The sequence below is a fragment of the Schistocerca gregaria genome, chromosome 5, assembly GCF_023897955.1.
Source record: "Schistocerca gregaria isolate iqSchGreg1 chromosome 5, iqSchGreg1.2, whole genome shotgun sequence".
Classification (NCBI taxonomy): domain Eukaryota; kingdom Metazoa; phylum Arthropoda; class Insecta; order Orthoptera; family Acrididae; genus Schistocerca; species Schistocerca gregaria.
The window spans coordinates 318726201-318795159 of record NC_064924.1 but is presented as its reverse complement, the minus strand read 5'-3'; the positions used below and the strand labels follow the sequence as shown (position 1 = coordinate 318795159).

Sequence of the window (68959 nt, the reverse complement as noted above, 5' to 3'; positions counted from 1 at the left end):
AGGAAAGCACTGATCAAGAGCTCGTAAACCACTCAGGGAGTCACTACAGATGACAAAGGACTCACCTGAGCGGGAGTGGATATACTCTAGGGCGCGATAGATGGCAACCAAATCGGCAGTGTATACACTGTTCCCGGGTGCCTGCTCACAATGATCCTCTAGAGTAAGAGCGTAACCAGTGCGACCAGAGACCATCGAACCGTCGGTATAGGTCACAGCAGATCCGGGAAACTCGGCAAGGAGAGCAACAAAGCGGCGGCGGAGGGCCGGAGGAGGGACCGAGTCTTTCGGACCCTGTGCCAAATCCAGCCGAATGCATGGTCGGCGCACACACCAAGGGGGCAGACGGAGATTGGCCCGGAAAACAGGCGGGAGAGGAAAAAACTCAATCCCACACAGTAGAGCCCGGATGCGAACCGCGATCGTACACCCTGACCGGGGCCGCCTGTCTGGAAGATGGACGATCGAGTGCGGGAACAGGAGACGGTAGTTGGGATGCCCTGGCAAGCTACAAACGTGGGCAGCATAAGCGGCCAGAAGTCTGTCGCGCCGGATCCGCAATGGAGGAACACCAGCCTCCACAAGTAAGCTGTCAACAGGGCTTGTCCGAAATGCTCCTGTGGCGAGTCGGATCCCGCAGTGATGGATGGGATCCAGCAATTGCAACGCTGATGGCGACGCCGAACCATAAGCCACACACCCATAATCAAGGCGGGACTGGATCAGCGCTTGATACAGCCGGAGAAGGGTGGACCGATCGGCACCCCATCCGGTGTGGCTAAGGCAACGGAGAGCGTTTAAATGCCGCCAGCATGTTTGTTTAAGCTGCCTAATATGAGGCAGCCAAGTCAACCGGGCATCAAATACCAGTCCCAAGAACCGATGCGTCTCTACCACAGCAAGAGGTTCACCGTCAAGGTAAAGGCGTGGCTCAGGGTGAACCGTGCGACGCCGGCAGAAATGCACAACGCAGGTCTTAGCGGCCGAAAACTGGAAGCCGTGCGCTACAGCCCACGACTGCGCCTTGCGGATAGCGCCCTGCAGCTGGCGCTCAGCAACTGCAATGCCAGCGGAGCTGTAGTAGAGGCAGAAATCGTCTGCATACAACGAAGCTGCGACCGCCTCAGCGAGCCCATTGATCGCAATTAAAAACAGGGAGACACTGAGGACAGACCCCTGTGGGACCCCGTTCTCCTGGACCCGGGAGGAACTATGGGACGCAGCAACTTGCACGCGGAAGGAACGAGACGACAGAAAATTCTGAATAAAAATCGGGAGCGGGCCCCTAAGACCCCACCCATGAAGTGTGGCCAGGATGTGATATCGCCAAGTCGTATCGTACGCCTTCCGCATGTCGAAGAAGACGGCAACCAGATGTTGGCGGCGTGCAAAGGCTGTACGGACGGCAGACTCTAGGGAGACCAGATTATCGACGGCAGAGCGGCCTTTGCGGAACCCACCCTGAGACGGAGCCAGAAGGCCTCGAGACTCGAGGAGCCAACTCAACCTCCGGCTCACTATACGTTCTAGCAACTTGCAAAGAACGTTGGTGAGGCTTATGGGGCGGTAGCTGTCCACCTCCAGCGGGTTCTTGCCAGGTTTCGACACGGGGAGGACGATGCTTTCTCGCCATTGAGACGGGAACACACCCTCAACCCAGATGCGGTTGAAAACATCTAGGAGGCGTCGCTGGCAATTCACAGAGAGGTGTTTCAGCATCTGGCTGTGGATGCGGTCTGGCCCAGGAGCCGTATCAGGGCAGGCAGATAGGGCACTCTGGAATTCCCAGTCGCTGAAAGGAGCATTGTACGACTCCGCGTGGCGCGTGTGAAAGGAAAGCCTCCAACTTTCCAACCGCTCTTTCCGGGAGCGGAAGGCCAGTGGGTAATTCGTAGATGCGGAACACTGAGCAAAATGCGCTGCTAACCGGTCCGCAATCGTGTCGGAGTCAGTACACACCACTCCATTCAGCGAAAGCCCAGGGACAGAGACAGGCGGCCGATAGCCATGGAGTCGCCTAATCTTAGCCCAAACCTGCGATGCAGAGGTACGGACGCCAATGGTGGAAACATACCGTTCCCAGCACTCCTGCTTCCGTTGGCGAATAAGGCGTCGGGCACGGGCACAGAGCTGTTTAAAAACGATGAGGTTCTCCAAGGACGGGTGCCGCTTATGGCGTTGAAGAGCCCGCCGGCGATCTCTAATCGCCTCTGCGATCTCGGGCGCCCACCAAGGCACAGTCCTCCTCCGAGGGGACCCGGATGAACAGGGAATCGCAGATGCCACCGCAGAAACGATGCCGGTGGTGACCGACTGAACCACCGCATCAATGGTGTCAGGGGAAGGAGGTGCGATAGTGGCGAGAGAGGAGAACAAGCCCCAATCAGCCTTATTCAGAGCCCATCTGGAGGGGCGTTCAGAAGAGTGACGCTGTGGTAGTGACAGAAAGATGGGGAAATGGTCACTACCACATAAGTCGTCATGGACACTCCAGTGGATGGATGGTGAAAGTCCGGGGCTGCAGATAGAAAGGTCGATGGCCGAAAATGTGCCATGGACGACGCTGAAATGTGTCGGCTCTCCCGTGTTTAAGAGGCAGAGGTCAAGCTGCGAGAGAAGAGTCTCGACATCTCTACCCCGGCCAGTAATTGCGGCGCTACCCCACAGGGGGTTATGGGCGTTAAAGTCGCCCAGTAACACAAAAGGAGGAGGCAGTTGTGCTATCAATGCAGCCAACACATGACGCGAGACATCACCATCTGGCGGAAGATACAAACTGCAGACAGTAATAGGCTGAGGCGACCACATCCTTGCAGCGACAGCCTCTAAAGGCGTGTGAAGAGGTATACATTCGCTGTAGACAGAGTTAAGGATGAAGACGCAGACTCCACCAGATACCCTATCATAAGCTGCCCGGTTCTTGTAATACCCCGATACCCACGTAGGGCAGGGGTCCGCATTGCCGGAAACCAAGTTTCCTGTAGGGCAATGCAGAGGAAAGGGTGACTGCGGATGAGTTGGCGAAGCTCAGCAAGGTGGTGGAAAAAAGCGCTGCAGTTCCACTGGAGTATTGCTTTGTCCATGTCCGAAAAAGGCGTGAAGGGGCCGAGGAGGCAGATCACGCCACTGGGTCACCTGCTGCCACCGATGGAGGACCAGCACAATCTGCTTCCATGGCGTCTGAGGGTCCGGCGAGATCCAGGTCCTCAGCGGACGCCCGGATCTCCACCTTATCCCCGGACGCAGAGCCTGTAGGGAGCAGTGGGGTGGATGCCACCGCGTGGTCCTTGGCCTTAGAGGTCTTCTTCTTCGTCTTGTCTCTCTGGTCCTTGGGTTTCATTGGCTGGGAGGGCTCCAGCGAGTCAGTCTCCGGGACGGAGGAGGAGCGGGAAGCCCTGCGATCAGCCGCTGGTCTGCTTTTCTTCCATTGGCTGACGTCACCCTTCCCAGAGGCGGAAACCTGGGAAGGAAGGGACCCAAGGGACCCTTTCCGTGCTATTCGAGCTGGGGAAGTTTGAGGCTTCCCCAGCTTAGAAGTGGGGACTGATGTCCCCGATGGTTGGGGGGTTGCTGCTCCCGAGGCAGGTAGTGCAGGAGCAGCAGGGAGTGAAGATCCCCCCACCATCAAGGGGGCAGGTGTAGCATTCTGGCTCTGAGAGGTGGCAGTCTGAGGGAGAGCTAATGGGGCCATAACAGTAGTAGCCGCGGCGTAAGAGGCAGTCATTCGAACAGGATGGAGGCGTTCGAACTTCTGCCTGGCCTCAGTGTATGTCAGGCGGTCCAGGGTCTTATACTCCATGATTTTGCGCTCTTTTTGGAACATCCTGCAGTCCGGCGAGCAAGGCGAGTGGTGCTCTCCGCAGTTTACACAGATGGGAGGCAGAGCACATGGAGTATTGGGATGTGATGGGCGTCCACAATCTCGACATGTGAGGCTGGAAGTACAGCGGGAAGACATATGCCCGAACTTCCAGCACTTAAAGCACCGCATCGGGGGAGGGATATAGGGCTTGATGTCACAACGATAGACCATCACCTTGACCTTCTCAGGTAAAGTATCACCCTCGAAGGCCAAGATGAAGGCACCGGTGGCAACCTGCTTATCCCTTGGACCACGATGTACGCGCCGGATGAAGTGAACACCTCGCCGCTCTAAATTGGCGCGAAGCTCGTCATCGGACTGCAATAGAAGGTCCCGATGGAATATGATGCCCTGGACCATATTAAGACTCTTATGGGGCGTGATTGTAACCGGAACATCCCCCAGCTTGTTACAATCGAGTAACCGGCGGGACTGGGCGGAGGACGCCGATTTGATCAAAACCGAGCCCGAGCGCATTTTGGACAAGCCCTCCACCTCCCCGAACTTGTCCTCTAAGTGCTCGACGAAGAACTGAGGCTTCATGGATGTAAAGGATTCACCATCAGCTCTCGTACACACCAGGTAGCGGGGCGAGTATGGTTCGCTGGCATCCTTAGTCTTTCGTTCCTCCCATGGTGTAGCCAGGGAGGGGAACGATTTGGGGTCATATGTAGTTGCGTTGTATTGAGCCCTGGAACGCTTAGAGACTGCTGGCGGCTGGCCACCAGCAAGAGATGATGTACCACGCTTCATTGCGGGTCATCCGCCCTGATGCCACCTACTCCGACCAAGGGCCCTCCCCACGGGCGCCACCCAGCCTCAGCAACGACCACCTGGCAGGATGGCCATTGCCGGGAGTCCCAATGCCCCAAGGAGATAGGCATCTACTCCTTGGCATACATGGGGAGTTAACGGCGCTGGCATCAGCAGAGCGATCCCTGTGTAGTCAGGGGGCTACAACCAACAGGGTACATGGCGGCCCCACCACAACGGACTGGCTACCGTGCTGGATTTTAGGTGATGTAGTCCAATATCGTCATTGGCGCATAAAGCGACACAGCATAGCAGACTGCAAGAAACCGCACCCAAGAACAAATCCACGCCCAAGAGATGGTAGGTGAGCGGGACTGCTAAGCGATGACGACAAACCTGGCTAGAGATGGTAATGCTTGATGGACACACCGCTCCTTGTAAGGCGCCCTTCCCCAATCGGCTCGCTCTTCGGAAAATTTAGAAGGATGGAGGTCAAACCCGTTAGGGGACCATCTCACAAGGCCAAAACGTTTGAGACTCCTTTTAGTCGCCTCTTACGACAGGCACTAATACCGTGGGCCTATTCTTACCCCCGAACCCACAGGGGGGGAGCTGAAAGATAGGAAACGTGGGAGGACCAGCACAGTTATGTCAAACATAAGACCCAAGAAATTAGTGATGTCTGCAAACGGGTTGACAGGGCCTAGATGTAGGGAAGGCGGAAGAAACTCCATACGACGCCAAAAATTGACACAAACAGTCTTACTAGGAGAAAAGCGAAAGCCAGTTTCGATGGAGGCAATCAAGACATCCTTGAAGACATTCAAAAAGGCTGGTCCGTTGAGAAGATCACAAGATCGCCCAAAAAGAGGGAGCCCAAGACAGTGGCAAGGAGACAATCCAGACTTGGATTTATGGTGATGGCAAAAAGTACAACACTTAGCACGGAGCCCAGGGGTACACCGTTTTCTTGGGAGAAAGTACAGGAGGGAGTACTGTTCACCCGCCGCACTTTAAATGTGCGCTCCGCCATAAATTCACAAATAAAAAGGAGGCAGCCAACCTCGAAAGTCCCAAGAGAACAGTGTGCGGAGGACACCTTTCCTCCAACAGGTATCGTATGCTCTCTCCAGATCAAAAAATATTGCTACCATTTGGCGTTTCCTGATAAAATTGTTCATGATATAAGTGGAAAGAGCAATAAGATGGTCAAATGCAGAATGATGCTTTCGGAAACTGCATTGGGCAGGTGTTGAAAGGCTTCGGGACTCCAGCCATCAAGCTAAACAGCAATTCACCATACGCTCCAATGCCTTACATACACTACTCGTGAGAGAAATGGTGCGACAGCTAGAGGGGAGATGTTTGTCCTTTCCAGGTTTCGGAACAGGAACAACGATAGCTGCCTGCCATCTTCTGGGAAAAGTACCGTCAGTGCAAATTTGATTATAAAGGCGAAGGAGGTAAGCAGACTATGGTCTGATAATTGCAGCAACATTTGGGTGTGGATACCATCCAGTCCTGGGGCAGAAGAGCGAGAAGATGAGAGTGCGTGTTGGAGTTCCCACGTGGAGAAAACAGTATTATAGCTTTCGCTATTTTGAGAGGAGAAAGCAAGAGGTCACACTTCCGCTGTATGTTTCTTTGGGAGAAAGGCTGGCGGGTAGTTTGAAGAGCTCAAAATCTCAGCAAAATGTTGACCCAATGAGTTAGAAATTGTGACGGGGTCCAGTAATGTATCATGTGCGAAATGAGCCCAGAGATCAGGGAGAAACCAGGCATGCCAGATAAATTCGACGCCATACTACTGAGGAGGAAGGTGTTAAAAGAGCTAGTGAAGAAGTCCCAGCTTGCCTTCTTGCTATCGTGGATGACGCGACGGCATTGTGCATGTAACTGCTTATAGCAGATACAGTTGGCCAAAGAAGGATGGTGGCAGAAAACGCGAAGAGCACGTCGCCGCTCACATACTGTGTAATGACACGCCTCATTCCACCAAGGAACTGAGATGCGAGGTATTGAACATTTCGCAACTGTAAGAAAAACTTCTGTGACATGAGTGACCTGATCATCGACACTAGGAAAGTGACAGTCATCGAATGTCGCTAGAGACAAAAAAAAGTGTCCAGTCGGCTTGGGCAAACTTCCAGCATCTTGGGCCCATAGATGGCAGTTGTGGCTGCAGTTGAAGGACACATGGAAAATGGTCACTCGAGTGTGTATCAGCAAGAGCTCCAAGCTAGCTGAACAGTACCGACCAAAAGGTCCAAATGAGGGAAATTCGTTGTGGAGACAGAAAAAAATGTAGGTTCCCCAGTGTTCAGGCAAGCAAAATCCACTTGGTGGAAGATGTCAATCAATAGGGAGCCTCGCGGACAAGGACGCAGAGATCCCCAAAGGGGGTGGTGGGTATCGAAGTCCCCAACCAGGAAATAGGGAGGCGGGAGCTGACCAAGGAGATGAAGGAGATCAGCTCTTGCCATCGGTGTGGACGATGGCATGTATACAGTACAAAGAGAGGAGGTGTATTCAGAAAGGGAAAGACAGACAGCAACAGCTTGGTAGGACCTCTTTGAGGGCACTCCTGCCTTAGGTGATTGTTCACACTTCCTGAGAAACAGACGGAGGGACCAACCGGCATGTTCGGAAGGTACCAGCTTGGGTAATCACCCCTGGGCCTGGCCGTTACCAGGGGGTACGTACGTGTCATACCTGTCTACACGGGGCAGGGAATTACGTGTTACCCAGTCACAGGCTACGCGTGGGACCACGTGGGTCGGCCTTCAACATGCACAGGGAGGAACAAAGAAAAGGAAACAAGAGAGTTCTCAAATGCCGCAGCAGAGAAGAGGGCAAAGAGAAGAGGCAAGGAAAAGAGAAGGACAAAGGGAGGACAGAGACTTTCCAGCACAGAAAGCAAAGAAGAGAGACTGTCTTAGGCCATGTCCTACGTAAGCGACAGAAGCGAGTGACTTCTGGATACGCGACAGTCCAGCGACAAGCAGCAACATCGGGCGACAACCTTGGGTGTCCTGCGTGCGAGCGACCATGTCGCGCTAAAAGATGACTGCTTAGTGTCAACCAGCTGTTTCTATGAAACGGCGTCCTTAACCTGTAGAATACTGTAGCTGGAGAGTAAGGCTACGGAATTAGGTTTACTTAAGAAAACAAAGCAAAAAGGAATTCTGTGTATGAAATTTACAAATGGGGGAACCTCCATGGAGAATTTCATGAGTATCACCAACTAAGAAGATCACCAGACAACTTCTTCGAATACACGTGAATGAGCAGAGGAGCATTCGACTATCTCATCAATAAATTAAATATGGATGTTTTTTTTTACATGATCAAGCACTTTTAATAGCCAATAAATGAGGAATAATTATTACATGACTCACTACGCTAAATACAAACAAAGGACAATGAATGAGATGCATGGATAATAGGTAGCTGTGCTGTAGGGGTAGCATATACAGTTCATAATTACGGGCGAGGATAAGGTACTGGGTTCGATACTTGGCAATTGCTATATTTTTACTCACTCAATTACGATTCTGTATATTAAATTTTATGTACAGGGTGATCCATTGAGAGTGACCGGGCCAAATCTCACGAAATAAGCATCAAACAAAAAAACTACAAAGAACAAAACTCATCTAGCTTGAAGGGGGAAACCAGATGGCACTATGGTTGGCCCACTAGATGGCACTGCCATAGGTCAAACTGCATCAATTGCGTTTTTTTTTTTTAAAATAGGAACCCGATTTTTACTACATATTAATGTAGTATGTAAAGAAATAGGAATGTTTTAGTTGGACCACTTTTTTCGCTTTGTGAAAGATGGTGCTGTAATAGTCACAAATGTATAAGTACGTGGTATCACGTAACATTCCGCCAGTGCGAGCGGTATTTGCTTCGTGATACATTACCCGTTTTAAAATGGACCGTTTGCCAATTGCAGAAAAGGTCAATATCGTGTTGATGTATGGCTATTGTGATCAAAATACCCAACGGGCGTGTGCTATGCATGCTGCTCGGTATCCTGGACGACGACATCCAAGTGTCTGGACTGTTCGCCGGATAGATACATTATTTAAGGAAACAGGAAGTGTTTAGCCACATGTGAAACATCAACCAAAACCTGCAACAAATGATGATGCCCAAGTAGGTGTTTTATCTGCCCCCTGGACATCAAAATTAGAGAGCAAGCTGCGTGGTTCTGGTGTAATAAAGGGAACATCACGAAGACAGAAGAGATATTAGGCACTGGGGCTAGAGATAAGGGTGAGATTCGGCAAAGGGGCGAACAACTGTGCCAAGAACTATGGGAGGGGGATGAAACAGGGTGTAGAACGTTTGAACTTCTTCTAAACATTAGGGAACGATTGAAAATGACATACTTTGAACCCACTACAGGACTAATCCATTTTCTCACTGGACATGGGCCATACCCGACATACTTATGTCAGTTCAGGAAAAGGGCCACCCCTGTGGTGAAATGGAGGGTACCTCCGATCATGTGATCTACGAGTGCCCCCTTTCAAATGATGTTGGTTCCACATTACGTGACCAATTGCCTGACTGTGACACATACCAACTAATAAGACAACAAGACACTTTTCAAACTATCAATAAACTAGCAGATGAGGTATCACAAAAAGTGCTACAGGAATACCCGAGGGACATAAATTAACATAAATTAATGTAAAAAATTAAGACATACTAAATACCGAATACGTGCCCTACTCCTATACCGCCTGTGCGTGGATAGGCCGACTTTCTCGTAGTCTGGAATCCGCCACGTACAAGACTAGGGGGAGTGGGGAACATCATCACCAACTAGACAAAGCACTGGTTTTGACTTGGGTTAGAACTAGTTAGTAGGACTTAGATTAGGAACCTGCAGTGAATACCATCTTGGCCTGCCCAGTGTCAGGGGCATGCCCATTGGGATTTGCTCGATGGGCAAGGCAATAAAGTAGGTTTATATATATCTCTGACACAACTGTGACGCTGCAGGCAGTAGAGTTTAGTCAAGATATTATACACTAAATACTAATACTTGTAGGAATTTAGCTGTCCATTGTAATTAGCTATATCTCACAATTAATTAAATCATAATTAGCTGCATTTGATATTTAAAACAAATTAAGACCCACTAATCATATAAGGAAGTGGGTTATGTTGTATCATTATTATTGTTGTTGAAATAAAGATAAAGAAAAGAAAAAAAAGGTAGGTGTTTTAGCTGCTATTGCAGCTAATCCGCAGACAAACTGTGCTAGAATCGGGACTCTCAAAAACGTAGGTGTTGAAAATGCTACATCACCATTGATTGTGATTGCAGCCTTACCATATTTCTATGCGCCATGAATTGCATGGCGACGACTTTGAACGTTATGTATAGTTCTGCCACTGAGTACAAGAGAAATTACGGGACAGTGACAGATTTTTTGCACGCATTCTATTTTGTGACGAAGCATCATTCACCAACAGCGGTGACGTAAACCGGCATAATATGCACTATTGGGCAATGGAAAATCCACAATGGCTGCAACAAGTGGAACATCAGTGACCTTGATGGGTTAATGAATGGTGCAGCATTATCGGAGGAAGGATAATTGGCCCTCATTTTATCAATGGCAATCTAAATGGTGCAATGTATACTGGTTTCCTACGTAATGTTCTGTCAATGTTACTACAAGATGTTTCACTGCATGACAGAATGGCGATGTACTTCCAACATGATGGATGTCCGGCACATAGCTCGCGAGCGGTTGAAGAGGTATTGAATAGTATATTTCATGACGTGGTTGTTGAAGTACCATACCATGGCCTGCACATTCACCGGATCTGACATCCCAGGATTTCTTTCTGTGGGGAAAGTTGAAGGATATTTGCTATCGTGATCCACCAACAACGCCTGACAACATGCGTCAGTGCATTGTTAATGCATGTGCGAACATTACGGAAGGTGGACCACTTGCTGCTGAGAGGAATGTCGTTACACGTATTGCCAAATGCATTGAGGTTGACAGACATCATTTTGAGCATTCATTGCATTAATGTGGTATTTACAGGTAATCATGCTGCAACATGGGCGATAGTGGAGGGGGGGGGGGGGATGTGGAAAAGGAAGGTATGCAGCTTGGGAAGGAAAGAGAGCCGCACACTAGCCCGTGGTCCCGTGCTCGCCATGCACATATCCACAAAAGAACTGTGGACCCCCTAGGGGGACATTAATTATTTTTTTGTGTTGCAATATTTTCCATCAGGGTAACTACTGCATGTATAATGTTTCAATTTAACATTCAGCTTCTTGCCGAATAATACCTCCTCTGTGAATCAGCTACTCATAACTCTCTGTCACGCAGTATATTTTGTTAAATATAATAGGGGGAAACATTCCAAGTGGGAAAAATAGATCTAAAAACAAAAGATGATGTGACTTACCAAACAAAAGTGCTGGCATGTCGATAGACACACAAACATACACACAAAATTCAAGCTTTCGCAACCAACGGTTGCTTCTTCAGAAAAGAGGGAAGGAGGGGGAAAGATGAAAGGATGTGGGTTTTAAGGGAGAGGGTAAGGAGTCATTCCAATCATGGGAGCGGAAAGACTTACCTTAGGTGGGAAAAAAGGACAGGTACACACTAGCGCGCGCGCACACACACATATCCATCCGCACATACACAGACACAAGCAGATATTTGTAAAGGCAAAGGATAAATGTGTTAATTATGATGTACAGGATTTGATGAATTTTGTGTTTAACTGATTAGGTACTCAATCCCAATTTTGCCTTTTACAAATGTCTATGTCTGTGTGTGTGTGTGTGTGTGTGTCCTTTTTTCCCCCTAAGGTAAGTCTCTCTGCTACCGGGATTGGAATGACTCCTTACCCTCTCCCTTAAAACCCACGTCCTTTCGCCTTTCCCTCTCCTTCCCTCTTTCCTGAAGAAGCAACCGTTGGTTGCAGAAGCTTGAATTTTGTGTGTATGTTTGTGTGTCTATCGACCTGCCAGCACTTTTGTTTGGTAAGTCACATCATCTTTGTTTTAGTATATTTTGTTCTGTAGTCTCTAGATTCATTAATTTTTAGAGTTTGTCAAAATCTGATTATGTTCCATTTTATGTTTAGCCAGTGCTACTTGTGGTATACCAAATTGTCTTCTGTCAGAAATATGCAATTTTAAACCAGCAGATGTTATAATTACTTCTGGTTGAAGAGGGTCGGAACAACCAAAACTGGTCGTATAAATATAATTTATACAGCTGATTGACAAATAAAGATGCTTTTCTAGGCTGTAGCCAGTTACCTAAATAAATTCTTAAGAGCAGTTTATTTTTCTCACCCAATATACTGTTAAAATAGGGGTACCTGTGCAAAAACACCTTAGTCTCTGTTTCACTGACAGTGGTGCAATCTAGTAAAAATTTTATAGTGCCATCTTGGAGGCCCCTGTCATTCATATGAATTTTGCCTCTGGGTGTTTTTTTTTTTTTTTTTTGAGACTTTAAATATCAATCTGGCAAATCATTTCAATACAGTTCACAAGAAAATTAACTGAAGTTTTCCAAGCATCTGTCACACCCTAAAGCAAGATTAGTTTTTCAAAGGCTATGTGGTAGAATGCTTGCCTGTACTGTTATTGTCCTGGGTTCAGTTCCCTGCCATGGTAATTTTTAAACAAATGTGTGTGTTCTACGAGCATTTCCATGAAGAGTATATGTCATAAAGATGAAAAAAATGTAATTAGAAAAAACTATTTTATAAAAGATTTGTTACTAAGAATTTATATTTGCACTGAAAACTGGATTTTTGTGTGTGATACACTGTTAGAAATAAGAAAACATGCGTTACAGTTTTAAATATGGCTGCTTCTCACCAACCATATATAAACTGTAAGGATTTCTACTGGCCCAGGTACCTAAGGCTGTGTGAAAGTACAAAGACATCAGAAGAAAATTATTAAAGAACAGGGTTTCTCAAAATTTCATTCTGATAAATACATCCTTAGTGGTGTTGAAACCTAGGTCAATGCATCAAACAGTTATTTGCAAACAGTTGGCTGTGTGATTTCTATTGTTTGAAAACATGTATTTTTCTTAAAAAGGATATATGTGTTAATTATGATGTACAGGATTTGATGAATTTCGTGTTTAACTGATTAGGTACTCAATCTCGGCAAAAAAATAATGATTGAAATTAAATGCGAACTACTGATCGAGTCCTTACCAGTATCAAGTGCAACAACAAAAAAAAATTTTTTTTTTCATCCATATGTATTTTACACATCACGGAAATGCTCGTGAAATAAGTGCCTTTGTTTACAAATTTGTGTTAGCTAGGAACGGAACATATGCAACTGATACAGTGGGTGTGCACTCTACCCCAGAGCCACACTGTGTGCGCTAAAATGTACCTTACTTTAGGATATTAAAGGATCGAGGAAACTTAATTAAAAGTGATTTTCTTGGAATTTTGAACAGTTGCATAGCTGTTTTGGGATGCTCATACTTTGGTTTTGAACTTCACAGTCCAAAAATATACAAACAAATTACAAAAAATTTGCTTGCTGTGTGGGCTTGTGAGTTTAAGTAAATACTTTAGGAGTAAAGGCCATTCGCCAAATAGAAGCATTGAATGTTGATTGGCACATTAAAAAGAAGGAAAATTTGTTAGATTTTTGATGAATCCTTAACAATCTGGAGAAAACACACAAACACACACCTTCCCCCTCCCCCCCCCCCCCCCCCCCTCTCTCTCTCTCTCTCTCTCTCTCTCTCTCTCTCTCTCTCTCTCTCTCTCTCTCTCTCTCTTTCAGCTACATTGTGCTGGCTGATGAACACACACTGCTGGGGTTGCAGTTCAGCAGGTGTACTGGGGTGAGAGGTTATGTTTGGGGGGGGGGGGGCAGGAGGAAGTGGATAGAGGGAGAAAGGGGTGGAAAAATTGGGGAGGGGTTGCTGGTGGCTCAGAGTGAGACAGCAGGTGTGAGAGATAGGAATGCTGGAGGCAGAGGTGCAGGTGTATGGGAGATGAAAGCTGCACATGGACATCAGAGCCTATGATTTTGTGAAGCACACAATGATGATGATAAAAAGTCAGATTGGGAAGGGCTAGCAGGAGAGAAAAATAAGAGACTGTTTGGATTGTGAGAGTATATGGGTACAGTAGGTTAATGAATATTGAGGTCAGGACGATTATGTTAAAGGAGTAAGTGTGGTAAGGATAACTCCCATCTGCATAGTTATGAGAAGTAAGTGGTGGAAGAAAGGTTGCAGATGGCACGGACTGTGAAGCAGCCACTGAATTTGAGCATGTTGGTTGGTCAACTGTGGTCTTAGTCACAGTTTGACTGTGACCATTCATTGTCGTGGTTATCTGGTTGGTGGTCACGCCTACATAGAATACTGCACAAAAATTGCAGAGTTGGTATGTGGCATGATGCTTTCACACATGACCCTGCCTCTGATGCGATAGGGTAAGGCTGTGACAAAAAAATATTGGTGTTTAACATCCTATGGAGGTTGAGGTCATTAGGGAATGAGCATAAGTGTGGAATGTTTCAAGAATTGGAACCATCCCAGCATTTGCTTGGAGCAATTTAGGGAAATCACAGAAAACCTAAATCAGGATAGCCAGACAGGGATTTTAACCATCATCCCAAATGCGAGTCCAGTCTGCTAACCACTGCGCCACCTCACTCAGTAAAGCCTGTCACAGGACTACAATATGATGTGCTGGATTGGTGAATCAGGCAGGGCTTGCTTCTGGGCTCCACAGGGATATGACTCCTGTGCCAATGGACTGGGAATGGGAATGGCATGGGGATGCACCAAGATGAAGATTAGGCTGGGTGAGCAGCATAATACCACTTTAGCGGGGGAGTGAGAAGGATCATGTGTAAGATGTCTATTTTAGAGTATGATGATAAATAGTCAAAGCTCTGATGAAGGACATCCACAGCTAAATACATACTCACAGGCCACCTTATGGTGCGTGGCTGAGGATACCTTGTACCACTATTAATCATTTCCTTTCCTGCTCCACTTACAAACAGAGCAATGGGAAAACAATCTATGTTTCACCATACAAGTTTAAATGTTTATTTTCTTAACCTCGTGGTCCGTATGGGAAGTGTGTGTTGGAGGCAGTAGAATCATTCTGTAGTCAGCTTCAAATGTCAGTTCTCTAAATTTACTCATTGGTGCTCTGTGAAAAGAATGTCTTCCCTCCAGGGATTCCCATTTGAGTTCATAAAGCATCTCCATAATACTCACATGTTTATCAGACCTACTGATAAGCCTTTGAATTGCTTTGTTGTCTTCCTTTAATCCAACTTAATGGAGATCCCAAATACTGTAGATGTACTCAACAATGAGTCGCACTAATGTTCTATATGCGGTCTCATTTACATGTGAACCAATATTCCTAAAATTCTCACAGTTAATTGAAGTCAACTATCTGCCTTCTCCACTACCATCCTTATGTGCTTGTTGCATCTGATATCACTTTGCAACATTACGGGACTGTTTTTCCAACTCATCTGCCTTAACTTAAATTTTTCTGCCTATAGAGCAAGCTGCCATTCATCATGTCAACTACAAATTTTGTGTAAATTATCCCATATCCTCGTACAGTCATGCAATGATGACATCATCTTGTACACCACAGCAGCAGCAAACAACCACAGATCACTGCTCACTATGTCCATCTGATCATTTACACATAAAAAAATTATAATAAAAGTAGTCCTATCATACTTTCCTGGGGCACACCTGATATTACCCCTGTCAGCGATGAACGCTCATCGTCAAGACAACATACTGGGTTCTAAAATGCACGACTGAAAGAACAGACGTCACAGCTGTACAAAGTGCTTTGAAGGTTATTTGCTGATTGTGAATGCCTTGATGTTAACTGTATTAGGTATACTTCTACTACCCAAGTGACATGTGAAAATTTTTTCTGGACTGGAACTTGAGCCCAGCATAGAAAGCCTAGCTGGACATACAACTATAACAACGTTGGTCTCATTTTCCCTGTTGTGGGAATCCAAGTATTGTTTCAAGCGTTAGGTGATACATTTTGTAGACTGTGTTAGAAGGATGTAAATAGTATGAAATATGGTAGTTTGTTTCGGTCAAGGAGCACATATGGACAGCTGAAGTGGTTTGTGATAAGTGGGAAATTTGGGTTCACAAATTTTCACATGACACTGTTGCATAGGTCTATACCTATTACAGCTGGCATCAAATAATGTGCAGTCAGTGAATAAATTTCGAAAAATACTGAGTTCTATTACTTAGAAAGTGTTCAAGCCAATCACATATCTGGACACTTATTCCAAATGCTGTTACCTTTGTTTACAGCCTGCAGTGAGGGACCATGTCAAATGCTTTCCAGAAATCTAGAAATATGGAATCTGCTTGTTGCCCTTCATCCATGGTTTGCAGTATATTTTATGAGAAAAGGACAAGCTGAGTTTCGGACGAGTGGGGCTTTCTAAATTGATGCTGATTTGTGGACAGAAGTTCTTCCATTTCAAAGAAATTTAATATGTTTGAACTGAGAATATGTTCAAGGATTCTACAGAAACTGATGTTAAGGATATTAATCTGTAATTTTGTGGGTCTTTTTTTTTACCCTTCTTACATACAGGAATCACTTGCACTATTTTCCAGTTGGTTTGGACTCTGTGCTGGGTGAGAGATTTGTTTTAATTGCAATCTAAGTAATTTTCAACTCTTTCAGTTTCTTCTCTCTGTCAGGGATAACTACTGCTGTATCCTCCATACAGGAGTTAGTATAGCGGTATGTTTGCATGACCCTCCTTTGTGAATGATTTCTTAAATGGAAGATTTAAAATTCAGGCTTTCCTTTAATGAGTGACTGGATAGAAGCCTTTGACCAACTTAGTGATTTTATGTAGGATCCGAATTTTCTCAGGTCCTTGATCAGATCTTTTGCTAAGCTATGATGATTATAGTAGTTGTATGCTTCACACATCAGATTTTTATGGAGGCATGAATTTCTACTAACTTTTACCTGCTATCACTTGCATGTTCAATTTTTAACCGAGAGTAGAACAGTATCTGCTTCCTCAGCAGTTCCCAAATTTTGTTATTTAACCACAGTGGGTCTTTTCCATCCTTAATCAACTTACTCAGCAAACATCTTTCAATGGTGTGATTTACAGTGTGTTAAAAAACTTTGCCCTTAATTCTTCTATATCCATCATACTGGAACGAAATGATGTCAATTCATTTTATAAGTGAGGTACTGCTCTTTCTAGCAAAAAATGCTTTCTTAGCCATCTTGATGAATGTATAAACTTTAATAACTCCAGTCACTATAATAATGTCATGATCACTTATCCCTGTCTCTACACTGACACTGTCGATAACATCAAGCCTGTTTGAAGCTACAAGGTGTAAAATATTTTTGTTGCATATGGGCTGTGGAACTAGTTGCTCGAGACAGTTTTCAGAAAATTTGTCAAAAGTACTTCACCAGACTGCCAATCCATACCATTTACAATGAATGATTAGACGTCCCAATCTTTACTTAGTAGGTTAAAGTCACCTCCAAATAAAATTGTGTGATCTGGATAGTTCTATGCTACCGAGCATACACTTTCTTTGAATGATTCGAAAACTGTCATTGCAGGAACAGGTGGTCTGTAAAACTGTACAATAATTGAGTTAATCTAGACCTGTTATACATGTCTTGATGATTTGATAGTCAGACTCAATAGATGGTGATGTTTGGTTTGTGGGGGCACTCAACTGCGTGGTAATCAGTGCCCGTACAAAGTCCCAATTTTTACACAGCCCGTTTTCTTTTTCAAAATCCAGTCTAGTCACTCTCACAAATGATGATGATGATGATGAAATGATGAGGACAACACGAACACCCAGTCCCCGGGCAGAGAAATTCCCCAATCCAGCTGGGAATCGTACCAGGAACCCTGTGATCCAGAGGCAGCAACGCTAGCCCCTACACCATGATCTGCAGACAACCTCAACAGAGAAAGTATTTTTGTAGATTGCAGTGAACACTCCATTTCCTGTCATGTATGATCTATCTTTTCCATATACATTCCATGCCTCACAAAAAGTTTCAGAGCTTTCTACTTCCGGCTTCAGCCAGCTCCTGGTTCCAAGAATCTGAGGCAAAAACTTGCTTGGCACTTTGTTATGAATACTTTAACAATTTACTGTTAAAGTGTTGACACTGGCAAGTGTGCATCAGAGGTCCTCAACATTACCACCTAGCCTTAAAAAAACCGCCCATGTGCACTCCACAAGCACTCGTATCACCCAAGTAGATGCTCCCTTTGTGTAGTGCACCCCTGACTTATCAAGGAGAGTTCTAGCCTGCAGTCAAGACTGCCACAAAATCAACAGAGTCTTCAGTTGAGACCCTCAACTCGGCTCCAAACCAAAGGACCCTGGTCAATTCTGAGAAAAAATGCAAATTGTAAGGCCTGCTTGTACACAGCACACTAAGCCACCCGTCTTCAGCACTTCGGATAGCTGCCACGTACACTGAGGATGGCTTCAGTACATTGGCAACAGACTTCATTGGTGTTAAAGTGAACTACAACTTGCAGATGACTGCACCTAGCACACGCGATAGCCACAGGCAGGGCCTCCTCTACATCTCATCTCAGATGAGCTACCCCAGCAGACTACTGAGTGCACAATGGATCTCTCTCCAACCCTGGACATTATTTCCGTAATAATGGAGCTCCAGATTACTGGCAAACCCCCCACCCGTGTGCCTGATCGGACTCTACTAAAAGCGCAGCCACCTGTCCATTCACAGGGTGAATGGGCAAAGCCAGATGGCCAGTCCCATGTGATGCGTCAGCTCTTTCATTACCACTACACCATGGAGCTGCAGCCTGGAGATGGCTGACCATGGCCAAAAAAGATTCTTCAACTAATTTCGAACTGTAGCCAGCTGCTCCTGAACATAGCATGCATGTCCTACCCATCCCAGTACTATCATCTTAAGAATTAACCATAAAAGCACACATAGAAAACTAAAACTGTAACTTGCTATCTTCCTGCCATACCATCAAAGACTGATGCCTTACTGGGCTGTGTAGCTGGTCATTCCAAAGAATCTGTGGTAGAGACTGCACAAATGAACACTTTAAAGTCACAAAAACATTAGATTATACCTCTTAAATATGAAAACAAGGATGCTAACGGCCTTGCTGCATTGGTAACACTGGTTCCCATCAGATCATCAAAGTTAAGCGCTGTTGGGCGGGGCTAGCACTTGGACGGATGATCATCCGGTCTGCCGAGCACTGTTGGCAAGCAGGGTGCACTCAGCCCTTGTGAGGCAAACTGAGGAGCTATTTGATTGAGAAGTAGCAGCTTCGGTCTTGGAAATGGTCGGAAGAGCGAGCGGTGTGCTGCCTACATGCTCCTCCATATCCGCATCCAGTGACGCCTATGAGCTGAGGATGACAAGGCAGCCTGTCAGTACTGTCGGCCCTTCATAGCCTGTTAGGGAGGAGTTAAATATAAAAACAAGGACAGAATTTAACAATTAAAGTAGGAAAAACACAGAAAAGCTAAATAAGTAAAATGCTTTTCTGCTGGTGCGTCACAGGCAATAGCTGGAAAGAACTAAGACATATTCACTTGCTCCAGTCTGGGTGATTGGGAACTCCTTTGCAGCTGGTTCCTGGGGCTGGTGGGAGGACTAGGGGTGTGTGGGGATGTGGCACAGCAAATCTGTTACAATGGGAGAAGCATGCAGAATGTGGATGTGCAGCAGGTCATTGGTGTGGAGAGAGAAATGGATTCAGGGGAGAGATTCTGGTATGGGCTTAGGGGATGGGGCTTATGTTGGACTTCTGGGAGGGGTTCAGTATGGCAGAGCTAACAGGTTGAAGAGTCAGAACAGTTGGCAGAAGCCTTCTCTCAGGTAGTCACTGAGATTCATGTTGACAGTGGTGGAGTCTCTGTGTAAGCCTGTGTCTATTTTTTTCTCAGTCTGATGAGGGATTTTATCCAATAACTTAGTCTACTTTTGAATCTGCTTGTCTGCCATTCAGTGCCTCCCTATGTGAGTAGCAATCCATGCTAATTCACATTTTAAGGGTAGAAATACTGACACTGGAGATTAGCTTAGTTCTTGCTGCCTTTGTTCTTTTATGATAGATCATAAAACAGAAAAGCTGATTGTACCACTTAGGACCAATAGCCATATTTATGAAAGAAGGTCTGACCTGCAATAAATGGTAAACATTAAAAAATAAAATCTGATTTTGTTACTTATCACATGGGAAAACTTGCACCTATATTGCCCATGTTTGGCTCTATCAACTTGTTATTGGTTGAATGGATTGGAGAAGGGGCCAAACTACGCAGTCATCAGTCCCTCCGACCTTGGAATAACTAAAACCGATAAAACCTCACACTATAAGAGGGAACTACAATGGCCATAAAATTACAAACTATTGACAGAGAAGGAAGGAAGAAGGCGGAAGAAGAGAGAGGAAGGAAAAAAATTGACTAATGACAGGGGCACGAAGGAAGAAGCACAGGTATACAAGATAGACACTCAAGATAAAACAGACCCCATAAGGAAAGGAGTGGGAGGGCAGGGGTGAACCACCAAGCCCAGTTGAAGCCAGTCCAATCGGGGCGAAGGAGGGAGCAAGGCGGCCTGCCATCCCCTAAACCCACCAATATGGTTGAAGGTCCCACCCTTATATAAAGCAATAAAAACCTCATCACAAAGAAATCGTGAAACTAGATCAGCTGCTGAGGCATTGTCAGCTAACGCCAGTGGTAGTGAGCCAGGGAAGCTAAAATTCCGTCGCACGAAAGTTAAGTTGGGACAGTCCAGTAAGAGGTGAACCACAGTTAATATTTATCCACAACGACAGAGAGGGGTTCTCACAATGGAGGAGACAACCGTGAGTCAGCCAAGTATGGTCAATGAGGAACCGGCAAAGGAAAACAGAGGGCTTACGAGAGGTCCGTAAGGAGGACCGCCACATAGTTTTAGAATCCTTTATCACCATGACCTTGTTCAGCAAAGAAAAAGTGTGCCATTCTGCTTCCCAAAGTCCCAAAACCTGACAATGTAATGCTGAGAAAGGTCTATTTCTGGAATGCCAATAGCAAGAGATGGCCTGTTAATAGTCAGTTTAGCCAGCCGATCAGCAAGTTCATTGCCAGGGATCCCAACGTGGGCTGGGATCCAAATGAAAACCACTGAACATCCACGTTGATCGAGGACAGAATGGGAGTCCTGGATAGCTATGACCAATGGGTGGCAAGGGAAGCACTGGCTGATAGCTTGCACACTGCTCAAGGAGTCACTACAGATAGTGACGGACAGTCCTGAGCATAAGTGGACATGGTCCAGTGCACGCAAGATGGCTACCTATTCTGCAGTAAAAACATTACATCCATCTGGCAAGGAACAAAGTTCCATGCTTCTCACATAGATGTAAGTATAACCAGTGTGACCAGCAACCATGGGGCCATCAGTATAAATCACTTCTGAACTCTGGAATGAACTGAGGAGACAGGAGAATTAATGGTGAAGTGCCTCCAGAGTGACAGAATCCTTTGAATTCATGGAGAGATCAAGACAGAGATGTGGCCGTGAGACGCACCACAGAGGGGTATGTGCATGACTGGAGAAAAGAGGTGGTAAAGGGAAGTGCTGGAGCTCAGAAAAGAGCGACTGCATGTGGGCAGCCATGGTAAGCCCACATCATGGCCGCCACCGTGGGAGGTTGATCTCCATGTCTGGATAAAGGAGACCATAATTAGGATGCTTTGCAGTGCACTGAATGCAAAGCGCGTAATGTATTAGCTGTTGTTGGCGCAAAACTCGCAACGGTGGAATCCTTGCTTCTGCGCGAAGGCTAATCACAGGGCTAGTTCAGAAGACACCAGACGTAAGTCATACGCCACAATGGTGGATGTGGTCTAGTATCCGCAATGTTGGAGGTGACTCAGAACCATAGACAGGCCTCCCGTAGGCTTTATGAGTCTGGACCATCGCTTTGTACAATCGCAGTAGAATAGAGCAGTCTGCACCCCAGCTGGAATTGCACAGACATCTAAGAACATTGAGATGTAACCGGCACATCCTCTTTCGCTGGCGAAAATGAGAGAGCCATATCAACTGGGCATCGAAGATCAGACCCAAGAAGCAATGGGTGTCCACCACCTTGAGGGATTGGCCATCGAGGAACAGGGCCAGATGGGGATGGACTGTATGGCGACGGGAGAAATGCATGACACACGACTTGGCCACTGAAAACTGAAAGCCATGGGAGAGAGCCCAAGATTGCCATTGTCAGCGTACAAAGAGGGGGACACTGTCGGCCCAACAGCCGCCACCAGTCCATTAATGGCTATGAGAAAAAGAGGGATGCTCAGCACGGAACCTAGTGGAACCCCATTTTCTTGCCAGTGGGAAGCTGTAGGAGGAACCAACTTGGACCTGCAAAGAGCGACAAGAAAGAAAGTTACAGAAAAAAACAGGCACAGCGTAACAAAGGCCCCATTCATGAAGGGTCGTGAGGATGTGGTGGCGCCAGGTGGTGTCATAGGCTTTATGCAGATCAAAGAAGACTGCAATGAGGTGTTGCCAACGGGCAAAAGCCGACTGGATAGCAGACTCCAGGTGGACCAAGTTATCCACCGTAGAGTGGCCACAGTGAAAACCACCTTAAGTCAACGACGAAAGGTCGTGGGATTCAAGGAGCCTAAACAGCCGCCAACTCACCAGGCGTTCAAGGAGTTTGCAGAGGATGTTGGTAAGGCTAATTGGATGTTACCCAACCAAAGAGGTGGCTTCCCAGGCTTCAACACCGTAATAACAATGCCTTCCTGCCACTGGGTAGGAAATACCACCTCACTCCACAGACGGTTGGAAAGGGTCAGTATACGACGGTGGCCAGCCACCGATAAGAGTTGGAGCACTTGGTTATGTATCCGATCTGGTCCAGGAGCCATGTCGGGACAGAGGGTGAGGGCGCTGGCCAATTACCACTCCAAGCAGTGAGAAATGAAAGACAAAGGCAGTCGTTCTGAGTGCTCTTGCAGAAGGAGGAAGCGGATACAGAGTCAATGCAGATGCTTGGGCAAAGTGTTGAGCAAAATGCTCTGCAACAAAGTCCGGACGGGTAAGGATAACACCATGCACAGAAATTCCTATAATGCTGGCGGGAGGATGATGGCTAAAAATTCACCTGAGCTACATCCAGACTTGTGAAGAGGGGGTGTGTGGTCCTATGGCATCCACATATCATTCCTAGCAAATCCGTTTCTGAAATTTGATTAGATAATGGGCCTGGGTGCAGAATCGTTTAAAGACCAGAAGGAGAGCAGTAGAAGGGTGCCGCTGGAAGTGTTGAAGAGCATGGCGGTGCTATTTTATGGCCGCATCAATTTCTGGAAACCACCAAGGGACCATCTTCCGATGGGGGGAGCCCGAGGAAGAAGGGACGGCTGAAACAGCTGCAGAAAGACCAGCAGCAGTCAAAGTCTGTGTAAACTCACTGCAGTCTGCCCTTCTCTTCCTTCACAAGAGAAGAAGCAGAAACACAAGAACAAGGGCAAGGCCGCTCTGGCACCCCCCTGAGGTGCCGGGGTCGAAGTTGGTTCCTCCTACAGCATTTTCCATCAGCAATAAAATGGGGTTCCACAGGGTTCCGTGCTGAGCATCCCTATCTTTCTCGTAGCCTTTAATGGACCGGTGGCAATCTTAGTGCCCACCGATTGTGGATCTCGCGGCCGATATGGAGCTGCAGGTCACCTCCTAGGGGGTGCCAGGAATAGAAATCCTGGAAGGGAGCTCCAGTACTGGCGGCTGCTGAAGAAGGGGAGCGCTTCTCCAGCAGGTGAAGGGGAGCAGCTCCCGAAGGGGTAGGCATAGTTACCGACATGGAGGGGAGCAGCTCCCGAAGGGGTAGGCATAGTTACTGACATGGAGGGGATCAGGAGAGGGAGAGAGAGAGTGAGGCCGAAGGTGTGGGGCGAATGTGGCGCGCCTGGGGAATGGACGTTACTGAAGCAAAAGCATTAGTTACAGGCATGGGGTGGACCCGGTCATTCTATCGAAAAGCTTCGGTGTAGGTAAGTCAATCTAAGGTCTTGTACTCTTGAATCTGTCATTCTTTCACATATAGCTGGCATGCTGACGAGTGTGGATGATGCTGCACATTACAAATTATGCACACTGATGGGGGAGCACAGGCACTCCCTTTATGGAGGGGGGAGGGAGTGCCCACAATCATCGCAGAGGGGATCATTGGTGCAACAGGAAGACATGTGTCCAAACTGTAAGCATTTAAAGCATGTCATTGGTGGTGGAATGTAAGGTTTTACACCATCACCTTGACCTGGGAGAGTATCCCCCTCGAAGGCCAGGATAAAGGCACCTGTATCAGTGTGATTGTTTATAAGGCCTCGCTGTACACGGCAGATAAATCGAACTCCTCGCTGCTCGAGGTTTGCAAAGAGCTTCTCGTCAGTTTGGAGAAGAAGATCCCAGTGGAAAACGATGCCCTGCACAGACTTCAAAGACTGGTGGGGTGCAACGGAGACTGGGATGTCACCAAAATGGTCACAAGCACGCAGGGCTTCAGATTGGGCAGCAGATGATGTCCTTATGAGCAAAGAACCGGATCGCATTTTACTCATGGATTCCACTTCACCATACTTATCTTCAATCGTCTCCATGAAAAACGAAGGCTTGGTCATGGCAAAACTTGCACCATTGGTCCTGGTACAAACCAGGTAATGAGGGAAAGGTTTCAGCCTCAAGCTGGCGAGCTTGACCCTCTTCCAAGGGGTTGGCCAGCGAGGGGAAGCCCGAAGGATCAGAAGAAGGAGTGTCATGTCTTCTATCACTCTTAGAGACAGCCACAGAATGGCCAGGATGTTGAAGCTTTTGTTGCTTCATGTGCAATGTTCGCCCTAGTACCACCCACTCCGACCAGGGTCTTGCCCTGTGGGTGTCACTCAGCTACAGCAAGGGCCGTCTGGCACAGCGGCCATTGCCAGGAGTTCTGATGCCCCAAAGTGATGAGCATCGACTCCTTGATATACATGAGGCGTTAATAGCTCAGGCACTAGCAGTATGATCCCTGTGTTGTCAGGAGGCTCAGCCAAGTGGGTACTTAACAGCCCCACCACATGGACTGGCTACCATGCTTGTGACCTAGCAGGAAGGGGGGCCAGGATGCAAGGGGGGAGGAGCCTGCACTATAGAAACTAGGTTGGGAGTTCATCCCCAAATGGCTCAGACTGAACGGAAAACAATGGAAATGGAGGTCAAACCCCAAGTGGACCAAAAACGCCGTAAGGGAGATGGAAACAGCAAACTAAACAATCACACATACCAAAACAAAGCCAGGAGGATAACAGGTCGATATAAAGAAGTCCACCAAGAGGGAAAGGAGGGAGCAGGGAGAGGAACAGAGATGGGAATGCAGTCTGGAAAAAAGAAGGAGACTACACTAGCTCTGGGGCCCGTGTGCACCACACACGTACCCACTAAATGGACTGTGGGTCCCCTGGGGGGATCAGCTTGTTATAAAGAAGGAACTGGAGTAATAGGTAATGTGGTGCTACACAATATGTTTGAAATTGAGAGCAGAACTTGCAAAATAAGGTGTTAGAAAATGTACATGTGGAATGCAGTCTGTAGAAAGATGTTGATAGGAACATTAAAGGATAGCATCAGTCCATTAATTAACAAGAATATTCCTGCTCGTGACAATTCAAATTTAGAACTGATAGTTTGTATTTTGCTTTTACTTACTGGATGAGAAGTGTCACATGAAAAGTTTTTACATTATCTAGGATTGTTACTAGAAATACTGATGATCTGTAATTTTCTTTTACTTACTGGATGAAAAGTGTCACATGAAACGTTTTTACATTATCTAGGATTGTTTCTAGAAATACGGTTTATGGAAGTAGTTACAGCATGCGATTTCAGTCTTGTGAATATGTCTCATTTCTGGAATTCTGCAACAATTTTCAGTGTTGGAGGTGGTATTTCTGGTGTCACCACCAGACACCACACTTAGTAGGTGATAGCCTTTAAATCGGCCACAGTCCATAAGTATACGTCAGAACCGCGCATCGCCACTATAAGTGATTGCCGCCACACGGCAGGTCTAGTCTAGAGACTTCCTAGCACTCGCCCCAGTTGTGCAGCCGACTTTGCTAGCAATGGTTCACTGTTTACATACACTCTCATTTGCAGAGACAACAGTTTAGCATTGCCTTCAGCTATGTCATTTGCTATGACCTAGCAAGGCGCCATATTCATCTTCAAGAATGTATTCTGAACAGATAATATTGTGAATCATGTACTGTCAAGAGCAATGTTCATCATTAATGGGTTAAAGTTAAGTGTCAAACTAATTAAGTCCGCTTTCTGAATTCTCATTCCTTGTCATGTTCCAGACCTCACGTCAGTATAGTTCATTCAGATACTGCGGTATGTGATGCAATTGCACAGAATGTTTCTGATGTTCGTATAAGGGGACAGATTTTGAAACTAGTCAATCCCACCCTCCAACAAGTGTTGGACACATTGGATTGGCAGGACACACTTGACTTTGCTCAGGAATCATTTGAAACTTCGCTAGCCGTGTGTCAGGTTAACCGGCCCGCCGGGCGAGCTGCATGGAGCAGTAAACAGCCCTCACGCCCGGCCGCACCGCTGCCGCCAGGCTCACAGCCACATGTGCCGCGCCAGCAAGCAAATGCAGTGCTTAAATCATGCCCACAGTGCGCTGCTAAACATTCGTGTGAGAATTGTCCGTCACGCCAAGCTACTTGCTTTTACTGTAATAAAAAAGGACATATTCAGAGTGTTTGCCAGAAAAAACTCAGATCGGAAACTCCAAACCATTCCAGGCCCTTTGCCTCGCACCAGAATAGGAATCGAACCAAGGATATTCAGGCTCGCAAAACTTCGCCCATGGAAATTCCTGTCGTTCATTCCACTCTGCCCAGTGCCACAGTACTAAAAGTGAGAAGGCTAAAAATGTAACTGACATCAGTAGGCCTGTCAGTAATGTAAACAAGATGACAAATGTGTAATGCAGCAGTTGGGTGCCCTCAGGGCTCCATATGCCATTCTGCCCCGTCTATGATCCACTATAGTCAAGGCTTTCCTAAAATCGAAGATAGACTCTAGCAGAAAAAGAAGTGAACTGCATTTCAAAGCAGTTAAAACAGAGTAAATGAGGGATGAAATAGCCACCTGGGAAAGGATGTAGGGTCGAAGGCCTCCCAAACACAGCGTGCAGCAGGAGTCACCCAAATCACAACCACAACACCCCAAATAAAACCACTTTCACAGAGAAAAGGGAGAACCAGTTCAACAGTTTGTGAATTGTCTACTAATAATAGAGGCAAAGAATTTTGAAGACCATGTTTAGCATGAACGGCCGGGAAGGGGGCATTCCAACCAGGATATGAGCTAATGTCTGAAAAGCTCTAAAGTCAGAATGTGGGGCTTGCTTGTTACATAAAATAAAGCTATGGGTTAGTCTGGTATGACTGATGTGGAGGTGACATAGGATGGCAGTTCCCTTACAGAACTAAGAGTACCATGCAGCAGTAATCTCTGTGATGGTGCAGAGTTTATTAGAGGGGGAAGTAGCATACCATACGTTGTTCAATCTCAGAATGAGAGATACCTTATTTGCATCCACAGATCCACACCACGGACTGGCAAATTTGTAGTAAGTAGTTGCTTCCCTAACCAAAGAGTCGGCCAGTGCATTGCCTGGAATACCCGCATGATCTGGAGCCCAGAGGAAGACAGTACAACTCAGATCAGAGAAAAGGTCATGAATAGCAGATATCACAAGGCGACAAGAGTGACACTGATCAATGGTCTGGGGATTGCTCATTGAGTCACTACAAAATAAAACATGGTTGAGAAAAGCTTGTTCAATAAAATGTAGAGATCCGTTAATGACTGTCTGCTCCCCTAGAAATATTACATGTTCCCGGCAATGAATGTTGTTACTGACTGATGGAAGATGTAAAAGCATATTCCATCCTATTCTTGGTTTTAGAGCTGTCTGCCAGTGTAAACAACGGTATCTTTAACTGCGGGCGATATACTTTGGAACCATCGAATAGACTGGTACTAATTTGTGGTCTGGGTAACAACCGAGGAGGGGGGCTTTGTAGGGAACCAAAAGGAGTATATTCTAAGTAGGGTCAATGGAAGCTCTGGCAGAGGGTTGCAAGTCATAGGAAATTGTCAGATTGCAACTGCTTAAGTGAGCAACAGTTGGTACCATCACAGCTGAAGGAGGAGGATTCATATTTTGGTAAGGAGACTGTCTATTGGACTACTCTGGAAGGTGCCAGTAACCATTCAAATGCCACAGTGATGGACTGGGTCTAAAAATTTCAAAGCTGAAGGTGTCACCGAGCCATAAATCTGGCAACTACAGTCCAGATGGTATGAGACCAGGATCTGGTAAATACAGAGAGTAGTAGTATGGTCACCATCCCAACAATTGTGGGCGAGGAAGGAAAGAGTATTTATCTTGCACATACAGCTAGTCTTTAGTTGACGAATATGGGGCAACTTTTTATCACATGGGAGAGCCAGAAAGCTGGACAGTGCAACAACATCCAAGCATTGGATCTCCAATTAGAGTATTGGGTCAAGATGGTCAGTGGTACAATGACAGAAATGCATGACTAGCATTTTGGCAGGAGACAACTAGAAACCATAGGAAAGTGTCCAAGTGGAGGCCCGTCAGATGGCACATTGGAACTGATAGTCATTCAAGGCTATGGAGTGAACTGTGCCATTCAATAGTTTGTGACATACAGTTCAGGGGTGACCAGTGACCCGACTGAGGTCACTAGCCATTGATGATGATGATGATGATGATGTGATGATGATGATGATGATGATGAAAGTGGAGCCTTGGAAAATGTTGTTCTGTTGGATATGTGGAGAGCTGAGTAAGATGTCAACACTCTAATCAAGAACAACTGATGGGATAAAACTGCCAAATAAAAATCAGAAGATCACATCAAAAGCTACAGTCACAGAGGATAAGTAAAATGAGATGGTGCCAAGCAGAGTTCTATGCCTCATGCGATCACAAAAGACTGCTCAGAGGTTGGGGTTTCGAAAAAGCCTCTTCAGTTGCCATTTTCAATGTAACAAGATGGTTGTGTATCATCTCTCCCAGAAACCACAGACAGAGGGATAAAAGGCCCCGAGGTTTCAGACCCCAGCATAATCTGCAAGCATGCATCCTCTCAAGCAGTTTTCAGGGCACATGGGTGACGCTAATTGGTCGGTAGCTTTGCCTGGCCTAAGTATTGGGACTACAATACCGTCTCGGCATTGAGAAGGGAAGACACATTTGAGCCAAGGACCCTGAGTGGATGCAGCCCTTGAGTAATGTTCAGATGCTGGATCATATGATTATGGATTGAACCACGGCCTGGGCAGTATCGTGAGACAAGAGGGTGAAGCAGTTCCCCATCAGTGAAAGGTCAGCATAATTTGGCGTGGGTTGGGGTAAAATATATGACATTATCTTCAACTTGTCGTTTCTGTGTTACAAAGGCAATCATGTAAGAAGCGGATAACAACATTGTTGCAAAGTGGGTCATAAGGTGTTCACCAAGAACCAACGCATTAGTGCAAAGACCACCCTGACAGACAAGACCCAGAACACATGTCAGTGTTTGATGGCCCACAGGCTACAGAGCTTAGCCCACACCTGGGAGGAAGGCACATTTCCAAGGAGGCAAAGTGCTCCCAGGATTACTTCTTACTGCACTTAATTAGACCGTGAGCCTTAGTGCGGAATCACTTAAAAGTGTGGAAGGTTGACTTTGGAAGATGTTGCTGTGTCCTATGGTGATCCTAAACAGTTGTTACAACGTCCGTAGTCCCCCATGTGACAAGCCACAGAGGACAATCGCTGTAAAAAAGAGGAACAGCAGTTCCAGCGATGTGGGTGGTTGCACTGGAGACATTCCCCATAGTCTCTTTGATATATTCTAACAATGAGAAGATTAAAGTGACAGAAAAAATTAAGTAACTACCAATTGACTCATCGAAGAGCCCATTGTGGTTATTGGTCCATTGGGTGTTGACAAGGATGTGACAGAATCGCCATGGAGTGCTCCCTGCCGCCGTTGGATAAGCAGCTGCCAGCAGAAAGTCGTATACTCCTAGCTCACTCATTTGTTACATAGTTTAATTCTTAATATCTTTGTGTGTTTTTGGTACTTGCTAGAAGCACTACTGCATTTACTAGTCAGTCTTTTATTTTAATAACCGTTTAAATTTTGTGTCGATTTGTTTGTGCTCTCTGTAGATTAATTCAGGCGTTCTTTGCACGACAGTTTTTAGCATGGATACGGACTGCAACTGCTGTGTGCGGATGCAGGCTGAGTTGGCATCCCTTCGCTCCCAGCTTCAGGCAGTGTTGGCTTCGGTCACACAGCTTGAGGCTGTTGTCAATTGGCATCACTGTGGGGGTCCAGATAGGGGTTTGTTAGCGATGGCCAGCTCCTCCCATGCTTCCCCTGATCGGACTACGACTGTGGCTGCCCGCGATACTGCCCACATTGAGGCTGATCCCTCACCTGTGGTAGAGTGGGAAGTCGTCTCGAGGTGTGGCAGGTCTCGAGGTGTGGCAGGGGCGAAAGACATTCCGGAGGGCTGAACGGAAGGCCTCTCCAGTTTGTCTGATGAACCAGTTTCAGGCTCTGTCTCCGGCTGATACTGATCTTCGGCCGGAGATGGCTGCTTGTCCTGTTCCAGAGGTTGCCCCTCAGTCTGCATGATCCGGGCAGTCGCAGAGGGTGGCCTTACTGGTAGTTGGGAGCTCCAACGTCAGGCGTGTATTGGGGCTCCTTAGGGATATGGCAGCAAGAGAGGGGAAGAAAACCAATGTGCTCTCCGTGTGCATACTGGGGGGAGTCATTCCAGATGTGGTAAGGGTCCTTCCGGAAGCCATGAAGGGTACAAGTTGCACACATCTGCAGGTAGTCGCTCATGTCGGCACCAATGATGTGTGTCGCTATGGATTGGAGGAAATCCTCTCTGGCTTCCAGTGGCTATCTGATTTGGTGAAGACTGCCAGTCTCGCTAGCGGGATGAATTCGGAGCTCACCATCTGCAGCATCATCGACAGGACTGACTGTGGACCTTTGGTACAGAGCCGAGTGGAGGGTCTGAATCAGAGGCTGAGACGGTTCTGCGACTGTTTGGGCTGCAGATTCCCAGACTTGCGCCATAGGGTGGTGCGGTTTCAGTTTCGCTGGATACGTCAGGAGTCCACTACACGCAACAAGTGGCTACATGGGTAGCAGGAGTTGTGTGGCATGGACTGGGTGGTTTTTTAGGTTAGATGGCCTCGGGCAAGTACAGAAGGGCAACAGCCTCAAAGGGTGCAGGGCAAAGTCAGGACATGCGGGGACCAAGCAGCAATCGGTATTGTAATTGTAAACTGTCGAAGCTGCATTGGTAAAGTACCGGAACTTCAAGTGCTGATAGAAAGCACCAAAGCTGAAATCGTTATAGGTACAGAAAGCTGGCTGAAGCCAGAGATAAATTCTGCCGAAATTTTTACAAAGGCACAGACGGTGTTTAGAAAGGATAGATTGCATGTAACCGGTGATGGCATGTTTGTCACTGTTAGTAGTAGATTATCCTGCAGTGAAGTAGAAGTGGATAGTTCCTGTGAAATATTATGGGTGGAGGTTACACTCAACAACCGAGCTAGGAAAATAATTGGCTCCTTTTACCGACCTCCTGACTCAGCAGCATTAGTGGCAGAACAACAGAGAGAAAATTTGGAGAACATTTCACATAAATTTTCTCAGCATATTATAGTCTTATGTGGAGATTTCAATCTGCCAGATATAGACTGGGACACTCAGATGTTTAGGACGGGTGGTAGGGACAGAGCATCGAGTTACATTATACTGAGTGTAATATCCGAAAATTACCTCGAGCAATTAAACAGAGAACCGACTCGTGGAGATAACATCTTGGACCTACTCATAACAAACGGACTCGAACTTTTCGACTCTGTAAGTGCAGAACAGGGAATCAGTGATCATAAGGCCGTTGCAGCACCCCTAAATATGGAAGTTAATAAGAATATAAAAAAAGGGAGGAAGGTTTATCTGTTTAGCAAGAGTAATAGAAGGCAGATTTCAGACTACCTAACAGATCAAAACGAAAATTTATGTTCCGACACTGACAGTGTTGAGTGTTTATGGAAAAAATAAAAGGCAATTGTAAAATGTGTTTTAGACAGGTACGTGCAGAGTAAAACTGTGAGGGACGGGAAAAACCCACCGTGGTTCAACAACAAAGTTAGGAAACTACTGCGGAAGCAAAGAGAGCTTCACTCCAAGTTTAAACGCAGCCAAAACCTCTCAGACAAACAGAACCTAAACTATGTCAAAGTTAGCGGAAGGAGGGCTATGTGTGAAGCATGAAGTGAATTCGAAAGTAAAATTCTATGTGCCGACTTGACAGAAAATCCTAAGAAGTTCTTGTTTTACGTTAAATCAGTAAGTGGCTCAAAACAGCATACCCAGACACTCCGGGATGATGATGGCACTGAAACAGAGGATGACACGCGTAAAGCTGAAATACTGAACACCTTTTTCCAAAGCTGTTTCACAGAGGAAGACCGCACTGCAGTTCCTTCTCTAAATCCTCGCACAAACAAAAAAATGGCTGACATCGAAATAAGTGTCCAAGGAATAGAAAAGCAACTGTTATCACTCAACAGAGGAAAGTCCACTGGACCTGACGGAATACCAATTTGATTCTACACAGAGTACGCGAAAGAACTTGCCCCCCTTCTAACAGCCGTGTACCGCGAGTCTAGAGGAACGGAAGGTTCCAAATGATTGGAAAAGAGCACAGGTAGTCCCACTCTTCAAGAAGGGTCGTTGAGCAGATGCACAAAACTATAGAATTTTAGAACATGTTTTTTGCTCAAGTATCATGTCGTTTTTGAAAACCCAGAATCTACTCTGTAGGAATCAACACGGATTCCGGAAACAGCGATCGTGTGAGACCCACCTCGCTTTATTTGTTCATGAGACCCAGAAAATAGTAGATACAGGCTCCCAGGTAGATTTTCCTTGACTTCCGGAAGGCGTTCGATACAGTTCCGCACTGTCGCCTGATAAACAAAGTAAGAGCCTACGGAATATCAGACCAGCTGTGTGGCTGGATTAAAGAGTTTTTAGCGAACAGAACACAGCATGTTGTTATCAATGGAGAGACGTCTACAGACGTTAAAGTAACCTCTGGCTTGCCACAGGGGAGTGTTATGGGACCATTGCTTTTCACAATATATATAAATGACCTAGTAGATAGTGTCAGAAGTTCCATGCGGCTTTTCGCGGATGATGATGTAGTATACAGAGAAGTTGCAGCATTAGAAAATTGTAGCGAAATGCAGGAAGATCTGCAGTGGATAGGCACTTGGTGCAGGGAGTGGCAACTGACCCTTAACATAGACAAATGTAATGTATTGCAAATACATAGAAAGAAGGATCCTTTATTGTGAGATTATATGATAGCGGAACAGACACTGGTAGCAGTTACTTCTGTTAAATATCTGGGAGTATGCGTGCGGAACGATTTGAAATGGAATGATCATATAAAATTAATTGTTGGTAAGGCGGGTACCAGGTTGAGATTCATTGGGAGAGTCCTTAGAAAATATGGTCCATCATCAAAGGAGGTGGCTTACAAAACACTTGTTCGACTGATACTTGAGTATTGCTCATCAGTGAGGGATCCGTACCAGATCGGGTTGACGGAGGAGATAGAGAAGATCCAAAGAAGAGCGGCGCGTTTCGTCACGGGGTTATTTGGTAACCGTGATAGCATTACGGAGATGTTTAGCAAACTCAAGTGGCAGACTCTGCAAGAGAGGCGCACTGCGTCGCGGTGTAGCTTGCTCGCCAGGTTTCAAGAGGGTGCGTTTCTGGATGAGGTATCGAATATATTGCTTCCCCCTACTTATACCTCCCGAGGAGATCACAAATGTAAAATTAGGGAGATTCGAGTGCGCACGGAGGCTTTCAGACAGTCGTTCTTCCCGTGAACCATATGCAACTGGAACAGAAAAGGGAGGTAATGACAGTGGCACGTAAAGTGCCCTCCGCCACACACCGTTGGGTGGCTTGCGGAGTATAAATGTAGATGTTGAAGTGGTCACAGTAGTAAAGATCATCACAAAGTGACCAGTGTAATGAAGCTGCAAGAGTGGAGGAAGAGATATTAAGATTGATAGCTGCAGAGCTGTTGGTTTAAGGTGGAAAGTGCCCTGCCTGGAGGTAAATAAATATAACTAATGGGGATCAATGAGGTGGTTTGCAGTGTCACAGCTATTGCTTTGAATGTGGTACAAAGAGGAATCTACTCATTGATGACAACTGTTAGAACCAATCTATAGACCATTAACATTTCTGTTTAAATTGTACTGGCCACTGACCACTCTTTCGAGTGGTAACCACGAAGTGTTGGGGGAATGGTAATCACTGAAGTGAGTTTCTTGGAGGGTGACACGGACTGCAGAATAAGAGGAAAGTAATGGTTGCAGTTCCGACAGGTGATAGTATTAACTATTACAGTTCCATTGAATCATCACATTGGTCCTGGTTGTGTGTGAAGGAGCCACTTCACAGTGGTTTCCAGAATATAGATACACATGTAGTGGAGGACAGCAGTAGATCTAGTTTGGCGAAAATTGAGATGGAAAGGTAATAGCTGTGACTTTTGTGTAATTGGTCATATCAACAGGATGCACACACTCCACTGTTTGTTGCTGGTATGGGCATGACATCAGTGAACACTGGTTCAGAATCTGATGGCATTGGGGAATCAGGTGCTTCTGGAGTCAGTGGAATAGCCTGCTCCCAATTCTTCTTCTCTTTCGCAACTTTTGGTGGCTGACTTTCTTGCAAGAGTTTATCCGCTGTACGTGTGGAGATGGATGAAGAGCAGACACCCCTCAGACCCACATGCCACAGATCCTTCAGCCATTGACTGGTGTTGGGCCTCCAATCTGTGGGTTTCGAGGACAGGAGTTCTAAGAGGAAGCACTGCCACCAGAAGACTCTGGAGGAGGCAGCTGCTTCTCCAACAGGGTGTGGGAAGTGGTTCCTGAAGATGGGAGATTGAATGTGTACAGAGAAGGGGAGCAATGAATGGTCACAGATTTCTTCGATCTGTGAGAGAGTCACAGAGATGCTGAAGAAACTGGGCTGGAAGAATCTTTAAGAGAAATGTAAAATACCCCCTGAAAGCCTACTTGTAAAGTTTAAAGAACCGACTTTAAATTATGGCTCTATGAATATACTGCAAACACCCCCCCCCCCCCCCCCAAAATACCAGTCCCATAGAGAAGGTGAGAACAAGATTAGGCTAATTGCAGCAAGCATTCCCGAAGTCCATATGTGAATGGAATGGCGAAAAACCCTAATAACTGGTACAGTGGGACATACCTTCGGTCATCCCCTTCACAGTGGTTTCCAGAATATAGATGCACATGTAGTGGAGGACGGTAGTAGAACTAGTTTGGCAAAAACTGAGATGGAAAGGTACTAGCTGTGACTTTGGCGTAATTGGTCAAGTCGACAGGATGCAGACTCTATTTTTTCTTACTTCAATGTATGACAGGCACTCAAGTGATTTATATTCTAGTATTTTCTTTTCTTTTTTAATTACTGGACACAATCGTAAATGTGGAGGACAGCGTTCAGTACAACAGACACAAAGACAGATGGTCACATGGACAATCTTCAGGAATGATCGTCGGCAGTCTCTGCATTTTGGGTCTACCATGCAGCAGGATGACATTTGAGATGTGACCAGAAAGTAACTGGAATTCTTGTTTTTGTTAAAGAATCTTATTTATTGATCGACAACTTTGTTCCCTTTAAAGTGATACCCCTCAGATAGAATACACTGTGACAGCACAGCACTTTTTCCAATCTTGAAAGCACTTTTGGAACTAACTTTTTATTATGGTGTTCAGCTTCTTCAGCGGCCGGCCGCGGTGGTCTCGTGGTCCTAGGCGCGCAGTCAGGAATCGTGAGACTGCTACGGTCGCAGGTTCGAATCCTGCCTCAGGCGTGGACTTGTGTGATGTCCTTAGGTTAGTTAGGTTTAAGTGGTTCTAAGTTCTAGAGGACTAATGACCACAGCAGTTGAGTCCCATAGTGCTCAGAGCCATTTTTTGTCTTCAGCGATTCTGTTTTTATCTCAAATGACAGCAAAACTACATCTTTTCATGGTTCTCTTTTGCCTTGGGAATAGAAAGAAGCCGCAGGCAGCCATGTCCAGCAAATATGGTGGCTGAGGCAACATAATGGCTTTTCACCAAAAACTCAAAAGCAAGAGGGAGCAGTAAGCAATTTCCACAAGTAGTTTTGCCACGGCTCTGGTTGTTTTCTTCAGATTACTTCATTACTTCACGCAAATGACACGTAACTTCCAGGTAGTATTCCTTTTGACCATAAGACCATAATGCAGATGCACTACCCCATTGCAGTCAAAGAAAACATGAGAAGAACCTTTACATGTGATCAAACTTGTGGAATTTTTTGGTCTTGGCTCCTTAAGCAGTTTTCATTGGGACGATTAGGTCTTTGTTTTGACTTCATACCCGTATAGCCATGTTTTGTCACTTGCTACGCCCTTATTTAGAAGTTTTGGATTATTGTTGTCTTCACTCAGGAGTCCCTGAGCGATGTCTACAAAACATTGCTTTTGGTCGAAATTCAACAATTTTGGAACAAACTTTGCTGCAGCACATTTCATGCACAAAACCTCTGAAAAAATTGCTTGGCATGTGCAAAAGGATAAGCTGACATCATCAGCAACCTCACTGATGGTGATTCAGTGATTTTCTTCACTTCTCCCAAGTTTTTGTCAATAATTGATGTGCTAGGATGTCCAGGGCAGTTGTCTTCAATTTCTTTTCAAACCCCTCTGAAACATTTACACCACTCAAACTCTTGTCTTTCTTACAGGAGATTTGCCAAATGCCACAGGCAACATTTCAAGTGTGGTGCTGGGCTATACTCCATTTATAAGCAAAATTTGATGCAAATTCTTTGATCCATCTTTTTTGGGAGCGAAAATTCGCCGAGCAACCAGAAACATGTATAACATTTTTAACTGTCAACAATAAACCAAATATTCAAAACAGTTGAAAAATGCAAACATACACCAGTAACCTGTGTTACAAGACCAAAAAATTTGAAAATCAGATGTACAAAACCCCCATCTCGTATGACAAAAGTGTAAAAATTGGAAACACCCCATGGACTGCAAGGTCTAATGTTTCATGTCCCACCTGTACACCATAACTGCAGCTTTTTCTGCGAGATGGTTTCCTTCAAAGATGACCACGCCTGTATCTGTATGTTATCACTGGGATATTTTCATTATGCATCAGATGAAATGTGCACCTCACTGTTTAAGATGAGCTTGTAGCTCCTACTTTGTCTGGAAAATAAGATCTTTGTGAAATGTAACTCCATGCACGATATTCAAAGTATTACCTGGGCAACAGTCACTGGTACATCACCCAGTTGTTCACATGTCTGACGAGAGGCAGATAAGGCCTTTATTAGTAGTTACCCACTGGGCATTTTTGCCAATGAATGAACTTCTGAAAACCTATCCTGTGTGTTCCACAAAAGATTATGGTTTTTGTCCCTGTAAAAGTATTTCAGTTTTTCTAGTACACACCAGGTATGGAGTAAATTGTTTCACCCTCAGTCATCTGGCTTGTCCCCCTTTCCATGGAGTAGCCAGGGTAGGGAAAGCACTACGGAGTAACTATTTGCATTGAGCTACCTACGCCTGTGTTGAGGTGGCTAAATCAGAATGTCCATTATGTTGGTTCAATTTGATATGTTTAATGTGCAGAACATCTGCCCTGATGTCACATGCTGAAAAATGGGGCTCTCCCCATGGGCATCAAACAGCCACAGCAACGGTCATCTGGCACAATGGCCATTGCTAGGAGACTAATGCCCCAGGAAAACATGCATCTACACTGTGGCATGCTTGGGGCATTAGCAGCTCAGGCATCATGTATTGTAAGAGGCCCCTATCAAAAGGGTAATGACCCCACATCTGACTGGCTACTTTATTTGCTTTAGTGTATGTGAGTACACACAATTATTGTCCACAAAGGGTCAAACTCTGTGGGCAGGCATTATTAAGGCCTTCTTCCTCAGTTGGTCCACATTACAGAAAATAGAGGTCAAACCGAGAAAAGGACCAAAATTAGTTCAGTCGAGAAGTTATATAGGGGAAATTAATGAAGATGTCAAGTAAAGAAAGCAGAACCTACAGAAATAGCTGGCTCACCATCAAAAGCTGCTACTGTGAGAAAGAGAGAAGTAAGGATGTCAGAATAGGAGATGAGATTGCAGCACAAGTAAGGAAGTAGGTACTCAACAGCTTCGGGCCCCTTGCTCCCCCCACACACATACTCACAAGAGTCTCTAGTTTCCTGAAAGTTTTCTTAAGTGAGTTTGAACTTTGGGTGCATCCTGCAAGGGCCTTTCTGGCCAATGAGTGTTCACACAAAACTCCCAATAAATACAACTGAATGATTTTGGCAATATACTACACTCCAATGCAATTAACAATGCACAGTTTTACATCAGGAATCTTTAAGATTACATTTGCATCCAACAAGCTCTCTCCACACATGCACAACTTAACAACATTTTTTTTCCAAAATAATGATTTAATTTCTTAAAATTTTTACAAGTATTAATCCACAAATAAGAAAAATACAAGAAAAAGTAATTTAAAGTAACTGGCAATGAGGAAAACTTTTCCATTTTCCTCTCTTCGGGTAACACATTAGTGTAGTGATACCACCTTCAATTAAGACATTCCATAGTCAGCAACACATCAAACTTCTGCAGCTAACGTGGTGACAGTTATAGGTGGCAGGTCTTTAATACCATTCTTGTCAATCACTTGAACTTTAAAATTTGGAAGATTAATAATTAAACGTTTCTGTACTTCTCTCACACATTTCTTCAGTAGATCATAAGCCTCTTCCACTGTCATATCTGTGAACAAATAAATGGTTATTATCAAATATCTATTTCTAAATACAAATAATTTATCAAGTGAAGCAAGTCATGAAATATACTTAGTATAGATATTTACTTGGTTTGTGGTATCTGTCCATTATACTGAGAGCAAAGTATCCTCCATATCCATGTGCTGCATACGGGATCTTGACAAGAGATGCCAAATAATCAAGAAAATACAGCTCGGGACCATCAGCATCATCATAACCAGCTATCAGCATATTTACAATGTATGGAGTCTGTAAAATTCAAATTACATGGCTGTACACTAAGCTCCACAACTAGAATAATGTATTTAAAATATTACTTGTTCAGTATTCAAATACTTTAAGCATTTCTGTTCAAACAATTCATTTTCTATAACCCAGTTTTGTAAATCAAAGTAATTTGTATATCCTGCATCTAATATAGATGGTACATTCTTTGCAACAGTTGTCATTCAAGCTTGCAGAAAGCTCCTGAATGATAATTTAAGAGGGTGTGCTAAAAAGTAATGTCTTCGACTTTTTTATTCAGGGTGTATACATAGACAAGGAAAAACAAATTCCCAGATTTCTCTGTTAAAATATATACTTTTTGCCTGGGTGAAAATACACTTTTTTCCTGTTAACTGACAGTACACTTTCTGGGAATGATTGATGTTTTTTACACCGGTGTAGAATTTCCCGGCACTTTGAAAAACGAAACCCAGACAAAAATAAATAAATGGAAAGGTCTTTGATGTGCAGGGATGTGTACACTGCATACTTTCGTATTACGATACGCTGCATATTTTCGTGTTATGAAAGTATAAATTCGAATTCCACCAAATACGGTACGTTAGTTTCCAAAGCATTGAAATCAAAATTGCTACGCCCTTTTGTAAGCCAATCATAGCTGATGTTACGTGATCTCGTCAGCCGATATTCACAGCATAGGATACTTCATTTAGTAAGCAAAAAGCAACATCACTTTAATACAGCGAACACACAAATATTAGAAGTTAATTGTTTAAATTAATTTACATTGTATAGTTACAAGAAAAACTAAGTTTTCACATATAATATTGATTTTTTTCGAGTGTTACACTTTAAGATACAACATGCAAATGTGCCAGTAAATTTTAAAATAATGACGTAAATGTCTGGTCTTTTGGGCTCGAAATTCTCTTGAGTGGCCAGCCCTCGAAGTGTTAAGTTTCAAACAAGGGTCAAAGACGCTGCACTTCAAGAAATTCAAAGCACATTTTTACACGTAACATAATTCTTCTTGTGTAAAAGGAAATTTACTTTGAAAGTGACACTTGTCATACAACGATTAACAATATTTTCCCAAGACCTATTAGAAATAGGTTCATTTCAGCACTTGCCAGAGCTCCAAAAAACAGTGATTACTGCGCATGCGCAGATTCAATGACGAAGAAGCCTGTTCGTAGGTGTAAAGCATTAAGAGCTCTTACATTACGCCATAAAACAAAGAAGAGTATCGGAATTTTGTAAACCATACTAAAATGCATAATTCGGCTTCAAAGTGCATGTTCGTACGTCCAGATTCACAAAGAAATAGGTTACAATCCGATATTACACTTTTGTGTGTGGTTTTTGGGACGTAAATTTTCTTGGAGTACCTGTACTGCGCTATCCCAAATTTGGTTCTTTATTATGGCATAATGCCATATGTGCCAGAAGGTGAAAACATGCTCTTGAAATTCAGCAAACAGTTGGAACTGGCTAATATTGTGGAGTGAAACAATTCGTTTCAAAAAAATGTAATGCCTCAGAGAGGAATATTAATAAATGCCAAATTTATTTAGCAAACTGACAAAAGCAACTGTATTGTTCTGTAAGCCGATTAATGCTGACTGCCAAGAACGTGGAAATAAAATAAAATGAGAAAGCAAACTAATAATGTATTTTAGCATTCCGTGATTATGTGCCTGTATTTTAATCCACTTGATGGCTCCTTTTCACAGAATTGTTTTCATTTGCCTTGGGATCTGTAATGGAAGAGGAAACAGCTAAAATACTAAACCTAAACAACGCTCAGAGGGAGGCTACCCTCTTAGCACAGTAACTCGGACTGCTCTTCACATGCGCGTATCTAGCAGCATGGGCGTTCCATAAAATTTTTACCTATTAGCACCTGGCTGCTTGCAGCTATTGCTGATACACCTAACAGCCACACTTCAATCAGCCAGAAGCAGGAGAATGTGCTGCTCATACGCGACTCAACTGCGCAGGCATGGCAACTGCTCAAACGAACTTGTTGTTGTTGTTGTGGTCTTCAGTCCTGAGACTGGTTTGATGCAGCTCTCCATGCTACCCTGTCCTGTGCAAGCTGCTTCATCTCCCAGTACCTACTGCAGCCTACATCCTTCTGAATCTGCTTAGTGTATTTATCTCTTGGTCTCCCTCTACGATTTTTACCCTCCACGCTGCCCTCCAATACTAAATTGGTGATCCCTTGATGCCTCAGAACATGTCCTACCAACCGATCCCTTCTTCTAGTCAAGTTGTGCCACAAACTCCTCTTCTCCCCAATTCTATTCAATACCACCTCATTAGTTATTTGACCTACCCATTTAATCTTCAGCATTCTTCTGTAGCACCACATTTCAAAAGCTTCTATTCTCTTCCTGTCTAAACTATTTATTGTCCACATTTCACTTCCATACATGGCTACACTCCATACAAATACTTTCAGAAAACTTCCTGACACTTAAATCAATACTCTATGTTAACAAATTTCTCTGCTTCAGAAACGCTTTCCTTGCCATTGCCAGTCTACATTTTATATCCTCTCTACTTCGACCATCCTCAGTTATTTTGCTCCCCAAATAGAAAAACCCCTTTACTACTTTAAGTGTCTCATTTCCTAATCTAATTCCCTCAGCATCACCCAATTTAATTCGACTACATTCCATTATCCTCATTTTGCTTTTGTTGATGTTCATCTTATACCCTACTTTCAAGACACTGTCCATTCCGTTACACTGCTCTTCCAAGTCCTTTGGTGTCTCTGACAGAATCACAATGTCATCGGCGAACCTCAAAGTTTTTATTTCTTCTCCATGGATTTTAATGCGTACTCTGAACTTTTCTTTTGTTTCCTTTACTGCTTGCTCAATATACAGATTGAATAGCATCGGGGAGAGGCTACAACCCTATCTCACTCCCTTCCCAACCACTGCTTCCCTTAAATGGCTCTCGACACTCGTAACTGCCATCTGGTTTCTGTACAAATTGTTAATAGCTTTTCACTCCCTGTATTTTACCATTGCCACCATCAGAATTTGAAAGAGAGTATTCCAGTCAAGATTGTCAAAAGCTTTCTCTAAGTCTACAAATGCTAGAAATGTAGACTTGCCTTTCCTTAATGTTTCTTCTAGGATAAGTCGTAGGGTCAGTATTGCCTCACGTGTTCCAATATTTCTATGGTATCTAAACTGATCTTCCCCGAGGTCGGCTTCTACCAGTTTTTCCACTCGTCTGTAAGAATTCGCGTTACTATTTTGCAGCTGGGACTTATTGAACTGTTAGTTCGGTAATTTTCACATCTATCAACACTTGCTTTCTTTGGGATTAGAATTATTGTATTCTTCTTGAAGTCTGAGGGAATTTTGCCTGTCTCATACATCTTGCTCACCAGATGGTAGAGTTTTGTCAGGACTGGCTCGCCCAAGGCCGTCAGTAGTTCTAATGGAATGTTGTCTCCTCCTGGGGCTTTGTTTCGACTCAGGCCTTTCAGTGCTCTGTCAAACTCTTCACGCAGTATCGTATCTCCCATTTCATCTTCATCTACATCCTCTTCCATTTCCATAATATTGTCCTCAAGTACATCACCCTTGTATGGACCCTCTATATACGCCTTCCACGTTTCTTCATTCTCTTCTTTGCTTAGAACTGGGTTTCCATCTGAGCTCTTGATGTTCATACAAGTGGTTCTCTTATCTCCAAAGGTCTCTTTAATTTTCCTGTAGGCAGTATCTATCTTACCCCTAGTGAGATAAGCCTCTACATCCTTACATTTGTCCTCTAGCCATCCCTGCTTAGCCATTTTGCACTTCCTGTCGATCTCATTTTTGAGACGTTTGTATTCCTTTTTGCCTGCTTCATTTACTCATCTACTAGCCCTCGTCTTTTTACCTACTTGATCCTCTGCTGCCTTCAGTATTTCATCCCTCAAAGCTATCCTCCTCCTACCGTATTTCTTTCCCCCATTCCTGTCAATTGTTCCCTTATGCTGTCCCTGAAACACTGTACAACCTCTGGTTCTTTCCGTTTATCCAGGTCCCATCTCCTTAAATTCCCACCTTTTTGCACGAACTTTATGTAAACAAATGTTGATGGTGTTGAGGCAGCAACCAGCCACAAATTTATTTTCAGTTCCTTTATTCAAAAGGTACTATTACCAGTTTCAAATCATTACGATTCACCTTCGGCCGGTTTTCATGCTTCCATTACAACATCTGTCAGACGAATACTATGAAAACAAACACTCTAAACTGACATTTCACGACAATTAATCTGTAAGACAACGCACCACATGTTTTAATGAAAGCATGAAAACCGTCTGAAGATGAATCGTAATGATTCGAAACCGGTAATGGTACATTTTGAATAAAGGAACTGAAAATAAATTTGTGGCTGGTTGCTGTCTCAACACCATCAACATTTGTCTTCAAATAACAGCCAGGGTCTCCAACCGTATCATATGACAAAATTGCATTAATGTAAACAGTTGTGACATCACGTTCATCCCAAGCAGTTTGTTGTTACAAAGCATTGCATATTCTTCATCCTAAGGCCTTGAAACAGCTTACTGCTGGCAGACGCCTGTGTGTATACGGTGTTTTTTTTTTTTTTCCTCTCATTTATGTTTTATTGTTGCAGTATTATCAGTCTGCAGTAATATTCTTTATCAGAATATCAGTTGTTACCAGTCAAAATCACAAAAATTTAAATGAAAACTAAAACAGAAAAATTCCAGGAATCCAGCAAAATTCATGTTTTTCCCGCAAAATTCACGTTTTTCCCGGGTAAAACAATTCCTGGATTTTTCTCGAATTACCCGGTTTTCCACGGACGCAGACACCCTGTTATTCTGTTCTCAATATCAGTTGTGGTATTACATGTCATACATATCATTCAGTCGACTTTACTGCTCAGCTGACCCAAGACTCAACACACTGTTGTTAAAGGTCTCCAAATTGTAGCACGTAGCATGGCAGTCCTCCTCCCATGAACTATGGACCTTGTCATTGGTGGATAAGCTTGCATGCCTCAGCAATACAGATAGCCATACCTTAAGTGCAACGACAACAGAGGAGTATCTGTTGAGAGGCCAGACAAACATGTGGTTCCTGAAGAGGGGCAGCAGCATTGTAAGTAGTTGCAGGGGCAACAGTCCGGATGACTGACTGATCTGGTCTTGAACGTTAACTGAAACGGTCTTCCTCTGCTGGTACTGTGAAAGGCTGAAAGCAAGGCAAAACTACAGAAGTAATTTTTCCCGAGGGCATGCAGCTTTACTGTATGGTTAAATAATGGTGGCGTCCTCTTGGGTAAAATATTTCAGAGGTAAAATAGTCTTCCATTTGGATTTCTGGGCAGGACTACTCAGGAGGATGTCATTATCAAGAGAAAGAAAACTGGCGTTCTACAGATTGGAGCATGGAATGTCAGCTCCCTTAATCGGGCAGGTAGGTTAGAAAATTTAAAAAGGGAAATGGATAGGTAAAAGCTAGATATAGTGGGAATTAGTGAAGTTCAGTGGCAGGAGGAACAAGACTTCTGGTCAGGTGAATACAGGGTTATAAATATAAAATCAAATCAGGAAAATGCAGAAGTAGATTGGAGAGTAATAATGGAGGGGATAAAAAAGCGTGACCTTCCGGCACATAATTTTTGAAAGTCGGGATGGTGTTCGCGCTAACTTGACAAAGGAGGGAGGGGGATGAATGCATTATTGTAGTGAACATCAAAACGAAGCCCATGCCTACCACAGTTTTACTAGTCTATATGCCAAATAGCTCCGCAGAAGACAAAGAGATTGAAGAAATATATGATGAGATAAAAGAAATTATTCAGATAGTGAAGGGAGATGAAAATTTAATAGTCATGGGGGACTGGAATTCGATAGTAGGAGAAGGAAACGTAGTAGGTGAATATGGAATGGGGGTAAGTGGGGGTAAGGAAGGGAAGAGGAAGCCACCTGGTAGAATTTTGCACAGAGCGTAACTTAATCACAGCTAACACTTGGTTTAAGAATCATGAAAGAAGATTGTATGCATGGAAGAAGCCTGGAGATACTGGAAGGTTTCAGATAGATTTAGGAACCAGGTTTTAAATTTTAAGACATTTCCAGCGGCAGATGTGGGATCTGACCCAGGGACAAGGAAAACAAATTCCCGGATTTCCCGGTTGAAAATACACTTTCTCCAGGGTGAACATACACTTTTCCCGTGTTAAGTGATAGTATACTTTTCCTCTGCACTGTAAAACTTATCAGTCCTTTGAATGTTTATGGTTTTATATGCCGACATAGAATTCCCAGCACTTTAGAAAACGGAACTAAGGGGGAAAAAGAACACGTTTTGGAAAGATATTTGGATGTGCGGCAACATGTACGCTGCATATTTTTATGTTATGAAGTTATAAATTAGAATTCCGCCATACACCGCATGTTACTTTCCAAAGCATTGAAATCGAGATTGCGATGCACTTTTGTAAGCCAGTCATAGCTCATGTCACGTGATCTCACCAGCTGAAGACAGCATAGGACACGTGATGTGGGCAGTCAATAACAAGATCACTATTACGTAGCGCGAAAACACACTTAGGAAAAGTTAATGGTTTAAATTAATATACATAGTGTTGCTACAAGAAAAACAAAGCTTTCACATATAATCGTGGTCTCTAAGATTAATAAGCTGCAAGAGACGCTAAGCTTCCGCATATAATGTTGATCTTTTTTTGCACCTTTCAGATATATCAAACAAATGTGCCAGTAAAATTTTTAACGACAACGTAAATTTCTGATATTCTGAGCTCTGAAGTCTTCTAGATGGTCATCCTCAAAGAGTTGATTTTTAATTGAGAGTCAAACGCTCTGTGTTTTGAGAAATTCATCGTACATTCTTGCACATTGTTCATCTTGTGTAAAAGTAAATTTACTTTGAAATTAACGCTTTTCAAACAACCATTCGCAATATCTTCCCATGACCTGTTAGAAACTGATTCGTTTCAGTAGTTGCCAGAGAGCACCAGATAATGCGCAGCTACGATAACGCAGGAAGCTCGTACGTTCGTTCGTGTAAAACATTAAAAGATCTTGCACTATGTAACAAAAGAAACAAGACCTCAGAGGATACTTCAAGAGTATCAGAATTTCTTGAACCATACTAAAATGCATAATTCAGCTTAAAGTGCACATTCGTATGTCCAGAGTCGGATGGAAATTTTCTTGAGTACCAGTACGTTACGTCACGCTCATCGGAAGCAATTTGTTGTTAGGAAGTATTGTATAGTCTTCCTAAAGCCTTTGACACACTTTGCTATTGGCAGACGCTTGTATGAGCACTGTTTTCCTGTTGTATATGGTGCATTTCCTTTGCGACTTAAGTTTTATTTTCGTTTTTTCCCCCTCTCGTTCATGTTTTGTTGCTGCAGTATTATTCCACAGAAGCGGGATTACAGTAAGATCCGTTGTTGGAGTATCGATTCTTACCAGTCAAAATCACATAAATTTAACTGAAAACTAAAACAATAATAGACTCCCGGAATTCTAAAAAATTCCCGGGTCGTAGACACCCTGCTCTGACCACAATTTATTGGTTATGAACTGTAGACTAAAACTGAAGAAACTGCAAAAAGGTGGAATTTACGGAGATGGGACCTGGATAAACTGAACGAACCAGTGGCTGTAGAATGTTTCAGAGAGAGAATTAGATAATGATTGGCAAGAATGAGGGAAAGAAATACAGTTGATGGACAATGGGTAGCTTCAAAACAGTAAAGGCAGCAGAGGATCAAGTAGGTAAAAAAACCAAGGGTTGGGTGAAATCCTTGGGTAACAAAAGAAATATTGAATTTAATTGATGAAAAGCGAAAATATAAAAATGCAGTAAATGAAGATGGCAAAAAGGGAATACAAACGTCTCAAAAATGAATCGACACGAAGGGCAAAAAGGCTAAGCAGGGATGGCTAAGAGGACAAATGTGAGGATGTAAAGGCATATATCACAAGGGTAAGATAGATACTGCAAACAGGAAGATTAAAGAGAGCCACTTGTATGAATGTCAAGAGCTCAGATGGAAACCCAGTTCTAAGCAAAGAAGGGAAAGCAGAAAGGTGGAAGGAGTATATAGACAAAAGTGATGCACTTGAGGGCAATACTATGTAAATGGAAGAGCATGCAGACGAAAATGAAATGGGAGATATGATAATGGATCAGAAGTTTGACAGAGCACTGAAAGATGTAAGTAGAAACAAGGCCCCGGGAGTAGACAACATTCCATTAAAACTACTGATAGCTTTGGGAGAACCAACACTGACAAAACTCTACCATCTGGAGAGCAAGATGTATGAGACAGGTAAAATACCCTCAGAAATCAAGAATAATATATTAATTCCAATCCCAAAGAGAGCAGGTGTGACAATTACCAAACTATCAGTTTAATAAGTCACAGTTGCAAAATACTAACACGATTTCTTTACATACAAGTGGAAAAACTGGTAGAAGCTGACCTTGGAGAAGATCAATTAGGATTTAGTAGAAATGTTGGAACACGTGAGGCAATACTGATCCCATGACTTATCTTAGAAGACAGATTAAGGAAAGACAAATCCACATTTGTAGACTCAGAGGAAGCTCTTGACAATGTTTACTGGAATACTCGTTCAAATTCTGATGATGGCAGGGGTCAAATACAGGGAGCGAAAGGCTATTTACAATTTGTGTAGAAACCAGATGGCAGTTATAAGACACAAGGGGGCATGAAAGGGAAGCAGTGGTTGAGAAGGGAGTGAGACAGGGTCATAGCCTCTCCACAATGTTATTCAATCTGTATATTGAGCAAGGAGTAAAGGAGAAAAAAGAAAAATCAGAGTAGGAATTAGTCAGAGACAGCAAAGGAGCTGGATGAGCAGTTGAACAGAATGGACAGTGTCTTGAAAGGAGGATATAAGATGAACATCAACAAAAGCAAAACGAGGGTAATGGGATGAGGTCTAATCAAATCAGGCGATGCTGATTGAATTAGATTAAGAAATGAGACACTTAAGTAGATGAGCTTTGCTATTTGGGAAGCAAAATAAAGAGAGGATGGTCAAATCAGAGAGGATATAAAATTTAGACTGGCAATGGTAAGGAAAGTGTTTCTGAAGAAGAAGAAGAAATCAAGAAATTCCTTTGTAGATTAACTGCATTTCTTTTCCTTGGCAGCAAAAGTAGCCACTTTTGAAAATGTCTCCTCAAAAGTTAGTTTGAAACATGCACAATTTTAGTTTACATTGTTTTCTCTATACACTTCATCCCAGGTTTCGTTTGCCAATAACCTCAAAAATGTGCATATTATAGGTTTAAAGAAGCTTCTGTTAGAGGCCTGCAGTTTTGTGGTGTTTTTCATGCTCTTCTTTACCTTTATCACCTAGCAGTAATTACCTAAAAAGTCAATATCTGTTATATATTCACTGCTGATGTCTGTAAATGTAACATCTAAGACTGGTGCTGAAATTTTGGCTACTCCCTTAGCAGTGTTTACTATTTGTGCCCTGCCTACAATATTCAGAATGTTTAGGAAGCTGTTATTAATTTCATCCATAAAACATGTGTGTTCACAACTGCACAGTTTTGGGAGCTGAGACTGTCTAGGACTCCAGGTAACTTGTTAAAAAATTTCACTAAGTGAACACCACAAACACAAAATGATTAATCTTTTATGGATGTCAAGCTCTGTATATTCAATGGCTGACATTTTGAAATGTTTATCTGGAGTAATTGTGATTTTGCCTATCATTAATAAAATGAGTCCTATTTATGATAAAAATGCAATCCCTCAACATTTTACAGTAGCGGTAGGTGACAAGAATACTGTGTACTACCTTTTGGTGTCTCTACACCAGTAATCTGTAATGCTGCCACTGCATTGTTTAAAAACTGTAATCAACTTTAAATAGCTGTACTTTGTTTTTAATGACTGCACATTCGGTTAAAAAATTGAAAATTCTACATACATTTCAGTGATGCTTACCTTTCCAGTTTCTTTTTCTTCTCTGCTACTAGTGAATGTGCGCTTCTGTGTGATGGTACATTCTACCTTTGTGTACCTGTTGCAGAAATCTCTCTAATGGGCATGACATTTTCTACGCATCGGAGTCAATCTGTCCTAAGAAAAGAGCGGTTTTGCCAACCAATGACAACAGGGATTTAATCATGCATAGCCTACCACCATGCGCTATATGCTAACTAATTAGCTCCTTCCCACATGTATTGGGATACTAACTATGCCTAGTGAAACCCCATCTCTCGATATTACCAACTATCACCGTGCATTGTGCACCTAATCAGAAGTCATTAGCGGCTTTGCCAGCTTTACATTAACTTGCCACACGGCACTAACACGGTGAGGCTAGTCAGCACAATATTTTTCTAATTTAACTCATCTTCATCATAAGGTAATTCCCAAGATTCAGGAGTGTTTGAAACCAACAATGAGGTATGTCCCTGAAATGTCGTGCCAGTCAAATATTAGCATCAATCAGAACTCCCATGAAGATTTTAGTCGATATCAGCATGAGAAAAACATGGGAAACAAAGATTTCAATCTTATGTAGGTGTCAGTTGATTGCCCAACTCCTTGTCTATATAGTACTCTTAGCGCCAGTTGCACCTAGGGATTTCCAGTATCATATCAAAATTAATAACTGACATTTTATTGATGAAAATTATATTTAATGCAAATAATGTAGCTGTTATACTAAAGTAACGAACAGCAGCTACAGTCTAAGTACGCACATTACTGTGTTGTTCTAGTGCTGGTAAGTAACAATAAAATAATGCAAGCTCCTCTTTAGCCTAGATTGAGAATCTTATTTTTGTAAGATTGAATAATAGTATGGATCTAGTGCCCTCTATCATGTGTGTATTAATTATTTGGCATTCCGGTTCCTACAGGTTTCTTTATCAAGTGGCATTTTTTTATTTGTAGTTCACTGTTACTTTTTGAGTTTACATATTGTCATGTAGAGGTAGTGAGTAGAGCTGTGAATGCTAGAAAATGGAGCGCCAAGTGAAGAAACCTGAATATTTCTGACATATTCTTCTGTTTGATTTGAACAGCAGGGTGACAGCAGCAGAGGCTGTGATGATTCCACCATCATGTGACATTTGCATGTAATGGGGAAGATTCAAAAATTGGGTATATGCTTACCGCATGCTCCAAGTCAAAATCACAAAAATCAACGGGTGGCTATATGTGCATCTCTGCTTGAGTACCATCAACTGCCTTGTTAATAACGTCACCCATTCCAATCCTTTATCATTACTGGTGACAAGAAATTGCGTCTTTATGACAACACAAGGTAAAGAAAGACATAGTTGAGTGCAGACAAAGCAACAACTCCCACACAAAGACTTTCATGTACGCACAGAAGGTAATGCTATGCATCTGGTGGAACAGCAACAGTGTGGTGTACCATGAATTGCTCCCTCAGGGTGTAACCAACACTACTTACATTTACTGTCAACAACAGACATCTTGCAGAGACAGTCCAAAACCAACGATAAGGAAGACTGGGTGAAGTGATGCTACTCCATGATAATGTCCACCCACATTCCACTAAACTGACAAAAAACACTATGCAGGAGTTGGGTTGGGAAGTCATTCTGCATCCATCTTTTTTACCTGATCTTGCACTATCAGATTTTCACCTTTACTGCTCTCTATCGAACAACCTTCTAGGAACTTCCTTTCTGGATGAAAATGCACCCCTATCATAGTTCAGTGAGTCCTTAGCCTCAAAACCATATGATTTTCACAGCCATGAAATTTAAGAGTTACGTTAGCATTGGCAGACTGTTGTAAATAGTGAAACAGAATATATCATTAATGTCTAAAGTTTTTTACGTGTATCCGTTGTGTTTAGTAAACTTTTGGAAAAATGCTACAAACTTATGCACCAATCCATGCTGATCAACAAAATTAAAGTGATTTTTCCTGAGTTTTCGATCTATCTCACAATGTCAAGCCATCCCAATAGGCACAGCTGACAGATCTGCATAGTATCAAAGTACTGATGACATTTGATCGTACGAAACACACTGAATAAAAAAACCATTCTTTCCACAATACCTGTTTTCTTTTTTCTTCTTATTCTCAGAAGACTATTTTCCTCCAAAATGCCATTAATCTCTACATTGTGTGTTGCAGATCATGGAATTTTATGGCAGTTCCCCAATTTCTCCTGAACAGTATTTGTGGCCAGTATTAAACTTAAGTTTCTGATTAATTACATTCCAGAGAACTTGACAACAAAAATTAAATAATCATGTGTCTGTTTTCTTTCTTTCTTTAAAAGAGGTGCTATTCTGCTGGGTAACAGCACACAGTGGGATTTAAGGAAAGTGATGCAGCCAAGAAAGTATTCACCATTTGTAATTCAGAGTTCTGTGTTCCCCTGCACACTATCATCACATTGTTGGACCCACAGATCATACATCAGTGGGAAGATATGCAAGCAGTCAGAGGGGGGATAAACAACACTGTGGTCACACTTGTGAACCTCATGCCAGCCACTCCAATGAAAGGAAGTGATGCTCACTATATTAAGAACAGCGCATTATCCACTGGCACAGTTTTCTGCTTAGTTGGAAGTACAACCAATATGAGAAAAAAAAAAGTGGAAAACCACGTTTGATGCAACATATTGTAACAAATTATACTTCACATGTTGCTGTAAGGACAACCCTCAACTCGGCTGGAGACCTTCCCACCATTTTCGCTTACAATGGCAAGTGTGTAACATGCATTTATTATCTCGTGTCAGGCCTCCTGCCTACTTAAAAGTGCTGGGGAGTGTAAGTCACGAAGCTCTGAATTAATGGCCGAGTCAATGCTTGTTTAAAACTTATCCATCCGCAAAACAGGCAGTGTGTCATTAAGACATTTTTTTAAAACTGGATGATTTTAATACACAGAAACCACATACTTGTGTTAACATAGCCAGTCTTTCTGAAAAATCTGCCAGTTCCTGGAGAACTGTCACAGCATGTCTGCTTCTTAGATAACAGACTGTTCAAAACACAAGATACATGTAGAAACTACAGTCTCTGTAACTGTCATATTGTAGTATTTTTTTGGAAGATAAGATGTCCAATATTCTCTTTGCATCACATTCTATAACAATCACTCATTAACTTAATCAACATTTATCTGCTGGTCTCAACTGCTATATCCAGTCAGCCATTACACTCTGGAAAGTCAGTGGGTGAGAGACAGTGGAAGACACCACACAAGCATCCGGGCATGTAGCCCAAATCTGTACAGTTAACATGAAACAGCTTTGAAAATAATTTGAGTCCCTAAAGCACTAGCTCTTTCCACAGAAATATGTGTATTAATAGTGAATGTGTTTCTTTTCTTAGTAGTTTGTTCATATACAACTACATTTATTACAACCACATACATATATGTCTGATAAGTATTTTCTAAAACTAAACACTAAACTCCATCTGAACAGGTCTCTGAAGACCCTAATGGTACTGCCCGACTGCCGTGTCATTCTCCGCCTCCTATTATGAAATCACACTTTCTGTTACATGCAATGATAAACACACTTAGGATAATAACTATCATTTCATAGTCATAATTATCTGCACGACCCATAACAGCCACCCTCTAACAGATTTATTCACCCTATGCAACAACACTACAGTTGTGTGCTCGACAGATGCCTGTGACTGTGTCTTCGATTTCAATTGTGCCATAGTCGATTAAGCCTTTGAGACACATTCTCATGATCCTTGGACACACATAAACATGCCATGCACTGAGTAAAACCTGAGATACACAATGTAAAACGCATTGAATTCAACTGTATAACAATTTCAAACGAGAGGAATTATGTATCTGTCCTAATACTTTCCAACAATAGAGTCTGAAATAATTACTTATTATAAATCAAGAGCAGTAATAGCTTTTCGGCTATAAACCACAGAAGGAATGATAGTGAAGGCTAACGGGTACGATTCCGATACAGTCACCGTCATAAACAGTAGGCCTACTTAGAGACAGAAACCAGCCCTTCGAAAACTTTGCAGAATCGGTTTTTGGCCACATTACTAACGTTATGTCTGTGTGCCGATAACGAAGATCTGAAAGTTAAAAATACTTACCCTACTCCTTAAATATTCCGCTAAATTCCGACGCGTGAAGCTAGCTGCAGCGGCAGGAGACAGCTCGTAACCGTTTCTCATTTTATACAGTTGTATATTTTTTGCTATGTACTCAGAAAACTGTGTTGTATCGCCAGCTTCCCCGGCAATTGCCATAACTAGTTTTTCAGACAATTTCTGAAGCTTATCTTCATCTGAAAAGCAAATAGTAGCGTGTCGTTACACTCTTAACTTACATCATAATTTTATGTTGAAAGTATAGGAATGAACAAAGCTACGTTACCATCTTTCATAACCATTATGCTCTTGGCATGTGTCATATCAGCAGCTACTATGACAAAATCCCTAAATGCAATCCCCAGTAATGTTTCCATTTTTTTCTCTCTTGAACAGTCAGCTACAGAGAAACAGCAACAACTCTCGTCAACAAATCAGCTACTCATCCACGCTATAGAAACATCACTGGTCATAGACCATAGTTTACACATATTCAAAGTCATTTTACTCCAAAGAGGCCACTGAAATGACGGCCGTAGAGTATAAATGTCTATGGAGTGAGGATCCGGGTGCGCAGAACGAGAATTCTCTCTACTACATCTCCAGCAGCTCAAGTCATGTGACTTTCAGATGGCATATTTGTGCCCGTATAGCGCTTAGCGTATTTTGAGTGCTATTACTTCGCTGCTACAGACAGAACACCTCCAAAAGTACCGTGATACTTCGTATACGCGTTTTACAGACATCTTAACAATTTGATACCAGGAACTCAGGCTGACTTAAAGATGAAAAGAGAAATGGTATTGTGCTTTTTCGCCACCGTAGCATACTTCAGATTCCACTTTATTTACGTCATTTTCGGTAACAGGATAAGAACTGAAAGCCTACAATACTTTTTTACGTTTTGCATATCAGTTGTGGCGACCACAGCCATCATCAGGCGTGTGTTGTGTTAGTGCGCGAGTGTCAACCAGAGTACAAGTGTCAATTTTCGAGCATGCGCCAAATAGTTCCTGAACCTAGTAACGTGACCAAACAATGAGCTCACTAAGAGCAACTGATCTGTTCCCGTATTCGTAATATCGCGAGGCTGATAATTAGCATTTTAAAATCAACTTAAGTTCTGTTGTGTTGAAGATTTTCTGGTGTACATATTATTCCTGTAACAGGCACAGTAGAGACTCAAGACCTGATTCTCATAAGCAGCGCCCAAACTGGTAACCCCAACGTGATAAGCTGCCTGCACATATGTAAAACAAGTAAACAACACAGCAGTGAAAGTCTGGAGACTATGAACCCTGCTGTGTCCAGACTACCCATGAGGCTACCACCATTCCGGCCATACAACCTGGCCTTGTGGGTAGCCAATGTAGAGGATTTTTTTCTATTCTGGTGTGACTGCAGATGCTTCTAAATCCGCATTGATTGTTTGCCAATTGGAACACCAATTTCCGGGTGAAGTTCAGGACATCATTGTCGCACCACCTGAAGAGAATGCATACGACTTCTTGAAAACGGCACTGATCCTCTATATTTGTGCACCTCAAGAGGAGCACATTAGACAGGTACAGTTACTAACCCAAGAGGATATCAACAAGCAAAGATTTTCAACCGTACCTGCAGCATATTAGAAGTAAAATAGATGCAGGTATTGTACCCAATAAACTGTTGTGTACTATCTGGAGCAGTCGCTTGCCTCTCTCTATCAAGATGATTATTGGGACACAGTGAAAGATGTCGCTAGATGGCGTGGCAGAATTGGCTGACGAAGTGATGGATGCGGTATCGCCTGCACCCAGTGCACGAGTACAACTACAGCGGTAGTACAAGCCGAGTACAAAGCATTAGCAGCGAAAGTCGATCGGCTAGCCGAATATATTAGCCAGTTGGTAGAATGTTCCAACATCAGTGGAGATCGCAGCCGCAAAGAGATAGAAGGTGCTCTCACAACAGGGCCGCGTCTCCCTCATCTGCGTCAGCACTTGATGCACAGAAGGACATCTGCTGGTACCATTGGCGTTATGGGAAAGGTGCACAATGCTGTATCAAGCCATGCACATACCCAAACGCCAGCGGCAATCGACCATAGGCGCTCCGTCATATTGCTTGTCAACGACACAGCGCCTATTCATTAGCGATTGATGCACTGGCAATAAATACCTGATAGATCCTAGCTCCGATTTATGCATCAACGCCGTGCATGCTGCTATACTGATGATGACCACGTACAACATTCTGCCTGAGAGCCAAGAATAACTTGCCTATCTACACATATGGACTGCACAGAATAGAAGCAGATTTCGACCTCTGCTGCGATTTACCATGGAATTACACTGTGGCAAACGTGGGTGAATCAATTATAGTTGTGGATTTCTTGGCTTACTATAACATTTTGACAGACATGCCCACTGCCTACCTTGTAGAGCAGACCACTGGGCTTATGGCTGCAGGCCAATCCGCCCGACTGTTAATCACTGTGGACGGTGAATATGCCGCATTACAGAAAGAGTTTCAAGCGTTAACGAAGCCACCAGGTATACCGAAGGACATCCAACACGGCACAGCACAGCAAAACCCCAGTTCCATAACAAGATCAAAGAGAGCATTATGCGTCCGTCTGCCAGCCTCAGGTATTTGCCCCTGTATCGTGTCTTTAAGAAGTGTGGTTCATGGTGGCCTTGCAGAGATTACAGAGCTTTGAAGACCTGCACAATTCTTGACAGATACATGGTACCTCTGTTCTGTGACTACAACTATGTGTTGAGCAGCACTTGTTTATACAGTGAACCAAACTGCGCCAAAGCCTACACACAGATTCCAGTGGCAGACAAGGACACCCCCAAAGACAGCCATTATTACACTTTTGGCTTATTTTAGTTCATGACTTTTGGCCTCCAGAATGCAGTCGTGGCAGAGGTTCGTCCATTCATCGCTGCAACTTTTTTTCACTTTATACCTGAATGACATCTTAATGTTCTCTGGATCACAAGAAGAACATGGCCAGCAACTCGTCCAGGTTTTCCAACGACTGAGTGAACACAGAATTGTGCTGAACATGGCGGAGCGCGCCTTCGGTCAGGTGCATATGGAATTTCTAGGCCACTGTATTACCCCACAGGCTTGCTACCATTGCCGGACAAGGTAGCCAGCTGCCCCAGCCAACCGTATACGAAGACTTAAAGGACTTTTGCTACTTGAGGAGCAATATAACTGACGATGGTCGAAGTAGAGAGGATATAAAATGTAGACTGGCAATGGCAAGGAAAGTGTTTCTGAAGAAGAGAAATTTGTTAACACCGAGTATAGATGTAAGTGTCAGGAAGTCGTTTCTGAAAGTATTTGTATGGAGTGTAGCCATGTATGGAAGTGAAACATGGACGATAAATAGTTTGGACAAGAAGAGAATAGAAGATTTCGAAATGTGGTGCTACAGAAGAATGCTGAAGATTATATGGGTAGATCACATAACTAATGTGGAGGTACTGAATAGAATTGGGGAGAAGAGGAGTTTGTGGCACAACTTGACAAGAAGAAGGGACTGGTTGGTAGGACATATTCTGGGGCATCAAGGATCACAAATTTAGCATTGGAGGGCAGCGTGGAGGGTAAAAATCGTAGAGGAAGACCAAGAGATGAATACACTAAGCAGATTCAGAAGGATGTAGGTTGCAGTAGGTACAGGTAGATGAAGAAGCTTGCACAGGACAGGGTAGCATGGAGAGCTGCACCAAACCAGTCTCAGGACTGAAGACTACAACAACAAGACACTATTTAAGAATGCTGAACTTCTTTGTCGACGGTACCTGCCATATGCAGCTGAAGTTCAAGAGCCACTGACAGCTGCACGGGTGGACTCGAAGGCTAAATGCAACTTATCAGTTATCTGGACAAACGATATAATTGTGGAAGTTGAGAAGTCTAAACAAGCGAGAGCAGACACAGCATTGTTGGCACATCCTGAGCTGAATGCACTATAGTAGCAGATGCATGTCAGATGATAATAGGAGGTACACTTCAAAAATATGTCAATTATGTGGCAGTTGCTAGCTTTCTATTTGCTGAAATGCTGACTGCCTCACAGAAGAAATGGAGCACATATGACAGGGAATTACTGGCGATGTACGAAGCCATCAATTACTTTCCTCCTCAAGTCGAAGCTCACTCTTTCATAATATTTACTTACCACGAGGTGCTAACATTCAAGTTCTGGCAAAATAACCTAAGCTGCTCTCCAAGGCAACAAAATCAGATGCTGTATATAGCCCACACTGCAGAGGATGAAATTGTTGCAGTATATACAGTAAGTGATTTGCACCACTTGCTAGTTCATTGTCGTTTCCAATTTTTCTTTATTTACCCTTCTGCTTTTTACAGACAAGTAGAATAGCTACATCATTTTTTCGCCATCTCATCAGAAAAGTAAAGCCATACCCTAAGCACAAAAAATACAACATCAATGCTCGCATTTTGGAAGAAATGACAGATAAAGATTTTTTGTTTTACATTTTCTGTCGCCCTGATTCATTCTGACGAATCTGTTCTAATTAATTACATTACAATCACAGTGTATGGTTAACTGTCTCAATGCAGAAATTCTTAGATACAGCTTAGGATTTGAGAACCTGTATACACTGGAGGAAATTAATCAGACTGTCGTGTATATATTGTCTACATGTGAACATTAGCGCCACTATTTATACACTGATTGTCAGTTCACTCAAATACACTTGCAAATTTATCTCTCATGCTGTTAAAATTGCAGAAATTGTCTTTACAGTACATTGTCTTTGTAATACCATGTCTCAATATTTTTCAATATATGAAGTGTCTTGTATCAATAGAACATTTAGCATTATACATTTGTTGTAAATAACTACGAAAAGTAACTAGCCCTCCTTTTACATACATCTCTTTATGTATGTATCAACAACAACCTTACACCATAGCTTCACCAAAACTCAAGCATGCAGAAATGTATATACAACAAGGTGAATATGTGTAATATCCAAGTTGCAAACAAGCAATGTCATGCCAAAATTATGTCAGCAGCACAGCCTGATGTTGAATACATGTGCAGTAGGCTACATCCACTCCATAGCAATATATACTCTATGATAAAGCCACAGCTAATTTTTGCATTGGCAATATTGACACAGGACACCACAATTGCGCATGGTGCTATACTGGACAATATGGCTTCAGCAGAAACTGTTTGTATGAGCTTTAATGTTAGTTCAGGCTATGACATTACCCCAACACAAGAGTGACATACAAAGCAAGGAAAGCTCTGAAGGCCAGTTCCTACTGTCTATCATGTCATGGTGTATTAACACTGTTTGTCACGTCAGTTTGCTTTACCCAGTACTGAAGAGCGAAAGTGAATGTTTGGGTTTAACCAATTGTTATGCAAAAGTAGTGGTGTAGCATAGGAATTGAGGAACTAACAACTAAAAAGCTTATTAGTGACCAAAGCAAACTTAATAACATGTGTTTTTAATGTTAACATGTGTTAAAAACTGAGAAGCGAAATAAAATTTCAAACAACAGCATCTATTTGCTACTGAAAATATATAAATACAAATACCTCAACACAATGTTTGTAAGAGAATAAATAGAACCTGTTGAAGAATGAGATTTGCACTCTGCAGCGGAGTGTGCGCTGATATGAAACTTCCTGGCAGATGAAAACTGTGTGCCGGACCAAGACTCAAACTCGGGAGCTTTGCCTTTTACTTTCCTGATGAGATGGTACAGCACTTGCCCGCGGAAGGCAAAGGTCCCGAGTTCGAGTCTCAGTCCGGCACACAATTTTAATCTGCCAGGATGTTTCAGAACCTGTTGATCTTATTCATTATGCATATTTTTACATAGCATAAGAACTGTATTTTTTCCATAATTGCAGCAGAAGTTTCACTTAAATTCTTATTTAATGAAAATTACTTCATCAACTTATTTCTTATTTGTATTGTGAGGTAATGGTCGAGTTGTGGCGCCTTCAGAGTTGGCGTGGCCGCTTGGGCTACTTGGCAAGCCGGGGCTCGTCAGAAACTGTGTCGTGCTGAACATTAGCCAGATCAAGAGGGTTCGCCCCAGAGTATGGTGCACGCTGACCACATGGCTGGGAATTCCATGTTGATGCTGTGTCAAGGAATGGGTTTTGTGTCGATTAAGCAGATTTGTATGCCGGATGTGCCAAAGATGGTGGCTTTGTGAAACCATAATGGCAGACATTTCACAGTTCATGTTGAAATTAATAATAGCCAGAGGAATCAAGATACTGTAACAAGACATCACCATTATTTGCATGACGATTCTGAGGATGTAATCAGATTTTCAATATCCTTATTAGTTTAAGGTTTAGTATCTGATTGTAAATTATACAAGTAACACCCAGCAACGAATTTCCAAAATCTAAACGATTCATCCGATTTTGTCGATCGACATGTCTTTAGAAAGCTATTAGTGTAAACCTAAATTTGAATGACTTACAGGCATTTAACTTGAATAGTACATGAGTTATTCGAGGTCAATGTCGCCGATTACTATTGAACGCCAGGCCATAAGTACTCCTCAATTACGCACAAAACAGTAGCAGCATGCTTATAAATATATTTATTCGTATATGTCTTCGTTTCTAGCCGATATATACCATTCATGAAGAAATTGGTCAAATATTTACTCTGTTTTAGAAAGCACAGAGACATTAGGCTACTGGCCTACTTTTGTTCCTATTCGTTTGAAATGTGACTATTTAATTTGTTTATGTATTTAATTATGTGTGTTAGAGCGTGTTTATGGTCCAGCCATAGTAATATTTATTTAATTTCAAATTATTTAAATGTAAATCTAGTATTTCGTACGTGTTTCAATATGTTTGCGGATGTGTGTTGGCTTGGAGACATGGCAGGAGCACACTAACCAATCACAGCGCTCGTTACTACGGTACATGACTACCAAAGTCAGTGGAGAGACTGTATGAAAGTGGAGGAGGGGCATTGGGTCGTACAAGACGGGAGTGCTGGCGCGACGAACGGTCGCAGGAAATACTTGGAGAGTGTTGAGCAATATGTGCAGTCATGGGTAGTTCTGACTTGTGCACTTGTGAGATTTATGTGGCTTCTGCAGTGAAGACGTAGTATGCGTTTAGAAGTGAATATTTAGTAAACTATGTTGTTGTCCATTAACTAATTACATGGAATAGGAATCTATTGTTTCCTGCTATTCAACTTTTATTTTATTTAATTGCTGGACTGTCGACAGCAATAAGTGTTTGCAGCATTCTTAAAGGTACGTCTGCTATTGTACTCATCATTTACTGTGGTTAAACAGGTATCTGCAGATTTTATTTAATTGCAACCTTTCATTTATAAATTTCTATGTTACTTTCAAAATTCGCAATTGCCAAGTGATAGGAACCTCCGAAAATTCGGTTAATGTGTATATTCATATTGTATACTGCAGACACAGCAGTATTTGGCTTGTAATGCGGCAACTACGTATCCCAGCCTCTAGACAACAAAACCAGCCAAAACTTTTAATGTTTCAACTCAAAGTTTGAGGGTACATAGTTGAGGGCCACCATTAATCAATTTTTTTGAAAGCCTGCAATAAGAACTCATCCGGGGTTTGTGTCCTTTGCTCTCTGTTATTCAGCATACTATGCGAACTGTAAAAACCTTTGCAAAACCAATAGAGATCTTTGTAGACTGAGCCTCTCACAAAACACAGTGTGACATCGGTTTTTTCCGCAAATAGGTTTCTGGAAACAGTGAAATAAAGCTGTAATCTTCACAACTAACACATGCTATCGATAGAGGTCCTAATCTATCACGTTAAAGGCAATTTGTGTGGGGGCTTAGTGTCTAAAAAAGTTGAGTGCAGGGAACAGTAGCTGTTGCGTGTTTAATGGACAGCAGTATTGGAGATGGTTGGAACACGTGATAACTGGCAGCAGCTACAGTTACATCAGGTGACTTCTCCACTGGATGAAGCAGTTCAACAGCAGTACGACGGCAGCGTCTTCTAGTACTCCAGGGCAGTCTTCAGTGTCGACTTCCATTACAACCGATGGCATTACCCCAGCAGAGGGAACCACCTCAGATCAGATAAGTGCCTGTGCAAATAGTGAGATAATATTTAACTCTGAAGTTCAAGCTCCACTTATAGATCTCACGAAAACATATAAAACAGTCACCTAGTATGTGTGATTCTGAAAATGGAAGTCAGCCAGTTAGTCTGAAATCAGAGTGCAAAAGTGTAACTAGTAGGAAGTCAGGTAAGGGGAATGAATGTGGGGGAGATATGATGTCTCAGCTTATGCAAATGATCCACGTATTGGGAAGTAATATGATTACAATTGCGAATAATATCAGTACAATTCAAACAGATATGGGTACACTGCGAACAATATGGGCTTGTTGCAAACAGTTACAGATACAATTCGGACTGATATGGATACAATGTGAACTGAAATAGGTTTTGCTATGAAAGGGGAAGTTGAAAAAAATATGGGTAACCTTGGAAAGCCATTGATGATACACTAAAATGTGTCGTAGTAGATATGGGGAATATTACAGATGAAATTGTAATAGTAAAATCTAAAATCGAATCAATGGAAAAAGCTCTTGGGGAAAAAATGGATAAGATACAGACGGAACTTGGGGGCAAAGTAAGCGACTGTATGAAAGTGCAAGATGCTCATAAAAGCAATATAAATTTAGCAATTAGTGACATTGCCAATCGTGTATGTGAGGGGGTTAAAGATGTGAGCAAAATTAAAGATAAAATAGAGTCCAGTATCACTAGTGAAAATGAATATAAAAAAACAAATGCAACAGATAAAGAGTGATTTAAATTCATTAGCCCCCAAACACGCCATGCAGGTTACAAATATCCCTTCGGCAAAGATCAGATCTGTGAAATGTTACACAAATAATGGAAGATATCACCCATTAAATGTCTTGGCTGCTTGTAGGGACACTTTTGTTCACGGCATGTCAGATGAAGCGAAAATAAAAAACGTTAAATGGCATTTGGAGGGAGACCAAGTCTTAGGCAAATGTTAAATGTAGTTCATGTGAAACATACAAAGAATTCGAGAAGTGTTTTTTGAATAAAGTTAGGAGTGAGGCAAAACAGACACGGATCCAAAATGAATTTTTAAACAAGCCAAGTTACAGGTACGGTAATGGGACGATGAGAGATTTTTGCAAGAACGATCATGGCAAGCTTATGCATGTGAAACATCCGTTCGGGGTTTTAACAGAAATCACCACGTTAAAAATTACCCGAAAATTTGCAGTGCGATCTTGTCTATAGTCCGTGTGATTCTGTGGACGAATTTCTGGAATTTGTAGAAACTTTTAGAGGGCTTTGAAGTTCAAACCTCATAGCAAACTGGGTAGTAGTTATCAAAATGGGAATCAAAATAATAATTGTGAGAGAAATCAAACTATTTCTCAGGTCGATAGTAGCTGGAATGAGCAGAATGGTCGGAGAACAAATGGGAGTGATAATTTCTGTGAACAGGACTCAAGTAAAGAAGCTAGATTTGACGGGGGGAAATTCGATCGAAGTGCAACCGCGTAACAACCGGTCGGGAAACTGATGTTTGCCACATCTCAGGTCTGGGGATGGCGATCTGAACAGGGGATGAAAAGGACTGGAGATAGTGGTAATGGTAGAAATGTTGATAGGTTTGGAGAAAGTCAACAATCATGTAATATGGAGTATGTCAAAGAGGAAAGCTATATAGGTGGCTCTTTCAATAAAAACAGGCGCGAACGGCGGAAGCATGGATTTGTGAGAGATTTAAGTGAAAGTAATGGGAATAAATTTGCGGGTAATGATGTAAGTTATGAATGTGTAATGAATGAGTGTGTGAATAGTGATGAGTGGAAAGAGTCAGTGGTTCAAAAAGAAGTTAAAAAAGAAATGAATTTTGTGAAAGCAAATTGTGAAGAGAGTTCTGAAGAGGTATTAGCAAATAGTAGCAGTTGCAGTAAGGAAGGTGTTGTAGCAGCAAGTATGTGTGAGTCAGCGAAAAGCGCCTATGTTAGTGAAGGCGGCGTAGCTTTTGGTGTCGCCAGCTGCAAGTGAGGGTGATTGTGTTTCGGCGGAAAGCGTCAACGTTACAGAGGGAGGCTTAGCATTAGTTTCGCCAGCAGTTGAAGTAAAAATGTATCGGCGGAGGTAGATGATTTCTGTTCAGAGGAACTGAGTAATGGTAATTTATGTAATGATGTAAAAGCTACTGGTATTGATAATTCGCTGGAAGGAATTTACGTGTTTCTAGTCACGAGTGAAGACGAAACGAAACTTATCGATTAATGTGCGAATCTGCAACGTTTGTCAGAGCACGAATGTGAGAATGTATGTAAAGTTGGATCAGGGGTTAATCTGGATGAAAAGTGGGTATAAATGGCTGATTTTTGTCCGAGCACAGCGGGATGTAGGAAGTCTGGAAGTCCCAAAATTGAATTACAAGGTAGCAGCAATTTGTGCAGTGTAGCGGTGGAGGATAAAGTTGTGTGCGATTAACATAAAGTTAATTCGTCCACGGAGGAAAGTAAGGTTTCTGATGTGAATTTATATAGTGATTTAAATTGTGTATCAGCAGATAAGGTTACTGAGATGAATATTTATGATGATGAAGGCTTAGGCATCGATGAAGTATTTCAGGGAGCGGTCAGTGGCATCGTGGATTTAAGTAAAATATGTATTGATTTGTGCTTTATATAAGAGTGCGGCAAAGAATTTAGTGGTATGTGCACACTTTTTTTGGTGGGTGGAGGTAGGAAGGATTTGTTAAAGTCAATTAAATAGAATGTGTGGGAATTTGAGCTTACTGTGATTCAGTCGTTTGCTTTGTGCCTTTGTTCCTAAAGTAACGGTTTCCGCTGAAGGAAATCTTTAACGAGGATCCTGGTTGGGTTTGGGAAATGGTTTGTTGACGGGTTTCTACTTTTGGTTTTCGTTGTAGACAGATTTGTCACGATAAACGGTGGAGCTCGGAATTCAGAGGCCAAACACAGTTTCTGCGAGGCACTTGGACAAAAGACTGATGTGAGTTGATCAGTACTTCATGCTAAAATCCGCATGAGCATGTGTAGTGCGACGGAAAAAATAGTGCAAGAAGGCGCCTTAGTGCTGAGTGAGTGGGACAAGAAGTGCTTACAAAATCGCACATAAGTGAAAGTGCATTTAAAAATTTTTAATCCACGTCCAAAACATTGTCTGTGCATTACTGAAATGCAGGAATTTATTTAATATGCCGTTTCGTTCATAATTTGTGTTAGTTTAAGTTTATTTCGAAATTCATGCTGCTCCCACACCACTGCAAAAATTTTATAAACACTATTGGCCTTCGTTTTATCATTTAATTCTGTTCTTTGTAATTTATTTTATAAATAATTGTATGCACTGAAGATTGCTACTTCTGAACTTAGTGGCAAGCCAGGATGTTAGTAACTGGCTGTGTGTGAGGTAACAGCCGAGTTGTGGCACTCTGAAAATATTCTATGTTCACAGTTGTCGTGGCCGCACAGGCTACTCGGCAAGTCAGGGCTATTTCAGCCAATGAAATTTTAATATTTAAAAAAAGTATTGTGTGAAACATGAATCTAATTGTAATCTCAAGAACCAAATTGTATCTCATGAACAGAACAAATGAAAAAATCTGTTACCAAATGTCTTCATTGTTGCTATTTACAGAAACCTATCCCCTATTGTATTACATATACAATGTTAGCAAAACACACACATGGTATTAGTATTGAAGATGAGTGCAATTAAGGAGGTGAAGTTTGAGATAGAGAATAACAAAATGTATGGAATAGTATGGGATTTCACATATTGTGCTGCATGTATTGGGTTATGAGTGCAGGTGGTATGTGACCACGACTGCTTCCAAACACATTTAGCAAACATGCCTTAAGTTATATCTGCTGTGGTTGAGGAGAACAACAGATGTGGTATCTGTGGAAAGTTACATACTAAAGTAGTGCGAAAGAAAGTACAAAAATTGTGCAGCAAAGATTCAATTATTTCTCATCCAACTTATAAAGTAATTTTACGTTTTCACAAGCAGACACAGCAACACAATTTTCGCACAACTTCCTCTTGAGTCGATGGAGATATTGGTTCATACACAAACAGGAAGTAGCCACTTGAGTTAGGAATTACCCAGCCAAGGACACTGCAGCAAACAAAGGAAACTGTGGCTGTGGGGCGACCTGGCTGCCAGGTTTGTCAGAAAACATGGGGTTTGCATCCACTGTCATGGGTAGTAGAGCTCACTGGGCGCTGAGTATGCATTGCGTAATTTCAATACTGATCGTCAGTGTCTGTACTGTCAACATGCTAATACCCAGAGAAGCGTTCTTAATGGCAGTCCCCTGCAGTGCAGTGTGATGTTGCGAGCCCAGGTGTGCCCTGGCTTCCAGCACACAGTGTGTGCATACCTCTCAGTCAGTTTGAGCATTGTGGTGGGCACTAACATGTGTGTAGTCCAGCAGATGGCATGTGCATATGAATGAAGATGTGATCAAACTGTATAAATATGCATTCAGAAGGGGCTAAGTAATGACTGAAAAATTGTCTGGACGTCGATAACGCAACTGAGCTGTGAATAGTGCAGGGAGGAAACCTGAAAAAGGAGCATAATAGGTTAAAGGGAGCTGTCAAGAGGATTTGTGGATAGTGCATTTGAATTGTAAGTGGTGTGGTGCATAGAAGGAGGGATGCTGAGGGATGGGGGAAAAAGCAGTGAGGATTTCTCAGAATGATTCTTACGAATTCTTTACAGACGAATGGAAAAACTAGTAGAAGCCGACCTCGGGGAAGATCAGTTTGGATTCCGTAGAAACACTGGAACACGTGAGGCAATACTGACCTTACGCCTTATCTTAGAAAAAAGATTAAGGAAAGGCAAACCTACGTTTCTAGCATTTGTAGACTTAGAGAAAGCTTTGGACAATGTTGATTGGAATACTCTCTTTCAAATTCTGATGGTGGCAGGGGTAAAATACAGGGAGCGAAAGGCTATTTACAATTTGTACAGAAACCAGGTGGCAGTTATAAGAGTCGAGGGGCATGAAAGGGAAGCAGTGGTTGGGAAGGGAGTGAGACAGGGTTGTAGCCTCTCCCCGATGTTATTCAATCTGTATATTGAGCAAGCAGTAAAGGAAACAAAACAAAATTTCGGAGTAGGTATTAAAGTCCATGGAGAAGAAATAAAAACTTCGAGGTTCGCCGATGACATTGTAATTCTGTCAGAGACACCAAAGGACTTGGAAGAGCAGTTGAATGGAATGGACAGTGTCTTGAAGGGAGGATATAAGATGAACATCAACAAAAGCAAAACGAGGATAATGGAATGTAGTCGAATTAAGTCGGGTGATGCTGAGGGAATTAGATTACGAAATGAGACACCTAAAGTAGTAAATGAATTTTGCTATTTGGGGAGCAAAATAACTGATGATGTTCGAAGTAGAGAGGATATAAAATGTAGACTGGCAATGGCAAGGAAAGCGTTTCTGAAGAAGAAAAATTTGTTAACATCGAGTATAGATTTAAGTGTCAGGAACACATTTCTGAAAGTATTTGTATGGAGTGTAGCCATGTATGGAAGTGAAACATGGACGATAAATAGTTTGGACAAGAAGAGAATAGAAGCTTTCGAAATGTGGTGCTACAGAAGAATGCTGAAGATTAGATGGGTAGATCACATAACTAATGAGGAAGTATTGAATAGGATTGGGGAGAAGAGAAATTTGTGGCACAACTTGACCAGAAGAAGGGATCGGTTGGTAGGACATGCTCTGAGGCATCAAGGCATCACCAATTTAGTATTGGAGGGCAGTGTGGAGGGAGATGAAGAAGCTTGCACAGGATAGAGTAGCATGGACAGCTGTATCAAACCAGTCTCAGGACTGAAGACCACAACAACAACGATGGATTATCAAAAATTAAGGCGAGGGGATAAGGTGATCGTGCAGTTGAACTGTAAGTGGTGCAAGGAGGAAGGCTGTTGAGATGATTTCTCAGGAGGATGGAAGGGGGTCATAAACCAAAGGGAGGGGATGGTGTGGGAGAGAGTTTTTTTAGTGATCCAGGTAGGAAGGCCATCAGCAAGATCAAGGAGTTTCTTAGAACGATGGAAGGAGTTCATAAATCTATTAAATCCCCGTGGCTCATAAATTAATCAAGTTTGCCCCTGAATGCATGTATGTCTGTGATGTATGCAATCTGCACAAACAAAACACCCCAGAATATTGCCCTTGAATATATATGTGCATGCAAATCGAAAAAACAAAATACACCAGAACATGTATTACCCTACTACTTTCATGTTGTAACTATTATTGTAATGGCGATATAGTGGTCCATTGAAATTACTCTGGTGGTTTCTTCTTCTCTCTCTACGATATGTTTGCTGAACGTAAATTCGAATTTATGAACTATGTTCCTAAATGTTTCTATGTTTTTGTTGAAGTTTGTTGCCCGAGCTTGTTGGCATTTTGATGGTAGCCTCATATAGCAGTATCAGACAATCTCCCCTGGAATGCATAGAACATGCAAAAATTGATTCTTCTTCCCCATCTCTTCTAGAAGTATTTCAAGGTTTTTGAAGACAGACCCTATGTAAACTTTTCATATTCTCATCCCATGTTTTATCCTTCTTGTGTCTCATATGACCAATAATTTGACAACAGTGTGCCTCCTGACTCTGTGTAGGATGAGCAAGTGGTGGCTATACCTCTCATTTTTTCTGCTACAGTTCCTTCGAGGTATCTGCACACAAATTCTAATTTAAATACTAATGAGCATCAGGTGGTAATGAGGTATGAAATTGTATAATTCAAGTCTTGTGGTGAAGCGTGATTCTGTTTTTTTTATAATTCTGAAACCTCTGTAGTTGGATCAAATGCTTCAAATCAAATGGCGCCTCACTACTTACAGACACCCTAACTGTTGTTTCCATTCTTCTTGCTTTTTCCTGTCTGGGCTCGCTGTGAGAATTCACACTGTTGCGTTTTCCATAGCTGTATTCACTTCCACAATGAGCATAATTACTGCTTAGTGGCACACAATAGTGTGATTCACTCGAATCTGATTCATTGCCTGATGCGTCTCCGAGTATCAATTTAAGATTGCCATAATACTTATAGACATCTTCAATTCTCGTCTGTTAATGTCCATTGAAAATTTCTTGATGGTTCATGAGCACAAGAAGGGTCTACACCTCTTCAGTTTCTACAACTGGTATCGCAGTCGTCATATCAGACTCTGCACCAACTCTGCAAATTTCATCATCTATTTTTTCACGGTTTCTTGCTTTTACTAATCTTTTTTCAACACACTCCCCAACCTTAGCAATGTGCTCCTCCATCTTATCAAACCATTTTTCTATCTTTTCTTTCTGCTGCTTCAATTTCGGCTGACTATACTGTACATTCAACAGTTGACCCAGACCATGCTCCATATTTTGAGCTCAACTGGATGTTTTCTTTATGACTTTCGTTTACTGTTTTCCTGCAGTCCTCCTTTGCTTCCATAGCTACCTTCTTGGCTTTCTGTGCTTCGTTCTATGCTGCCTAAGCTAGTTTCTTAGTTCGCCAATTTCCTAATTTACTTCAAAGCCCTTCTTACTTCTTTAATTTCGTTTAATTCCTTATCTTCCATACCCAGGTTGTGCTTCCTCATATCTTTTATTTCATCTCCAATCTTATTGATAATATCGCTGGCTACTTTTCTCATTTCTTATGTTTCTTTTTGAATTAT

General features: G+C 43.0%; 1 protein-coding gene across 1 annotated transcript; it reads right to left on the bottom strand.

Annotated features, from left to right (window-relative positions):
• Positions 1 to 38426: 38426 nt before the first annotated feature.
• LOC126271965 (proteasome subunit beta type-2) lies at positions 38427 to 53662 on the bottom strand. Its single transcript, XM_049974425.1, has 4 exons — positions 53463 to 53662; positions 53180 to 53373; positions 38882 to 39044; positions 38427 to 38781 (listed from the first exon to the last, which is right to left on the bottom strand). The coding sequence occupies exons 1-4, from the start codon at positions 53551 to 53553 to the stop codon at positions 38618 to 38620; spliced, it is 612 nt and encodes a 203-aa protein (XP_049830382.1). The 5' UTR covers positions 53554 to 53662; the 3' UTR covers positions 38427 to 38617.
• Between the last annotated feature and the right edge of the window lie 15297 nt (positions 53663 to 68959).

Bases quoted from the DNA above. Each gene is read 5' to 3' on its own strand.
- LOC126271965 (XM_049974425.1), bottom strand. From the start codon at position 53,553: ATGGAAACATTACTGGGGATTGCATTTAGGGATTTTGTCATAGTAGCT. The intron at 53,374-53,462 runs GTAACGTAGCTT...TTTGCTTTTCAG, and splicing joins CATAATGGTTATGAAAGATG to ATGAAGATAAGCTTCAGAAA. The intron at 38,782-38,881 runs GTAAATATCTAT...ATTTGTTCACAG, and splicing joins GGACAGATACCACAAACCAA to ATATGACAGTGGAAGAGGCT.